This window comes from Adiantum capillus-veneris, chromosome 23 (genome assembly GCF_014529385.1).
Source record: "Adiantum capillus-veneris isolate H3 chromosome 23, ASM1452938v2, whole genome shotgun sequence".
Classification (NCBI taxonomy): domain Eukaryota; kingdom Viridiplantae; phylum Streptophyta; class Polypodiopsida; order Polypodiales; family Pteridaceae; genus Adiantum; species Adiantum capillus-veneris.
The window spans coordinates 58,552,327-58,624,415 of record NC_140953.1 but is presented as its reverse complement, the minus strand read 5'-3'; the positions used below and the strand labels follow the sequence as shown (position 1 = coordinate 58,624,415).

Below are 72,089 nucleotides of genomic sequence, written 5' to 3'. Positions count from 1 at the left end.
TCCTCATACCCCATAAGGGCTTCACGCCCCATTATATATACTGCAGTGCCCAGCCACCGTCCTGCGCATGTGAACCAATACCTCTGCCATGTGGTGGCCCCAGGGATCATGGCCATAAGCTCAAAAAAAGAACCTCCAAACATATTTAAAAAAAACCTCTTTTCTGGCCTTCTTCTCCCAAGCTCCCTTTCACTTATCTAAAGTCCTATCGCTGAGCCGCAAAGCCCGGCCAAATTTTCACTGTATCGGGTCAATACTACATAAACGTGCCCTCCCTCTGACTTTTCTAAGCTCGCAGTCCGAGGCCACCAAAAACCCGGAAATGCATCTGCAAGTACTTGTCTAGCAAATGATCCATTTTTTGTCCATACTGCAACTTGATGCTCAGGGCTCAGAATCACAAGCCGTCAATTTCTGCTTGACCTGCATGATGCATGCTATTCTCTAGAGCCTTGGCGAGGCCCAAAACCTGCCAAATGGCGCACCTTCCAATGCGGCCAAGTGGGCTCAGACCCGGCTAATGAAAAATCTTCAAATGGCCATAAATTGCTATCCAGAGCTCCGATTCACAATCCGAGAAGATAGGCATGCTCCACAACTCTAGCACTACACACATATGCATTGAAATCATCCCGGGCCACCTGTCCTTAGCTGCCCTGTCCGTCGGGGATCTACTACACACTTTACCTTTAAACTGCAATATCTTGAGCATCGGGACTCCGTTTGACGAGCCGTCTAGACCGGCTTCTAGTGCACAGTGAACTCTACATTCTAGAGCACTGACTGGGCATTTCAAGCACCTTGACCTACCATCCCAATTGGACCATTCCGCTGCACTTTTGGCCTAAAAAATCGCTTCAAACACACTTTCCCGCTATCCTTTGGCTGCCAAGGGCATCGGCACCTGCCCTAGCCTTTTGCACCACACTCGATTGTACCCTTTGCCTAGCATAGACCACTACTTAGCTCCGACCAACTTTAGCTGCACCAACGGGCCGATGGCATTTCCCTTCAGATTCCTGCAGCATATGCATGTGAATATCTATGTAGATAGGAAAGTCTTCTACCAACAGAAGATCGTATACCTATTCGGTGCGGCGGTACTAGGAGAAATCCTTAATTTCACAAACCCTATCATTCTCCCCATATTGGATTACCATCATTTCTTTAATGTTTCTATCTTTATCCTATTTTAACATATCCACCCAACCCTGTAAAAAGCCGCTATGAGCCTCTACTATTGTGAATGTTTTTTTTTTTTAAAGGTTTGTAATTTCCTGAGTCACTACTATGGCAAGTGTTTCTTTCTCCACGTTCAGTGGAAAGAAGGGAGAAGATCTCACTACCGACTTTTTGGATGATTTCGACATTGCTTGTGTCGTCTCCAACAAAGATGACGACGCTTCACGACTTAGAATTTTTCCTCTACTGATGAAAGTAGAGGCCAAGTCCTCGTATAATGCATTGCCCCAGGCTACCAAGAATGCGTGGGATGTGTTAAGGGATGCTTTTGTAAAGAGGTTTGGTGGAGGCACAACCTTGGAGAAGCTATGGAAACTACTGAAGAAATTGAAGCATGGAGGTCTACTAGAGTATGCCACCTACGAGTCCAAATTTGTGGACTTATGAGAGAGATGGGTTGCCTCACTGGACGAAGGCGAAGGAGCGCCTAATTTCCTAAAGAAGGACCGTTTCATTGCTGGTCTATGGTTGCCGCTTAGAGAGAAGGTGAAGGGAAGGTTTCCTGCAACATATGAGTTGGCAGTTGAACTAGCTCGCCTTTAAGACAAGAAGCTGCACATGCAAGCAAGAGTAAACGAGTCAAAGGAAACAAGATCGTCCCGACCAACCTCAGTGACTACAACAGCCAATCATAGAGTCCAACCAGAGGGATCAGAAGACAAGAAAGACCTGCTGAGTCGCATCACCACCCAACTAGAGAGTTTATCTATGTATCTGGTGCAGCAAGGGCATGCACCTGACAGGAATCCAGAACAAGGAAGAGGACAAAGAAGGCAAAACCAAGAGTACCACTGTTACAACTGTGGGGAAGATGGCCATGGAATGTACTACTGTCCACACCCAAGGAGGCAGAATTTCATTAGAGGGGAGAGACATAATCAGATCTCTCCGTCAAGAGCAAGACCACCACCACCTAGGCAACTAGGACCAATCCCACCGGTCCAAATCCTTTGACCATCTGTACAACATCAACCACCACCCCAACCTCTCATTCCACCACCACTACCCCCACCATCTGCTGTGAACCAAGCGGTGAGTGTTATTATCTTGGAGGCTAAAGGGAAGGCAAAGGTAGAAGAATCAGTTCGAGAGAAGCAAAAAGGGAAATCAAAAGTAGAAGAAGTGGATGCTATGGGAGTGAAGCGTGCCAGGCACGAAGAAGCATTTCAAAGAGAAGAGAAGATGAAAGGGAATGTCGAGTCTAGCAAGCAAGCGACTAAACCGTGATGGAAGATAGAAATCGTGGATTTCTCACTAGGTGAGTATGAAAACCCTATGACTTAGTTCAGGATGTGTTAATCCAGGGCTCGAAGATAACTTGGCCCCAATTACTCCACCTTGCACCAAGGATGAGGAGGCAATGGACAAAAATGGTAAGTACCAAGAAATCAAGGCCTAGGATAGTTGGGGCTATCTCTGGAAGGGATCTGGACGACATCCTACCAGCCACGGATGCCTACATCAAGGGGCAACAAATCCCAAACGTCTACATAGATGGTGGCGCACAAATATGCATCATGAGTGAAAAGATGATGCACCATCTAGGTCTAGAGGTAAGTAGGCCGGAACCCTGCCGAGCCAAGATGGCAAACAATGTAAGAGTGAAATGCGTGGGCATTGTAAATGCAGTCAAAGTAAAAGCATTCAATACAGAAGTGGAGGTAGACATCTTTGTCATGCCACACAAAGGGGAGGGCTACCCCATCATTCTTGGGAGGCCTTGGCTTATGGCTATGGAAGCTAAACAAGAATGGAGCACCGGAATGATTCAGATGAGGGACGCTAAAGGGAAGTCCATATTCTATGACATGAGGACTGGAAAGCAGTGCAACATGATCTTGGAGGCTTCAGAAGATGAGTCCACCAGCGACTATTCATCTACCTCAGGAGAAGAGACGACCACCACCGACGGAAGTGGCAATAGCATCGAGGTGGTGGGGGTCATTCTTAAAGACCCAAAAAGATTGACACAATTTGAAACACCCCCGACAAACCAAGAGGAATCATCAGGTATGCAATCCTTGGAGGATGCAGGTAAGTTACAAAAAATGCTCTCAGATGAGTTCATCGATGAAGAAAGGAAGGAGTATGTCTCCATGCTAGGTAACTTCACTACTTTGTTCATTGATGGCTATGATAAGATCACAAGAATTACAGTAGTGCAACACCACATAAAACTCAAGGAAGGCAGTAAACTTGTAGTACAAAAGCTCATAAGACTTGGAGTAATCCAACAAGAGGCACTGATTAAAGAAGTGAGAAGTTTGCTACAAGCAGGTTTCATCTACCCTATTGAAGACTCAAAATGGGTCTCCCCAGTAGTAGTCACACCAAAAAAAGTGGTAAGTGGAGAGTCTGTGTGGATTATAAACCTCTCAATGTAGCCACGAAGAGGGATCACTTTCCCCTCCTGTTCCAGGATAAAATACTCAATGAAGTGGCAGGTCACGAACGATACACAATGTGTGATGGATACTCAGGATACTTCCAGATTAGCATTGCGGAGGAAGATCAGAAGAAGAGAACCTTCATGACACCTTGGGCCTACAGAGTGATGCCGTTTGGCCTCACTAACGCCCCGGCCACATTTCAGCGCTATGTGACCTTTGTTTTCCAACCCTACTTTGGAACATAAATACGGGTTTTCATTGATGACTTTTGCATCTATAGTTCAGGAGCCCTTCATTTAAGCAAAGTCCTTCATTGGGCAGCCAGCTCAATGTGGATAAGTGTCACATTGGTGAAAGCAAAGTCACTATCCTTGGCCATGTAATTTCAGCAAAAGGGATCGAGGCTGACCCTAGCAAGATTCAAGCCCTGGTATCTTTGTCGTCACCCACCACCGCTAAGCAGCTGGTTTCTTTCCTTCAGAAGGTAAGATACTTAAGCAGGTTCATTCACTTGCTATCTCAAGTGGTCCTTCCCCTACAACAACTCACCCAGAGGGATGTCTTCTCATGGAGTGAAGAGAATAAGCAGCAGTTTACTGAGGTAAAGAAAATCCTAGCTAAGCTTCCCACTATTTCACCTCCTAAGTGGGACGAGCCATTTTATGTGAACCCTAGTGTGGGAAGTGATACACTCGGAGCCGTGCTAATGCAAAAGGACCCCCAAACATCTATCATGCGTCCTATTTAATTCTCTAATCGTGTTATGACCCCGTCAAAAAAGGGATTTATTGAAGTAGAACACATGGTTCTGGCACTAATGTTTGCCACCACAAAGTTCCGCTCCTATCTCTTGCCTAGACCCTTTGTAATCCTGACAATGGAAGAGGTTTTCCCATATGTAATGAGACACATGGATGCCTCATCTAGGATCTCAAAGTGGTTGATTAGATTAAAAGAGTTTGACTACACCATGCAAGTAGAAAACTCTACCAATGCTAATTTAGCGGGAATTCTCACTCATCGCCATTATGAGAAGAAGCTGAAGGTCAACACGGGAGCAAAGGAAGAAACACCAATGGTAGAGAGTCCTAGGCTATAAAGAGCTCACTCTCTTTTCTTTGACGGAGCATACAAGAGAACAATGGACTAGTCTGCAGCAGCAGGCATAGTCATTTTCAATGAACAGTAAGAAAGAGTATTCTCCATCGGGTAGTTATTACACTCCCACTCCAACAATGAAGCAAAGTATGCAGCCCTAATTCTTGGGTTGGAAAAATGTATCTCACAAGGAATTCAGCGCCTAAATGTGTTTGGTGATGCTTTGCTTTTGATAAAGCAGATAAATGGCACCTGGGTTTGTAAGAACCAGGTTTTACTTGGTCAACTCCGCCAAGTTAAGGATCTTCTAAGGAAGTTTTGAAGCAGTGAAGCTATGTCATGTCCCTAGAGCAGAAAATCAGGAGGCAGATGCTCTAGCCAAAGAAAGAATACAAGACGTTCCCGTAGGAGAAATCAAATTCAAGCTACCCCTCTTTCAAGGTAGTGATGCTATGCCTGATATCATCAGTTTTTTAGATACAGGAGAATTTCTGGAAGGATACACCAAAGGCCCGAAATAGTGGCTCGTGAGAGCGGATTTTTTGAGATAGAGCTCAACTCAAGGCTCCCACCAGACAACCACTCCGTGAGACCCTACACACGCATATTTCTTAGGGGCACCACCCTCTTTTATGGAGAAAGAAGGAAACCAAAACAAACCATATACAACACACACACACACACACACACACACACACTCACACCTTCCTTATGTGCTTCAACACAAAATGCCGTTCAACCATTCAACACACACTCCTTAAGCAATCCCTTTGAACACTGCACAAACTCACATGCAAAGATTGACCTTCACCATATTAGTGCTCATATACTCCTAAGAAAAGCAAGCACAAAACCTCAAAACTCAAAACACCATAATGCACAAATACTTGACAACTCCTTTCCTTTCCCAAAATAAGAGACTACTTACACACATAAGGCGGCATGTGTAGAGAGCTCTTCTCCATCTATGCAGCCCCAAGACTTACTTACACACAACATAAGGAGAGAATACAAGCAAATAGACACCATGGTGCACAAAAAACTTTCTCAACAAACAAGCAACCCAATGAGCACAAAATATGAGAAGCTGCCAAGATAGGCTTACCAATTTTACATGCGTTTAGAGCAAAAGTGTGACGACGACACCCCAATTGCAACAATTTGTTGATCAAACCATGAGATAGATCATTGAACTTGATATACTTGCTCTCATATAGAATCTAAAATCCTTATTTAGGGATGATTATGATAAGAGAAATGTTTGCAAGAGAATGGTAGCAATAGCATATTGATGCTCTCTCTATGGTGCCGCTTATGATAGCGAGCTTAGGAAATGGATAGGGAGACAAGAGGAGAGAGAGATTAGGGCTTCCCTAACCTTAGAGGAGCTTATTTGCAGCAATGGAGTAGGTGTGTGTATTTTTGTGCTTGTCAAAGGGCCTTTTTATAGCTGTACAAGACCTTGGGTTAGGTTAAACTTGACTAGGGTAGGTAATTAACCATAGTTAGGTTCCCTTTTGACCATTCCTTCAATTATGCAAATAAGGGACTTATTTTTTCATTAAAAATATCCTTTTAAGTCATGGAGGCTCCATAAGGGTTGATAATGTATGTGGGCCCCACCATGATGTCCCTCTAGTGGCTCCTGCAGAGTGTCCCCATCCTGTTTGTTGTGTCTCTGGAAGCATCTTGAGACGACCCCTCCACATGAAAGTGGTTTTTAACTCCCCATTGGTATTTTAGAATGTTGGAGAAGTCAAGAAAACTTTTCACCTTTGTGGTTTACCTGATTGTAACTTTGACCTGTAGTAACAGTGTCCGCAGCACCTTGTTTTCACCATAACTTTCAGCTCGTAACTCAGAATTGGGTGCTGTAAAAGGCAAAGTTGACATTCTCAAAGTGTTTAAGCTGATTTTGGAGTGTTCCTCAAGTATACCCACGAGCTAAGGCGTTCAAGATGCATCCAAAACACCTTTTGAACCAAGTCTCCTTGTAGGGGGTCCCTTTAGCATGCATCCAAGGTGTAGCATGCTTTTTTCAAAAGAGAATCCACCTTAAACAAATGAGGTAGGCTCCAATAAAGTTTGATTTATTGGGGATATACATTATATTTAAGATTTGTTGACCATCACAAGTAAATGATCCAAGAGTTGGGTCACATAGTGGTGGAGAAGGGAAGGCCTACAAGGTTAACCCTACCCTTGAGAGAAGATGGGTAAGATAAGTGCCCATAAATTATTTATTTACAAATTATGGGATGTAGATAGCTATTTCAATTAGTAAAGGTAATTAGTTAAAAGAATATACAGTAAAAAACTAGGAGAGTAGAATTAAGTTTACTATTTACATTTAGCATGAAGAGAGAAATATGATGTAAATGCATAAAGATCTAAGAAGGGTAAGGTGTTTGTATGAAAAAAAGCTATTACGGAAAGAGAGAATGAACACTAGGTTAAAACTTTGATAAAAATATATACATTTGAGTAGAAATATAGTGCAAATGCAAGGTTATCATTTAACGCTACTCATATTAGCCCTCCCCCTTCATCTAGGATCATTCATGCTCCTAGATGAAACAAAAGAGTTTTTTCCTTTTTCTTTTCTTTCTTTTTTTTTTCTTTTTTTTTTCTTTTTTTCTTATTTTTCGAAAAAAAGGAGGAGTGATATACACTCTTTTACTCCATTAGACCTGCTTTTCATTACCTCAATCCCATAAATCGGAGATGGGAGGGTTCCCTTGGGTATGTTGAGATTCCAAGGCTGGTTCTTCTTTGCACATCAAAGCTTTAAAAATAGGTGGAGCATTTGCCAAGCCGAAGGGAGCCATGCCAATTTGGAGCTTAGACGATGTAGGTAGATGACTTCCTATCAACGGATTGATACGTTGAAAGTAGGGCTTTAATCTCCATCCATTGACTCTGGTCTTGTGGAGTTTTCCTGCTAAATCTGCTAATCTGTAACTACCATTCCCAAACTTTGTTTTTTATCATGAAAGGTCCCTCCCATCTTTGCAAAAACTTTTTGTCAAGTCGAGTATCAAGTTGGTTATCATAGCGAAGAACCAACATACCTTCCTTCAATCCTTTCCCCTTGAGCTTCTTGTTGATTTTGTCCCTTTGTCTTGTGGCTTGGGTAATGTAATAGTCGATGGACTCTTCTCTATCAAGTTCAAGTCGTTGAAGATCTAAAATTCTTTCCTGCAAAGCTTCTTTTGGCTTCTTTGCTCCCCGTGAGAGAATGCGTAGGCTTGCAATCTCCACCTCAATAGGAAGGAGTGCCTCCTGTCCATATACCAAATGAAAAGGAGTGAATTGAGTGGATACCTTGAAAGATGTTCTGTATGCCCATAGAGCTGCGGTCAAATGGCGATCCCAGTTGTTTGGTCGATCTGCAACCTGCTTAGAAATGATTTTACATATCATTCCATTCACCTTTTCAACCAACCCACTGCATTGAGGGTAGTAAGGTGTAGAATGCAAATGTTTGACTTTTAACTTTGTCAAAAGATTATCTAGGAGCTCTGCTCTAAACCCTGGACCACGATCTGACAAAATCTCTAATGGTGTGCCGAATCTACTGCATATGTGATCAAAGATAAATTTTGATACCTCCTCGGCTGTAATTCGTGTTGTACTTGCTGCCTCCGCTCATCGTGTCATGTAATCTACTCCCACAATGATGAAGACCTTCCCGGTAGATGTGCGAGGTAAGGGGCCTATTGCATCCACACCCCACTTCTCAAAAGGACCATACGAAATTATTGGAACTCGAGGTTCGTAAGTGAGTCGTCGATTTCTAGCAATCTGACAACCTTTGCATGACTTACACCAATGTTGGACATCACGGTGTAGACTTGGCCAAACAAACCCTGCTTGCAAAATCTTCCTGTTTGTAATATCATGAGAAAAATGACCCCCACAGACATCATCATGGCATGAAAAGAGGATTCTGTCTATTTCTTGAACAGAGGGCACCCTTCTTAGCACCAAATCTTTCCCTTTATGATACAGATCATCTCCTATGAGTTGGTAAGGAGTTGCCTTTTTTACCAACCTATGCCTTTGCACTTTATCCAAGTGTTTAGGGCACTCACCAGTTTGGAGGAAAAATATGATGTCCTTCAATTCCTCTTGGCCTTGGTACTTTGGTTCGTAGAGCTTCACACCTCCCACCATGATCTAAAGTTTCTCATTGGCGAGATAATCTGCTTCCTTGTTGAGGGTTCTCACAACATGCTGTACCTGTGTAGCTTCAAAGTTCTTTATCAAAGACTTCACCTGTCTAAGCCACTCCACTAGAGTAGGGTTCTTGCACTTCCATATCCCTTGGATTTGCCTAATAACTAGTAAGGAATCACCTCTTATTATAAGTCTTTCGATGCCAAGTTTTCTGCATTCTTCAAGCCCCAACTTTAAGGTGACATACAGCCTCATTATTAGAATGAACATTTTTCAAGGTGATACCTTTCTTAACAAGAACTTCCCTTTGTGGACTTAGAATAAGAACCCCCTCTGCTGCCTGATCGTGTTGTCGTCGGTAAGCTCCATCAAAGCACAAAATGTGTGCATTGTCCATCTCCTCCTCATTATTTTGTGGTGTAGCTTTGTCTCCTGCCTTTGGTGACTATTTCCTTTCTCTCACTTTGTATGTGAGAATGTCTGCAAGACCTGCCCTTGTGCTATCTTCCACAAGAAAAGTGTATTCGAACTCTTGAAGTTCTAGAACCCATTTGGCTATCCTAGATGAGAGGCTCATGTTTTGCACAACATATGGTACTAAATTGTTTTCCATGGTGAGAATGACAAATGGTGCAGGTAAGAGATATGATCGGAACTTTCTTACCGCAAACATAATTGTGAATACCACCTTCTCCATATCGGTGTAGCCCTTCTCTGCAGCGGTCATGACTTTGCTTGCAAAGTATACTGGCCTCATGTAGCATGTTTTTGGGTCTTTTTGCATGAGAACTCTACCGATGTCCTCCATTCCTACACTTGGCGTGATGTAATATGTATCCTTTGCATTTGGTGGCATTATTGTTGGAAGAGAGTTGAGAATACCCTTTACTTCAGTAAAGCATAATTCGTGTTCCTCTTTCCATTCAAATGTGGGTTTGTTTGCTAGCTTGTGCAAAGGTGCAATAGCTTCCGCTAGAAGGTGAATGAAACGAGACATGTACCTTACTTTCTGGTTGAAAGTCATGAGCTCCTTGGTTGTCGTTGGTGGTTGTAGTGACAAGAGAGCATTTACTTTTGATGGATCCACTTGAATTCCTTGCAAAGAAACCACATGACCTAGCAATACCACTTGTGAGTCTGCAATGTGACACTTCTCAGGATTAAGTTGTCCCCCAAATTGATGAAGCCTCCTAAGCCCCTCCTCAATTTTTTGGCAATGAAGTCTTTGGCTACTATAGATACAGAAGTCATCCATAAAAACCCTAATTGACTTTCCAAAGAAGGACTGAAAGACAAGAGTTGTAAACCTTATAAAGGTACTAGGAGCATTTGTGAGCCCAAATGGCATCACTCTATAGGCAAAGCAACCCCAAGGTGTGATGAAAGTGGTTTTTAACTGATCTTCTTCTGCTATTCTGATTTGAAAATACCCTGAATACCCATCACACACTGTGTAACATTCATAGCCAGCTACTTCGTTTAAGATTTCATCTTGGAAAGGAAGAGGAAAATGATCCCTCTTTGTTGCATCATTGAGCGGTTTGTAGTCAACACAGACCCTCCATTTTCCGTTCTTTTTAGGTGTTACTACAATTGGGGACACCCACTCAGAGTTAGACACAGGGTAAATGAAACCAGCTTTGAGGAGTCGGTTAACCTCTGTCAAAAGTGCCTCTTGTTGTATTTTTCCTAGGCGCCTTAGCTTTTGAGCTACAGGTTTAGTACCTGGTTTTAATTCTATGCCATGCTCTATAACATCCACACCTCTAATTTGTGAGTAATCAGTGATAAACAAATTGGGATACCTCTTGAGCATATCGATGTAGGACCGCTTCTCCTCAGGGGTAAGATCTTTTGCAAGCATCCTCTCAAAGTCTTCAAAGTGCTTGTGGTCACCTTTGTCATCCTTTGTTTTCTCCTTTGTTGGGTCAACCTCTATTGATGGAGTTTTTGATGTGTTGAAGATGATTCCCATTACCTCCAAAGATGATTCTTCTTCGCTATTGGATTTAGTGGTTGAACTTTCCTCGTCGCTTGAGACAAAACTCTCTTCACTTTCTTCATCATCCGTGATCTCATAGTTGATGTCGAGCTGCTTTCCTTCATGCCAATCGTATACTACACGTTGCCCCTTTTTGAGAATCAATTGTCCTCGTCCCCATTTTTGATCTGCATTCACAGCAATGAGCCAAGGCCTCCCTAGGATGATGGGATAGCCCTCCCCCTTGGCTGGCATAACATACATGTCCACACGTGCATCTATATTACATACAGAAACTTTTACATTCTCGATGATCCCTAGGCACTTCACACTTGCATTGTTGGCAAGCCTAGCTTGACAATTAGAGGATTTAGTGATTTCAAGCCCTAGTCTATTCATGGCTCTTTCCGTGATCACACACATTTGTGCTCCACCATCAACATACACATTGGATACCTTCCTACCCCTTACATAAGCATCTACAATAGGTTCCACATCTTTTTGTGGCTTTGAAGTCAATGCCTTTACTGTCACCTTTTCTTTCTTTCTTGGGAGTCTTGTGCTTACAAGTTTGGACCAGTGCTTTCTCACCTTGGGTGATAGATGTAGGAGTTGAGGCCAAGAAATATTGGGCTTTTGAGTTTGTAGATCTTCTAAGATGTTGTAGGGTTCCATATTCTTTCCTAATGGAAAATCGTTGATGCCGATCTCCCTTCGCCTTGACCTCTGCTTCTTGCCTCCTTCCTCCTTCTTTGACTTTTTCTTCCTCTCCTTCCTTGCAGGTTCTGACTCTTCATTCCTTGTGTCTTCATCCTTGTTGTGTGCTCTTGTGTGCTTTTCTGCTGGCATAACATCAAAATGTATAGGGCTCACCTCTATCTCCTCTTCCAGCTTTATGATGTTTACTCCTCTCTCTTCCTCCACTGGTGGGACAGGAGGGATGTTTGCCACTGGAGGTGGTGGTGGTCGACGAAGAATTTGCGGGGCTTGAGCATGCTCTTGCTGCACCATGAGCGGAGGGGGTCTAGGAGGGTATATGTCCCCTGGAAGCCTTCGAGGGTGAGGGAAATTATACATGCCATGACCAACTTCGTTGCAATTCCAGCATCTCAACTCCTGTGCTTGACGTCGTTGATTGCGATTCCCTTCTCTTGGTTGTCGTTGTTGGGGTAGGCCCTGCACTAGATTCAAGGTGAGACTCTCTAGTTGTTGGGTTAATCTTTGCAAGATCTCTTGTTGTGATCCTTCCCTTATTTGTGAAGTTTGGGCAAGAGAGCCCCTAACTTGTGCTCCTATGCTTGGTGAAGAATCCCTCTCAATGACTTCATTTAGGTCCCTTGTTCTATGTGCTTGAAAATTTAACTTCTTGAATTTGACCATGGCCACCTCACGTGCTTCCTCAAATGTTGATGGGAATTTTAACTCTACCTTGGTCTTCAAAATTGGATACAAGCCAGCCATGAACCTATCTTTCTTTAGAAAGTTTGGTGCACCACCTTGGTTTTGTAAGGTAGCCTCCCATCTATCCCATAGGTTAAGGAAAACGGCCTCATAAGATGGGTAGTCTTCAAGGAATACCTGTTTATGTTGAAGTAGACAATTCCAAAGACCCTCTGGAGTATCTCCTTGCCCAAATTTGGCAAGAAAAATTGCACGTAGCCTCTCCCAATTGGTTTTGTTTTGAGGTTGCAAGCCCTCGTACCATGCCTTAGCCTCCCCTTTGAGAACGAGTGGAAAAGCACGCAGCTTTACCTCTTCTTGATCTCTCCCAGAGATGAGGTGTGCCATCTCCAAATTATCCAGAAATTCTTGTGCATCCTCACCATTTTTAGAATGAAAGGTAGGAAAAGTGCCTGACATTTTTACAATACAAGGAGGCTTGTGTACCACAAAGTTTTGACTACGATGAGTGATCACATCAAAATGAAAATATATACATCAAGTGTTAGTTCATAATTTATCATAGGCAAAATAAATGGGTTGATTGAGGCATTAATTTCATTAAGGCAAGTGGGTCCAAAAATTCTCCTAATGGTTGCTTGAAATCTAAATTTTGTAGCAATTATGATGTGCACAGATTGACGAGCTATGGGTGTAAAAGCAGAAGCAGCTCCAGGTTGGTTCATGTGACAATGTGTTCTCCTTTTTCTTTCTCTTGAAGAAAGTTTCCTTTGAGTGGATCGCTATCTAAGCGCCTCTTGTCCCTGCCTCAAAACAAAATAAAAACATGGGCATCAAATGAATCATCATAATTAATGAATGGAAGAATGATGGGATTTGGAGATGCCAAGATTTCACCAAGTCTTTCTGCTCCAAACATAAAAACAATGCGTTGTTGGTAAAAAAAAATTGCAATCTACACAAATGTTAATTCTGATGCATTGTGAAAAATGAAAAGCATATGGTGCAACTCTATTGTTCATGAGGAGAATAGAAGGCAATTAGGAAAGTTCCTCCGTGGGGGCACCACTTTTATGAAAGTGGATTTTTTGAGATGGGGCTAAACTCAAGGCTCCCACCAGACAACCACTCCGTGAGACCCTACACACGCATATTTCTTAGGGGCACCACCCTCTTTTATGAAGAAATAAGGAAACCAAAACAAACCATATACAACACACACACACACACACACTCACACCTTCCTTATGTGCTTCAACACAAAATTCCCTTCAACCATTCAACACACACTCCTTAAGCAATCCCTTTGAACACTGCACAAACTCACATGCAAAGATTGACCTTCACCATATTAGTGCTCATATACTCCTAAGAAAAGCAAGCACAAAACCTCAAAACTCAAAACACCATAATGCACAAATACTTGACAACTCCTTTTCTTTCCCAAAAGAAGAGACTACTTACACACATAAGGCGGCATGCATAGAGAGCTCTTCTCCATCTATGCAGCCCCAAGACTTACTTACACACAACATAAGAAGAGAATACAAGCAAATAGACACCATGGTGCACAAAAAAATTTCTCAACAAACAAGAAAACCAATGAGCACAAAATATGAGAAGCTGCCAAGATAGGCTTACCAATTTTACATGCGTTTAGAGCAAAAGTGTGACGACGACACCCCAATTGCAACAATTTGTTGATCAAACCATGAGATGGATCATTGAACTTGATATACTTGCTCTCATATAGAATCTAAAATCCTTATTTAGGGATGATTATGATAAGAGAAATGTTTGCAAGAGAATGGTAGCAATAGCATATTGATGCTCTCTCTATGGTGCCGCTTATGATAGCGAGCTTAGGAAATGGATAGGGAGACAAGAGGAGAGAGAGATTAGGGCTTCCCTAACCTTAGAGGAGCTTATTTGCAGCAATGGAGTAGGTGTGTGTATTTTTGTGCTTGCCAAAGGGCCTTTTTATAGCTGTACAAGACCTTGGGTTAGGTTAAACTTGACTAGGGTAGGTAATTAACCATAGTTAGGTTCCCTTTTGACCATTCCTTCAATTATGCAAATAAGGGACTTATTTTTTCATTAAAAATATCCTTTTAAGTCATGGAGGCTCCATAAGGGTTGATAATGTATGTGGGCCCCACCATGATGTCCCTCTAGTGGCTCCTGCAGAGTGTCCCCATCCTGTTTGTTGTGTCTCTGGAAGCATCTTGAGACGACCCCTCCACATGCAAGTGGTTTTTAACTCCCCATTGGTATTTTAGAATGTTGGAGAAGTCAAGAAAACTTTTCACCTTTGTGGTTTACCTGATTGTAACTTTGACCTGTAGTAACAGTGTCCGCAGCACCTTGTTTTCACCATAACTTTCAGCTCGTAACTCAGAATTGGGTGCTGTAAAAGGCAAAGTTGACATTCTCAAAGTGTTTAAGCTGATTTTGGAGTGTTCCTCAAGTATACCCACGAGCTAAGGCGTTCAAGATGCATCCAAAACACCTTTTGAACCAAGTCTCCTTGTAGGGGGCCCTTTAGCATGCATCCAAGGTGTAGCATGCTTTTTTCAAAAGAGAATCCACCTTAAACAAATGAGGTAGGCTCCAATAAAGTTTGATTTATTGGGGATATACATTATATTTAAGATTTGTTGACTATCACAAGTAAATGATCCAAGAGTTGGGTCACATAGTGGTGTGGAAGGGAAGGCCTACAAGGTTAACCCTACCCTTGAGAGAAGATGGGTAAGATAAGTGCCCATAAATTATTTATTTACAAATTATGGGATGTAGATAGCTATTTCAATTAGTAAAGGTAATTAGTTAAAAGAATATATAGTAAAAAACTAGGAGAGTAGAATTAAGTTTACTATTTACATTTAGCATGAAGAGAGAAATATGATGTAAATGCATAAAGATCTAAGAAGGGTAAGGTGTTTGTATGAAAAAAGTCTATTACGGAAAGAGAGAATGAACACTAGGTTAAAACTTTGATAAAAATATATACATTTGAGTAGAAATGTAGTGCAAATGCAAGGTTACCATTTAACGCTACTCAGCTGGTAAGGAAGGCTACTAGATACCGCCTTGTAAACGACCACTTGTATTGTAAGGGCAAGGATCAAATTCTCAGGCGGGTACCAACCTCCAGTGAGATCACAGAGGTAATTTCAAGTTGCCATGATGGCGTCTGCGGCGGTCATTTTTCTCTAGATATCACCAATAGGAAGATTCTACAAGCAGGATACTCTTGGCCTAGCTTGAACAGGGATGTACACCATTGGTGTAAAACATGTAAGTCTTGTCAAGTGGCCAGTGATCTCACATTAACCTACGAGCCACAAACTCTTATCATCTCATATGGTCCATTTGAGAAATGGGGAATAGATGCAATCCGTCCTTTACCAAGGGCCCAATCAGGTAAACTGTACATCATAGTGGGTGTAGATTACATGACTCGATGGACAGAAGCAACAGCCACCACCCGCATTACAGCCCAAGAGGTAGCAAAGTTCATTTTTGAGCATATCTATTGCCATTTTGGCACTCCTCTTGAGATAATATCAGATAGAGGACCAGGATTCAGAGGTGATTTGCTGGGAGAATTGATGAAGAAGTTAGGCATCACACGCCGACATTCCACCCCATACTATCCACAATGCAATGGTCTGGTAGAGAAGGTAAACGGAATGATTTGAAAAATCATCACAAAGCAGGTGAACAATCACACAGGGGAATCGGATAAACACCTCATGGTAGCTCTTTGGGCCTACAAAACAACGTTCCGAACATCACTAGGTTTCACCCCTTTCCATCTAGTTTGTGGGAAGGAGGCAATTCTACCCATTGAGGTACATATAGCAAGCTTACGAGTTTTGGCCAGCTAGATACACCATCCAATTGTAAATCTCAAAAACCATATCCTGGATCTCGAGAGACTCCAACTAGATAGGGAAGAAGCAATCAATCACTATGCAACACAGGCAGAATGACGCCGGCTCACTTTCAATCAAGGGCTTAAAGAAAAGGGACTGGAAAAAGTTATGTGAGTGCTGAGATACGACAATAGGTTTGACACCAGAAAAGACAAGAAATTTCAACCCAGATGGGAGGAACCATATATCATCAAGAAATGCTATGACAACGGCAGCTATAAGCTGATGGAAGCAGATGGGAGAATTCACAAGACTAGGGTCAATGGATGGAAACTGAAAAGGTATTTTCTTAGGTTTGATCCAGAATTTATGCTAGACATTCTAGAGGAGGGAGAACCCACTAACTCCACAACTAAAGATGCAGAGAAAGGGCTAGAATCATGAATTCCTCTAGCCAAATGGGAGGGCTAATGATAGTCGGCTTTCGAAACCATGCCCATGAGAACCATACCGTAAGGAAGGGAGAGGTTTTGTTACCAAGAAAAAAAACACAAAGAAAAGGCCCTTGCCACTCACCCCCCCCCAAAGTTAACCATCGGTGGGGTGCCGCCAGATTGGCCACACCCCTCCAATATCACCACAAGACAATCTCTCTCTCTCACTGCCCGGCCCCACCCATATTCTCTCTCTCCTAAACACCTGCTACATCATCCGGTCGGTAGGCACCGTTGGTATCTCTGCCACACTTCAGCCAAGTGGGCTACCATAGATAATATTCTCTCTCTCTCTTCCAAATATTCTCTCTCTCTCTCCTCTCTACTTGTCACACCCCCCCTTCGGCCTTAAGCACCCCCACACCCCCCCTTTTTGGCGGACCATTAGCCTAAGCATCTCCCCCCCCTTATCTACACCTAGCTCTTCCCCCCCCCCCCCCCCCCCCCCTCTCTCTTGGAAGTAACCACGGCGGGCCTTAGGGCAAGTTTCACCTCACCCTCCCTCCATCTCTCTCACCCTCTCTTCTCTCTCTAGTCTAACCCCCATCATATCCTCCCTCTACCCTATCTCCTCCCAACCCCTCTCACTCTCTCTCTCCCCTCCCTTGGTGGGAACCACCCCCCCTTACCTACTCCCCCTCTCTTCCTCTCGTTGACTAAAACACCCCCCCCCCCCCTCTCCCCTCCTTGTCGCGTCCGTTGTCCACTACCCCCGCCCTCGGGCCTTGCGCTCCTCCCCTCTTGCTGCGCAGGTTTCTGCCATACACCACACCCTAAACCTATCCCCTCATCCCCTCCCTCACCATCTCCTCCCCACTCTCACTCTCTCTCACGCCCTGTCTCGTACGCTCACTGTCTGGCTCCACACCACCGCGAGCTCGCGCTCCCTATATCATTGCCGCAACCGCACGCTATCCACACACACATCACACACACACATACCCATTGTGCTACGCACCCACACGCTCACACACACACACAGCCCCCTCCTTTTCACCATCCTCACCCCGCCCATCTCTACATCGTCTGCACTGCCAGAAACCGGAAAAAAAAAGAAATATATATATATATATATATATATATATTGCATACATTCCCCCGTTCCCACGCACATTCGTTTATATATATACACACATACCCACTCATACACCAATACATACACACACGCATATACGCACATAAATACAAAAAAAAATGAAGGAGGTTTACGATTACGACATCGACAAAAAGAAGGAACACCCAAAGCACGCGCCGCCAACAACAAAAAGGAGAAATGCGCCGAAGGCATGCCCCGACCGACCCCGAAAAGAAGTACGCTCTACAACGACACACCGGCAACACACCATTCACCGGCAACACGCAACCACGACGCCATTTTCAATAATTTATAAGGTATTTTCATCATTTCTTCAGTTTTCACCCCAGCCATTGTAAAATTCCCACTTTGTAAATTCCCTCTCTCTAGGTGATGGTCACAAAAGCCCACCTAGAGATTCTCATCTTTTAATAACCTCCGAAAACAAAGCAAGGGTCAACCACACCGGGCCCACCACTTGCTTTGTCTGCCTGATTAAGCTTACCCTAATCATACCAAGATTACCATAATCCAAGCAGCCAACACCTATAAATTGGCACTGAGAGGTCACTATCGGGGGGGCAGTTCATGAGAATTCAGCACTTGGTAGAGTGTAGTGGGAAGAGTTGACACTATCACCACCATGGGAAGGGGGATCTCTCGACTCCAATGGTCGATGCATATGCGTATACACGCTCTTGATTGCAAGCTTCACAATCATTGAGTCGTCTTAGGGAACGCACCAAGTAGTTTGCACCACCTCTTTTCTGTGCCTCTCTACCACCACGGCATGTCATTTGTAAATATTGCAGAAATAACTCTCCCTCACACCCTTGAGGGTTTTCATCATTTGCAAATCTCTTTCTCTCTCTCTCTCTCTCTCTCTCTCTCTCTCTCTCTCTCTCTCTCTCTCTCTCTCTCTCTCTCTCTCTCTCTCTCTCTCCGTGTGTAAGTTTGCGGTGTTCATGTCATCATGGTTTACGTCCTAGCCGCTCAAAGCTAGGTGGTGCCCCCCTGTTCACTTTACTGTGACAGGCTTGAGGCGCGCCATTCGGCCCTCAGCGTTTTAGAGGCCGTCGGGGTTCGGGGTTCGCTTTGCTCCCGTTAGAGGGAACGTGCCATTCCCATGATAGCATGCAATTTTTGGTGTGTTCCTTTTTACTGTGTCCTCAGTGTTCAAGATTAAAATGTGGCACTTCTTACTCACCGCACGCTGGAATATGTCGTTGTTGCAAATGTAGAGGAGATGTGTCCAAGTTTCTCTTGATCTATATGCAGTGAAACATAGTAGAGATAGGCCATAAGTAGTTGCGCCTGCAGAAATGAGCTGAGTAAGGTAGTTGAAGGCGGACATGCACACAAAGGTGCTATGATTGCTATGCTGGGAAGGCGCAGAGGCTTTACTATAGATGAAGGTCAATTCAAATATGGCGACGAGGCAAATAGTGACATTGTCGACCTTCTACTGCTAGAATGAATAGGGAGGAGCTTGGCCTACAGAATCTATGATATTGAAGAATGCACTTGCTATGTCGACGAGGTAGGCTTTTCTTCTACGAGTGAGAAGGCCTAGTTATTATTGTGAACACTACTGCCATTCCTTCCAGTGAGACCTCTTTATCCTCAGCATGGACACCCCCTATTCGTGCATAATAACTCTCCCCTTCTAGACATTGCACAAGGTGGACATGGTCTCAAAACATCAAATAAGTTATCCAAGCAAGATGCACTAGCAAGTAATGAAGATATAAAGGACAATTGGAAGCATTGTGAAACAAGTAATCACCAAGCAAACAATTAGAGCTGATAAGAGGGATTTGCTAGTAGTGTTGTGCGTTGTGACTAGCCCTGGTCTGCTAACTCCATCTGTGTAATCCATGGCCCTCAAGGTCCTCCAACTACTCTTACTAACAGCATGCAGTAGATCGTATTGCATCAATGCTAGTACCACACCCTACATCATCGCCACAAAACGTAGAGCAATGAATTTTTGAGAGATGTATAGTGCAAAGTGGGAGAACAAATTGCGCAAGAGCTTATTGGAAAAGCCTTGTGACCGATTGATTGGAAAGCCTTGAATGCAACCACATGGCTTTTGCGTCCCACGAGAGTACTTCTCTCTGTCGAGTTGCAGGCTCGGACCAAGGAAATACATGAAAAATAGTTTAATTTTGTAAAAATACTCGCTAGTATTGTAAAATTTCCGGTTCAGATTTGTCTTGGAGGGATTTTTGTATGTTTGTGAAAATGAATTTTCCCGAACACTGGTGTAGATGAGTTGTGTCATGAGGTGCTTGTGTGTGTGTGTGTGTGTGTGTGTGTCTCACAAGCATTTTTTTCGGACTAAGAAGTCGCATAGAAGGGCTAGCTTAAGGATGCAAGTGCTCATTGACATAACAAGTTCAAATATCCTGATTCTAGATGATAGGTAATCTTGGTGTACCTATGGGTAGAAAGCAATCGAGGGCTCCCTTTTTCATAGGTGAGGCATTTAACAAGACTGTATATTGTTTATATGCTTTGATCAAACCAAAGAGACTGCAACACAGAACGAGTTGGGAGAGGAGAGAGAGAGAGAGAGAGAGAGAGAGAGAGAGAGAGAGAGAGAGAGAGAGAGAGAGAGAGAACCTGCGAACTGCTATTTCATGCCACGACCATAGAGAGAGAGAGAGAGAGAGAGAGAGAGAGAGAACCTGCGAACTGCTTGTCAAGAAGGTGGTATGGCTTCTGCTGTCTTTTGACGAGCTATGAGAGGGGAACCTGCGAAGTGCTTCTGTTGCAAGCTACTTCTGCTTTTTTTAAGTTGACGGTGTATCTTTTAGTCATACTTTTTTTAGCGCTATAAAAGGCTAAGCGCTGGCCACGTGGGTAACTGAGAGGTGGAGTTTTTTGAAATCGATACTACACTAACAAAGTAAAAACTTGTAAAAATTGTATTTTATACCTTAGCCAAGGTTTTTGAGTGGTCAAAACTAATAATCTGGAGTTCTACCAAAGCTAGGAAATGACTGGATGATACAATCTGGAAGCTTGTAGCCCCAGCTCATTAATTACAAAGTTTATCCAAGAAAATAGGACAATATTCTCGATTTATCGAAATAATAAACGTTTAGAAGGAGAACTCTGAAAAATGGTGTCTGCGTTAGCTTGCTGCTAACATTCTCCCCTCCTCGCTTGTGTCGTCCCTTGACATAGCTTTATGGGCTGAAGTAGTCTTCGGGCTGCTGGCGAGGCGATCTTTAAGCGTGTCCAGTGCCTTGTGGTATCTGATTCTTCACTCTTTTTCGAAAACTTGCAAAAATTGCACTGTTACTTGATTCTTCAGCGCCACCACTGAGTAGCCTACAAACCTAGATGTTAGGTTGCTTATCACCAGTGCAAATATCTTTGTTCATCAGGTGAAGAATCCAGTGTAGAATGCTTCTTTAAAGGCTAGCATATTATTGGAGGGCAGGAACATGCATCTGGCATAGAATCCGTAAAGGGTTTCTTCTGAAGGTTTCCCACTTAGATTGTAGCATAAGCCTTTGTTTCCTTCCAAGAATGACATCCATGGGGCTCCTGTTTGCTCAGGCTCATTAAAAACTTGTATACATGTGAGTAGCATCCTGCAGATCTTATATAACATTGCATAGGAGAGATCTGGCAGACTCTTGAAGAAATACATGGCACCTGATAGGGTTTCACCATGTATTCCTCTGTCTCTTGGCACCTCTCTGGAGCTAGCAGCATGGGGAAGTTGAGCCAAGTTGGCCTCTTCTTTTGTAGTGCTTCATGTGCTTGCCATGTCCTTACTCCGGGTACAAAACAGAATGTTGGATCTCTTTGTAGGGTTGCAGGTGCTCTTGTGAACAGAATTAGGTATCTCGAATTCTTGTTTAGCCAGCTTAACCTCCACTTTGGGTGGTATTTATGTGTGCCATCTTCTTGTATATCCTTGTACAACCTTTCTTTCACCTGTAATAGTTCTACTTTGATGAGAGGGTACGACAGGGATTGTTGGTGCCATTGAGCGTTGATCTGATTGGGAGTGAGTTGAGTGATGTTGATAGAGTGTAAAACTCTCAACTCCCAATCCATAGCGGCTTTCCACTTCTCATCCACATCAAGGGTGATCTTCTCCTTCAGTGCGTCTTCTTTATCTTTTGACAGTAGCTAGACCATTGGCACTATATCTGCATCTGTGATGTGAACTTGGAAATCTTCATCACCACTCAGATCTGCTGTGGATTGCGTCTCAAACTCAACAAACGAGACCGAGGGTATGTGTATTTGTGGCGGCTCTAACGTGCGTGCCTCTTCCTGCATGTCCGGTTTTCCATCTCTGAGGAGTTGATTTATCCGCTTGAGTTTCGCTATCTACTTTAGGATCTCCTCCTCTCTTTGAAGCCGCATCAGTGCCAGGTCCCTGGGGTGTGATTGTTCAAGCTTTAATTCCAATTCTATGTCTTTGTTTTTTTTTCAAGTGCCTTATAGACTTTGCCAGTTCCTTTGATCAAGGCCATGGCTGGACTTTCTCTAATTTGCCATAAGAAAATGGCATGATCATTGATTCTCTGTTCAGAATATTGCAGAGAAGCATTGGCAACATCTAACTGCACCTAAATTTTTTGAGCTGACAGAGAGGTCGTAAGAAGTTCATTTGTAACTTTTGTCAGTTGCTCGTCTTTTGCTTTGCAGGCATCAGATAATTTGGTGTATATATCACCTAACTCCTCCATTTATTTTTGTTGTTTATCTCTAGCTATTTGATGCTATTCCACTTTTGCCTTCAACTCTTGCACCTGCCCTTGGAGATCAGTGATGAAAGTCATCCTATCTTCTATCTCTCCTTGATGAGCGTCGATCACCATTTCCAGTTCCTTGGCCTTTGTGCTGCGGTTTAAAGCTACTAAACGGAGTCTCTCCGGCATTTCTTGCATTTGCTGTGCATATTTATTGATCTGTACTATTACTTCATCGTTTGTTTGCCACTCCTCCTGTCGTGCCAGCTGAGATGTGCTAGTAGCCTCATGTGTCTCTTCTTGCTGCGTCGTAGCTGCTGGTGGTTCTTGTGTGGAGGTAAATGGTCGGTCTTCTTGGCTTTGATGCCTCGATAGTTTCTGGCTGAGTAGAAGTGGATGGTGTTTTCTCAACCCTTTCTATCTAATCAGGTGCTGGCCTTTCTTCCTTCTCTGGCTCAGTTTCTTTCTTATGTGTAGGGGTAGGCTCTTTTTTTGCATCTTCTTTCTTATCAGTTTCTTGTTCTGATCGACTTGTCTTTTCCTCTTGTGGCTTTTGAGTCTCTTTTGCTGCCTGCTCCGGTGCTGGCTCAGCTTGTCCGTCAGGGTGGTCAACTTCTTGTGTAGATTCTTTTTGTTGGGTAGAATCAGAATCTTTCCCTTTTTCAAGCTCTGCTTCTTCATTGGTATCTTTGCGTGCTGGTGATGGTGGTGGACTAGGCATGGGATAGTCTTGTTGTTCCGGAGGTAGTAAGGTGGGTCGGGGAGATCCATGGCTTTGCTCTTGGCTAGCCATTTCCTCGGCTTGCCTTTGGTCTTCTGCTTCCTTGGCTTTCTTTGCAGCTTTCTGTGCCTCCTTTAGCTTTAGAGCTTTAGCCTCTTGGTACATTCTTTCTAACTGCTCTGTTGGATCATCTGCCTCTTTTCTGGTATGATGCTTTGTTCGAGGTCCTTTCAATCCTGTGGGTACCCATTTTTTTGGGTCCTTCCCTTGCACTTGCCTACTGTGCTGGTACGCCTGTTTTTATCTCTTTCAAATCGCACTTGTTTTTGAGCTGGTTCCTCTTGGTGTGGAGCCACAAATTTTCTTTTCATCTCTTCTCTCCGAGCTCTCTTTCTTTGTTGCTAGAGCTCTCGCTGCTATGCCGTTCCGACGAGCTGTCAGTAGCTGACTCATTATCAGATTTATGTGATATTTTATCTGACCTTGTAGCTCGTGGAGAGGGTTGTGCTGCCAAGATCCATGTATTCTGATTAGGGGTAGGTGGTAGGTTGTCGGCCATGCAGATGGCATGATACGCTATTCTAGTCAACACCTCTTGTGCACCCAAGTATGTGATTTTTCCTTCCTTGTTAGTGCCCCTTAAGGTTGTCAAGACATATTGCACGTGGTCCATTGGTTGCCTTGTGGTCGACTTGAGAACCTGAGTGAAGGTGGTGGCCATGGCGTGATTTGGTGTTGTGTACCTTGGTGGCCTTTTTTCCAGAAAATGGAAGTGTTGATGGCACAAACGGGCTGTCTCTTCCACGTGTTTGTGGATAAGATCAATGAATGTAGCCGCGGTTGCCTCCTTGGTAAATGTGCATGTGGTTGTCTCCTTGGTAAATGTGGATAAGTTCAACCAATCTAGCCGCGGTTGTCTCCTTCGTAAATGTGCATGCGGTTTTCCCGTCTCTTGCCCACATAGTCATTTCTTCAATGGGCACTCTGAGTGCCTCTACCACTGTCTCTTTTGTGATTACTACCTCGACCTTGTTCCCTTGGGTGTCGGATATATGTGCGGTTCCGTCCTCTTTGATGGTGGATAGAAGCTCGTAAACTTTCTGAAAGTCCACTCCGTAAGGCTCTTGTTCGTAGAAATGCCTGAGCCCCAACCTACGGTTAGCCTCTTTTGTCTCTAGCTTGGCACCTACATCATAGACTTCTTTGGGCAGGAGTTGCAACTCCACTTGATGCCCCTCTTCACTCTTGAACCTGCCAGTGAAGACTGTAGTGTGCTGCTCTTCCAGCTGTTCTCTAGAAAGGTAGGATGCCTTTGCCTCTTTGACTGACTCGGGGTCTAGTCCATACGCAAGCAGTTCTTGTAGTTTCTCTTTCTGGTTTAGCTTCTTCTTGGCCCTCTCCGCTGCTTGCATTGATCCTGTTCAGTGCAGAATAGAGTGCAAAGTTAGAATATTTGGTGGATTTTTCTCTAGAATGTCCTTTTAGACTGAAATGCTGACAATTTGGTCCAAATTGCTTCAAATCAGGTTGAACAAGCAAAGATGCATAAAATCATGCAAGGAACAAAACTGTATGGTCAAAACAAAAAATTGCAACCAAAGTAAATAATCACGATTATTTACAGCTGAGGAAAATTTCAAACTTTTTGCAAATTTGGCTTTATAGGCTTGAAGTATATACCAAATACATGCTCTGAGTGAATTATGGGCTCCTTTGGATGCACAGGGTGAAAATGGTACCAGATTTTGGCTTTAGGTCTCTGAAAGAGTAGATATAAAGGAAATTTGAGATTTTGAACTCCAAATTGATTCAAAGTTGGCTAGTGGGCTTATCACAACATGTAATTTGGATGTATGATGGAAAAATATCAAAATTCCCCAATTTTGACAAAAAAAATAATCGCGATTATTAACTTTTCTTCCAAAATTGACATTTTCTGGTACAAATTGGTTCTAGGCATGGTATAGACATTGGGTATGAGATATGAGGTGATTTGGATCAAGAAAAGTTGTTCATAACCCCAATTTTGGCTTGCAAAGACTTCTTTGCATTTTTTTGGCAATTTTACAAGTAATGGGTGGTAATTTTGGCTCATACTTGATTTTTGGCATGTAATAGGTGTGTACACATGATAGGTGAGATGATTTGATAATTTCCAAGCAAAACTGATGCAAAAGTAAATAATCGCAATTATTAACTATAGTGACAAAAACTTTGCAAAACCTACAAATTTTGACATAGACATGTTTCATACACCTAATACAAGTCCTAAATTGAATTTGGTCAAGTTTGGTCATGCCGGCATCACTTTGTGCTTTGTCGACTCTGAAATCACCATTTTTTGTGACTACTCTGTCTGTTGGGTTGGTCGGTCAACTTTGAGACTTTGAACTTGTCCGTAACATAGTCGGGAAGCAACCTGTCCAATTCTGGCTCATTTGGAGTTAGTTTGGCCTCGTATGTTGAATTTGACGCTTTGTAACCTTTGAGCCATTTTCTGCTTTTGAGGGCTTTGCTTGATGGATTTCACCAAACCAATCATATACATTGTATATGGACCTCATTAGCAAGCCATCTATGGAGTCAGGTCGGAATTCTGGCATTTGCCAAAAACCTAAATTTTCTACTGGGGACCCCCTTGACCCCTGTTGAATGGTCATCTGATGGCATAGAAAGGTTCTATTATGTTGGGGCATGCTATGGTTCAAATCCCATTTGATTTGGTCAAGCTGGCAGGCCACTATGGTCAGTTTTAGGTCATAGGTCTTCGTGCACTGCTCGGTTTCTAGGGTTTTTTCTAGGGCTTTAGACTAGCTACCGGCCGTACAAAATGGATCATTGTCGAGTAAAGAACTTACCCCTCATGTCTTGTGTGAGACAGCGCTGAAAATGGTCAACTGTGGGCTCCGGAAAAGTCGCGGGAAAGAGGCCAAAATCTCTCTCTGCAAAGGTTCCAAGTGGAAATGAGGTGGTTTTTTAGTCTACCTTGGATATCTATACCCGGACTTCCCGAACCAATTTTCCCCAGATTCCCCCGTTAATCCTACTAGGCTGTGAAATCTATGTTAGACTCAAAAATTTCCCTGATCGGATTCCCGTAGCTCATTCTGCAAGAATTTTGCAAAAGTAGGTTTGGCCGCCTAATTTAGGCTTCCCGCTTCCATCTTCTGATTTTATTGAAAATTTGTGTGGTTGTCCACCTTGTCTTTCTGATTACCATCATGTCTTTCATTTTTCCATCTCAGCTTCCCTACTATTTATTATTAATTTTGACTTGTTTATTTGAAAAATCAAAGAAAATATCAAAATGCTCTAAAAAAGTAAAGTAAAAATATGATAATTAAGAAAATCCCTTGAAAAACATGGCTTTATTGTTTTTTGTTGGATTTCTCTATTTTTAAGCCTCTTTATCAATAAAAATGATAAAAAATACCAAAAAAAGGACTATTTTTGATGATTTTCTGATAGTATATACAATATTTACACTCATCAGGAAGATATTATCAATAAATTTTCCCTTGATGATGAATTGTAAGGGTATTATTAGGTAATTTTGCAAATAATCGCACGTTAACATAGAACTTTTTCCTCCCTCTTCAAACATTGCCCTTAATTACTTAGTACTTAGTGCCACCCTTCCACCCCTCCTAGATGGCGTACTCCGGGACGACTGTGTGCATGGGTTGAAGAACAGTGTCTATGCATGGCCCTGGTTGGTTCTACCATGATATGAAGATCAATGCAATTCAAACCAATATGCTGTGCAAGAGCTGGGTCTTGAGTAATTAACTGAAGGGTTTTCTATGTCGAGGTTTGCTACTGATGTCTTCCAAAGAGAAAATCTTGTAGCTTTTGTGCTCTCTGTTTGATTGTACCATCAGGGTGCTTTAGCACTCTGATTGCTTGAGCTATTGGTAGCACTTTCAACTGTTGTCGAGATCTTTCTCTCCATTGGTAGCTCGGTCAGCTTGGTGTTGCATGGTGTGGTGGAGTCTGTTGAGACTTAACTCGCCAGTGCTTGATTGGTTTCGCGGGTTGTGGAGAAGATAAGTTCTCCCTTTTCTTCCAAACCATTTTCATGTTAGGTTCCTTGCTCGGAGATGCTCGTCTGTGCATTCGAACCCTTGGAACCTTCTTTTGTTTCGACGGTGAAGTTTTAGGCACCCAGATCTGATTCGGTTTATCCTTAAGCTGTACTTGTGGTACCCAAATTTACCTGACTCCTTGCATACTACATGTAGCATTTGATTATCGAGGGGATGGAGAAGATTGACTTCGTGGATTGGTATGTTGATTGCTTCTTTTCCATTCTTCCTTGCTTGGTGCAATTGGAACAATGAGTTGGCCTCCTTTAGGTGATAGCTTTAGTTGATTCATATCCCAATCTGTTACTGCTTTGTATGTACCCATCCAAGGAATCCCAAGAATCATCGTCTCATTCATGTGTTCATCTGGCAAGCACACAAACTGATGAGGACATGAACATCCATGTACTATCACGTTCAAGTTGACTACTCCCAATGTTGGAGTTGGATTCTTGTTGCATCCTTTGATTGTCGCTATTCCTGCCGTCAATGCCTGACTTGTTGCCTTCTTGTATGTGGAATAACTTACTGCATTCACTCTAGCTCATGTGTCGACCAAAGAATTGGTGCTATGATTGTTGAGTTGTACTTTGATGCGTAGATCTATTCCATCTAATCAATCATCATCTGTTGAAACTGCGTCTTTAGGTAATTCCCATTGTCGATAATTTATTTCCATAGTGTTGATGGGAATCGATATCTGTTGATTCTTGAGAGCAGCCTTTCGCTTGAGTACCCGAAGCCTAGCTTCCTCTTGGGCTTCATCAATAACCTACTATCATTTAATTTTCCTTTGTTTGGCTGCATGCACTCTTTCTAGCAATTCATTGGTTAGTGGCACATCATATTTATTTAAACGACATCCACTAATCCAATTAGCCATTGGCTCACCATCTAGGGTGGACAATTTTACTGCTCCACTTGGAGATACATCTTCAATGATAAATGGTCCATTTTCCTTTTTAAAAAAAATTGGGAATGTGTTGCTTAAGGGAATAGACTAGAACTAAGTCCCCTTTCTTGAAGATTTTTGTGATTAAGTGGGAATCAAAAAACTGTTTTTGTTTCCGCTTTTGTGAATAGATGTGAGCTACAACAGTTATACTTTGCTCGTCTAGCCTTTCCATGTCTTCAAGTCTTTCTGACAATTCATGTCCAACTCACTCAAGATTCTGTGCTACCCTTAATGTTAGCAATAGAAATTCTATTGGCAGTATGGCATCAAGAAATTAAACAAGGTTAAAGGGTGTAGCATTTAGAGCTGTTTTGAATGAAACTCAATAAGCCCATAGAGAAACATGGAGATTCATTTCCCAGTCTATCCTTCCTGAACTAACCACTTTAGTCAACACCGAGCTAAGAATTTTATTCGTATGCTCAGCTTGTCCGTTTGCTTGTGGGTGATAGGGAGCTGATTTGTTATGGATGACCGTAAACTCATTAGAAAATACTCTATTACCTCATTGAGGAAATGAGTTCCCTGATCACTGATAATCTCTATTGGCAATCTATATCTTGTGAATACATACTCATATAAGAATGCAGCAGTGGTTCTGGCATCATTCTTTTGAGTTGCTTTAGCCTCGACCCACTTGGTCAAATAGTCTGTAGCTACAATGATATATTGAGCTTGGGTTCTATAAGCAGGTGGTTGTATTGGTCCAACAAGATCTATACACCATTTTGCAAAGGCTCTAGCCCCCATCATTGGTCTTAAGGGCATGCTATCTACTCCTGTTGGCATTTTTGCTCGTTGACAAGCATCACATCTTCAAACATATTCTTTGGCATCTGCAAAAAGTGTTGGCCACTATATGCCTGCCATCAAGATTTCTCTTGTGGTGGTCTCACTAGAAAAGTGACCTCTAGCTAATCCAGCATGTGCTTGTTCTATAATTGGAATATACTCGTTTTCATTTGCACAGAGACGCAAATGTTGATCTTTACCTCTCCGATACAATTGGTTTCCAATAAGATCATAATCTCTTGCTTCAGTTTCAGTTGCTCTTTTGTTGGCGTTTACTCATATCCTCAGGAATGCTCGGCTCGATAAGTAAGTAACCAGATAATTACTCCACTTAGGAACAGGTGACATTTGAAACAATGTTACGTGAGGTATGGGTGTTTTTCTTTGACATTGAGGGAAATTATTTACAACGGATCGAACATCTCTCCTCATAGTCGGCCAAAATACTTTAAGTCTCAAGATTCATTGCATAGTTTGGTCTTCCGCACAGTGAAGTCCTACTATGGTAACATGTTCTTGACTTAGGTACTGTTCTTTTTCTTTAGGGTTAATGCATAAGAGAAATATCCCATCCTGATTTCTTTTGTATAGCCTTCCAGCTAGTAATTGATACATAGCCGATTGCTCAATTAATCCGATTGTGATAGGAAGTGGTATTTGTGAATCCACTTGAGCTATAGTCATTAATGACACAATGTTTTTCGACCATCTAGGGATCATTTCCACGGAGAACAAATAGGCATCTGGTAGATCATCGTCTACCCCTTTAGGTGATTCTCTTGAAATAATCCTTGACAAATGATCTGTTCGTTGATGTGTAGTGCCTTTTTTTACAACCACAGTGAAATCAAATTCGAGAAGATTGATGAACCATCTCACTATTCTCGTTGTGCTGCATGGCTTGTTGACCAAATACAACAAAGATGGGTGGTCCACAAAGAACACAAACGTGTTGGCTAATAGGTAATGTCTATACTTTTTAACGGCATAGATCATTCCTAGTCCTTCTCTTTCGGTGGTGGTGTAATTATTTTTTGCCATGTTCAATTGTTGGCTAGCATAAGAAATAGGAAAGTCAATTTTCCCCTGTCTTGGTTGAGAACTAGTATACAACCGATAGCAAAATTTGAAGCATCTACATGTACGTGGAATACCTTATCCCAATCTGGTGCTTTCAATATTGGAGCTGAGGTCAGAGCTTGCTTAAGCTTCATGAAGGATTCTTCATATACCTCGGTCCATTCAAAGTGCATAATCAAGCTATACATGGTGTTTGCAATTATAGCATGTAGATGAACCGTCGGTAATATCCACAATGTCCCATGAAGGCTTGTACCCCCTTGATTGTTGTTGGTCTAAGCAAATCAACAATGACATGAATCTTCTCAATATCAGTAGCTATGCCATTTTTAGACACTATATTTCCAAGAACTTTTCCTTGTCTTCGCATGAATGTGCACTTTTCAGAATTTAAGCAAATCCTATAAAGTCTATATTTTTTGAATACCTTAATGAGGTGTTCAAAATGATCAGCCCGGATTGATGAATGTACGCATAGATAATCCATATATACTTCTAAGAATTTCCTAAGATATTCTTTGAAAGCATGGCTCATCAACCTTTGAAACGTGACCAGAGCATTAGTTAACCCAAACGACATAACCTGATAGGCAAATATACCCCATTCTGTTGCAAAAGCAGTTTTATTGCTGATCTTTTGGGTCAACCAAAAGTTGATTGTATCCCAAAAAGCCATCTAAGAAGCTGTAAGCTTCTTTTCCTACAACTCCCTCTAAAACATGCTCAATTATCAGAAGAGGAAAGTTGTCTCTAATGGTAGCTGCATTCACCTTTTTGAGATTAAGACACGCTCGTAATTTTCCATTTTTCTTGGGTACTACCACAATTGGAGACACCCAATCTGTGTATTCAATTTCGTAAAATAATTCAGCTTCCTTTATTTTTTCAATCTCTTCTTTGATCTTCCTCGCAAATGTTTCATTATAAGTGTATGGTCGCTGTCTACTTGATTTTGCATCATCTCTCATGGATATGGTATGTTGACTGATTTCTGGATCAACACCCTTGAGATCCTTGTAAGACCAAGCGAAGATATCTCGGTATTCCTTTAACAAGCTCAATAAAAGCTTTTCTTCTTCTCCTATTAGGTCATTCGCAATGTAAGCAGGTCTAGGCTCTTCTCCTGGTTTAGCCAAGTCTACCCTTTTAGCGTTTTCAGGCCCTTCGTAAGATTCGCCTTGTTTTTGTAGTTCTCTATTAGGTTGTTCAATTATGATTGTCCAATCTTGGAGAGTATACTTTTTGTAATAGGATGGAACATGCATTACATCCTTACCATCCTCTTCCGTGGTTTTCATTTCAGTTGTGTATATCTCCTTTAGAGCTTTTTTCAACTCTTGATATTTCTTTTTCCGCTAACTCTGGTCATGAGTGGTTTCTTTTCTTGTGATTTCTCTTGAGTACCCTTACTTGTTTTTCTCGATATCTGAGACATTTCTAAATTTTTGTTTGAAGGATATATGCCAGTTATTTTGTCCTTGACACAATCATTAGCATCTATCTGCATCAAGAATTGTGTTTTATTGGATACTAATGGCATATGTTGTGTTTTCACAATCCCAGTATCTCTCTTTCGTCTATACCATTTTTGTCTTCTTGATTTCTGGTTGGGAAAGTAAAAAAAAAATTCCTCCCCTCCCTTTAAGAGTAACTTAGCTCTCGTATTCTCTTTTTTTTACCCCGAATCTTCTGAGGTAGCTGAGTGTTCATCTAACTCATCAGTTGCATCATAATAGAGGTCTAAAAAGACTTGTTGAGCTTTCATTACGTCCTTGGGTTCTTCATCTTCGTTTTCATTGTTGAGGACTGACATCATTTGGATGGGAATTATGCAGTAGCCATCCTCATTGCAAAATTGAGTAGGCATAGATGTATTCACACATACATCCATTGTCGCTAAAATTTGAGTCCACTCGATTGCCTCAAAATAAATGTTCTGGAAAGGGTTCAGGTATGTAGGCTTCGTCTGTGCAGTCCCTTTCTAGGATACATTCTTCTCGTCTTAAGATTCCATTTTCTGAAGCTCCGCCAAATAGGAGTGTCTTTGTTTAACTAGGATGGGAGTTTAGTTTCAGCCGAAGAGGCTGAATCAAACTCTTGGATGGGTGTTTTCAAGACATCTCTATAAGTGTGATCTTTTAGATTGACTCTTGTTATAGATCCCACGTGCTTCAAGTATAGATAGTTCTTTTCCCAATCTTGGATAAGCTGTTCCTGTCACATGAAAGGTCTTCCCAATATGATTTCATAGTTAAGTTTTTTTCCAAGGTCTACTATGGCAAAGTGTGTTGATATTCAACTCCACAGGAATTGACTATCACTTTTTCAAGCAACCCTAGTGGTCTTTCAATGTGTCGGTCAGCCAACTGCAATTTCATTCGAGTTTGTCTGATGGCTGGCTGTCCCCAAGATTCCCATACTCCTTTAGTGGCTATGGCTATACCATCTCCACTATCCAGTATTGCATGGTTTCAATGTCATTATATTTCACTATGGGAGAGTGGTGTTTCCTTCTTCCCCTTCATAATATTCCCCGACTTTGTTCATGGGAACTGATCGAATCTCTTTGTTCTCCATTTCATTTTTCAAATTTCTCAAATTCTTTGAGATTAACCCCATTATCCCCACCTTCTCTAGGGTTTTCTGTAAATTGTTCCACAAGTATGGTCTGAGTTTCAACAGTTCTCCCAAGGTAAGAGTGCATTGGATGGGTGTAGACATGATCGAATGAATGTTGTCTACTTCTAGGGTCTGTTCCGCTCTTTTTACTTGAGTGGTCTTGCACACGATGGATTCATCTTCGTTATCTCCCAACGTAAGAAGGTAATGTTTTCAATGTCAATGGTTTTGACATTCCTGAAGCTTCTGATCCGCAATCCCCGTACAAGGATTGTAAATCCATGTTCATATCAGAAGGTAGGTTATCCAACGAGACTTCCTCTATAGGAGCTGACTTTAAAGTTAGGCTCCCATCATGGATCCCTCTCACTTTTTCCCATAAGTGTCCTGGCCACTCTTCCTCTATGAATGGAATTCCGTCTAAGGCATCTTCGTTGTCAGGTACTATAAGCGCTGGCTCATTTTGTTTCAAGGTGGGGTTATACCACCACATTAGATTTTGCTTTCGCTTCTTCTACTGCAAGCTCTTCAGGTTTTGCAATACTTTCAAGATTGGGTTTTTGTTTTTCCAGCATTTCTTGCATGATTCTTACCAAGTTTCGATAAGCTTCCAGCTTTTCTGCTTCCATGTCTGGAGATGGATAGTTTTTCCACTTGTTTTTCATGTTTTGGCGTGCTTTAAGTCCTGTTTAGTAGGCTTCCAATGCAACATTAAGAGGCTCAAAAATTTTATCAACCAGAATTGATCCTCCCAATTTCTCGGTTGTTTTCTTGAATTCACTGCCAGTTTCTTTCATCTTGTCCTGGGCTAGCATTTTTGCTTTCTCTTCGATTTCAGCTGGTTGTTTTAGTTTTCTCATATCATATCTTTTTCTTTTGCTCCTTTTGATTCTTTGAGAAGAAACTTTCGTGTTTTCTAAATCATTAGAGGAGCTATGTTCTTTTTCTTTGCCTAGGCTCTAGTGATACCTTGATTGGAACAATCGGTTCACTCTCTGATGAGCTACTAGGTATCACTTGGACTACGTTTACGACGGTTTTATCCTTGTTCAAAGGATTCTTAGGAAAATATTCTAGAAAGTGTCCTCCCTTTTTGCAACATTGTATGCAATAGGCTTCGATTGGTTTGAGGTTTTTTTCAGGATCTGGACATTCATTCTTCCAATGGTCATCAACACCACAATTATGATAGTTTCCTGTTCTAGGGTTCATCATGGGTCTTCCCATGGAAGGTCTGACACCTTGGCTAGCTACATAATACATTGGTGCGAGATTTGGTGGATCATAAGTCACAGTTTATTCCATTGGTAGTGGATGTGGACTATACCAATCTCCTTCCACCATTACTGTAGATGGACTAGGCTCTGCATAGGGTGTAACAGGCATTAATGCTTGTTCATCTATGACTCCTTCAGAGTGCATGTACTTTACAGGAACTGCATTATGTCCTGGATATGGAGTTTTTGTCCCAACACAGGTTGAGGTCTTTCCATACCCATTGGTGGTCTTTGAGCTTGGGCCATATTAGGCTGATATCTATACATGGGTTGTCCTTGTGGCCTCATGGGCACATACTGAACATTCCCATCATACTTTGGTCTGAAGTAGCACTCGTGGGTCTCTTGGTTGGTCCATTTTTCCTCGATTGCACACCATTTTTGTGGCCTAATTGGTTGCCCCTGTGGGGGCATCCCTTGTCCTGGTCCTCTCATAGGTGTTTTTTTCATATTGTTCATCATGTCGTTCATCCTTTTTAGCATATCTTCTATGGCTAAGAGTGGTGCCGCAACAGCCGTTCCCACTTGTGATGGTTTTGTGGACGCTATCTTCTTGCTTTGGTTATCCTTAGGGAAATCTTCTTCATTGAAGATCTCGCAATTGTCTCCTAGGTCAATAGCATCAGACACACATGCTTCTAGGGTTGTATGCTTTTTACTATAGAGTATAGCATGAAGCTCTTTGTTTAGCAGTCCCTCTAGAAACAAAGATACAAGTCATTCTTCTGCAGGTATCTCCATCTCTGGGCATCTGGCAATATATTATTTCATTCGAGTTGCACAATCCCTAACAGACTCACTATGTTTCTTTTTAAAGCTGTAAATTTGAGCTACATATCATGTTTAATCCCCATTTTGGAACGCTACAAATCCTTGAGATAATGTGTTCAAGTCCATGATTGACCTTGGTGGAATGTTTTGGAACCATATCAAAGCTTTTCCTTCTAATTTCATTCCAAACCCCTCGAGTTGAGTATGGAAATTGAATATACGCTCTGCTCTTATCACTTGCTTAAATATTGCTAAGTGGTCATATGGATCCCCTGATCCACTGTATTGTTTGACCCATTTTTGAAAATCAGATGATCTGATGCGTCTGTTTGGTTCCACTTCGGGTTTTCTGGGAGTTGTGGTCCTGTTCCGAGTCCTTCAAACTAGTTTGTTGCAAATAGTGACTCATGTAGCCCTGGACTGCCCTTAGTGTCACCCGGTTTTCTACGTGATGAGGTGGTTTCTGGTTTCTTCACATTACTATCAGATAATCTCTCACGGTGTTCATCTCTTGGAATTGTTTCTGGTCCTTGTCCCAATATCCAATCCCGTATGGAATACCTTTGGTATTTGGTTTGTTCTACCTCCCAAGAGTCATCATAAAAAACGTTGTTGTTATAAAAATCCCTAAATAGGTAGGTTGGTAGATTTGCTGATCCCTTATCTTTGATCTTGAAGATATAGATGATCTTCATGGCTGTGAATTGTCTTGGTTTGTCATGAGAAGTCCACAAAAGATCTTTTATGTTTCTATCTTCCCAACAATAGACTCCGATCCTAGGATTATCCATACTAAGCCATTTCAAAGGCTTCAAGTCTACTTGATCATATCCCGCGAATTCTAAAGTTGGTGGTCCTTCTTTTGCTGACATATTTGGGATTATAGTGTTTACTTCTAACCCCCATTTGTCTATCACGTCAAGGTTTTTGACTTGTAAATACTGAGTTCCATTTTGATCCATGTACATTTTTCCTTGTTTGTTTGCCCTAACCTGTTCTTCAAACTCAATACCATTGTCATCAATGCGAATGGCATACTCCTCGTTAGGGTCCAAGTAAACCTGAGCTCCATGACGGTTAGCCTTGTAAAAAGATAGTATACGCTTATAGCGCACTATCGTTCCGGTTTCTGAGTGAGTCGAGTAAGAAGACATTTCGAATGCTGAATCTGAAAAAGTGTCTGAGACTTCTTCAGGAATTGTGTGCAAGGAATTGTCTTCATTCACGCTTTCTTCGGTAGATACTCTACTGGAGGTTTCTCTGAGTATGACCTGATTTCCTAGTACACACGACCAGATCTAAGGTTCATATAGACTTATGAAGCCTGGATAGAGTACTCACCTTTGGATTGACTTGTCGTCAATTTCCACTTGATTCAATAGCAACTTTCTGTCAAGCCACTGACTCCTCGTCTGCAACCTGATTCTTGTACAAATTTGATCAAGTTAGATATTCTTCTATAAAGACGAGTTTTTGCTTACTCTTATAATTGGTCTTTGTGTATCACTTCATATCAAGCTATGAGAGTCAAAATTTGACTTTCAAATTCGACTCTAGCAAAAATCAAAGGTTTGATATGCAACCTGAAAACTAAGTGTAGATGTATCAATTTTGATCTGATTTAACCCAAAATTTCCCTGTGGCTTTATATTATGTTGGTCTATCACTGTATATGTTCAAAAGTCAAAATGATGTTTCTGGATAGCAGAAGTAAATAATCACGATTATTTACTTTTGTTAGTTTTTTGCACTTTTTTTGATAGGTTTGGAAAGTATCCAACTTGTTGGAGTCTCTGGGCAAGTTTCAACAAGTTTGGAGTTCGCAGACTCTGATTTCAAGAATCTGTCTTAAGTCTCACTTTTGGATTCCAAATTTCACCAAAACTGATTTTTAAGGTCTACTTGATGTGCTTGACCTTGTTGTATACCCAAATTTGCAAAATCATCAAGTTTTGAAGCAGATGTAAATAATCGCGATTATTTACTCCAGTTAGATTTTTGCAAGTTTTTACCCCAACTTTGACACAGATCTGTTAAGCACCTTAAGTTAAGGTCCCTGAGCAACTTTCATAAAGTTTGGACAATTTTTTGGTCAAATGGTCATCAATTATCTGTCCGCAGACTAACTTTACAATTTTAGTCACAAATTTCACTCTAGTGGTCCAAATCTTACCAATTTTGGTTTGTGGGCTTACTACAACATGGTGAAGCTAGTGGTATGCAGACTTGGTCAAAAAAGTTGAAAAATAGGACAGATGTAAATAATCACGATTATTTACTTCTGACAATTTTTTGCAAATTTTTGGTCAACTGAGCATATACACTTGTTTATCACATCAACATAAGCCTATTAACAATTTTCAAAAGTTTGGGTAATTTTTTTTCAAATTTATACTCAAGATTCAAAAAGTCAGTACAAAATTTAGTTTTTACCCATTTTTTGCCAGTTTAGTGATACAAATCTTTTGAGCCTTTACAAAAGTTGTTTGTACACATGCAATGAGTCAATGGTATGAACCTTGGCCAATTCACGATTATTAACTTTAGGCCTCAAATGAGTACTTTTTTGCAATTTTCTCAAAGACAGTCTTTACATGATGTATTTTAAGCCTATGAATCAAGTCAAAACTTAATTTGGCCTAAATTGTCAAGAAAAAGTAAATAATCTGAGTTTTGGCCAACTCTTGAAATTTCTACCTCGAAGTGTCTTTGAACTTACCCACAGGTTCAGACAACTCTTAGGCTTACTCTTCAGTCGGATTGAGTGGATTAGAGTCTTTTCAAGCTATTTCTAGCCTTAGACCTGAAATTTTGCAACTTCCAATAACCACTCACACTTGATTCTTTCAGAGAGAGCAATGTTCTAAAATCCACCACGGATCCTACTTACCCTACTCCTAGATTCTCATGAAATGGGGTTGTGCAAAGTGTCCACAAACACTCGTTCTCTTGTGTTTTTTATGTTTTTTAGAGTCTTGATCTTAAGACTTGTCTTGTTTACAAATCATTCTCCAAATCCTAATCTAAATATACAAACCTACAGTCCTAAAGGTACTCAGTAAGTACGATTACTTCCAAGCTACCTCTACACAGCAAAAGAGGACAATCTTAAGCTATGCGGTTTCTAAAAGAAAGTTTTGAACTCTAGGCAAACCTAGAGGAAGTTAAAGGACAACTACACAAGATGCTTGTGTTTTTCCCTAGTTTAGGTCTCTTCGATCCCCGGCAACGGCGCCAAATGTGGGACGCATGTCTAACCTCACCATCCTATCTTATTGCAGTATTAGCGAGAACCACGATTAATTTGTCAAACCATGGGACGAAGCTGACTCGACTAGTGCATAGAGGCTACAAGAGGTTGTCAATCTCTCGGAAAACAACGAACAACTCGCATCTGACTCAAGCCACACTCACGTGACTGAAATCACCAAAAGCCAATCGCTCATTGACAAGAAAATCACATCCTTTACAGCACAAAATGACATCCAAACGTAACAAAACTTTAGGAAAAGTTTATAAGACCTAAGCACACATGCCTATGGTCTCAAACCTCACTTTAGGTCAAGTTCCAACATCGGGATTATTAATAGTAGTAGATTTTTGACCTAGTCGTTTTCGACCCAGAATGCATCTAAATGCTTAGCAATGATGCTCCAATACCCCGCCTATGCTTAGTTTTCAATTATGCCGTGGGTCGGCGACGTCATAATTATGAAATTATGCCATGGGTCGGCGACGTCAAAAGCTACGAAATACTGTGAATGGCTTACGTCAATGCGTAGAGTTCTTACCTGCGGTTGCAATGCAACAAACGCATTTGCAATGTGACAACCTGGGAGGGAGTAGGAAGCGCGAGAAGGAGAGAAGTGAGTGCCGTAGCTCACGTTGTGTATTTCTTATCCAAAAACTTATAAAAATTGGCTTTTATACCTTAGCCAAGGTTTTTGAGTGGTCAAAACTAATAATCTGGAGTTCTACCAAAGCTGGGAAATGACTGGCTGATACAATCTGGAATCTTGTAGCCATGGCTCATTAATTACAAGGTTTATCCGAGAAAACAGGAGTTACAATATTCTTGATTTATCAAAATAATAAATGTTTTACAAGGAGACCTCCGAAAAATGGTGTCCGCATTAGCTTGCTGCTAACATCAAGACTCATCATAACAAAGTTATTACTATAACAATCCCTAAAAAGGTAGGTTGGTAGATCTATTGAACCCTTGTCTTTGATTTTGAAGATATAGATGATCTTCATGGGTATTAATTGCCCTAATTTTGCATGAGAGGTCCATAAAAGATCCTTGAAGTTCCTATCCTCCCAACAATAGACTCCGATCCTAGGATTATCAGTGCTAAGTCGTTTCAAAGGTTTTAGATAAACTTGGTCATATCTCTCAAATTCTAAAGTTGGTGGACCTTCTTTGGCTGCTATATCCGGAATGATTGTATTCACCTCTAACCCTCATTTATTTATCACATCAGGATTTTCAACTTTTAAATGCTGAGTCCCGTTTTTATCCATATACAATTTTCCTTGTTTGTTTGCTCTGATTTCCTCTACAAACTCTATGTCATGGTCATCAATGAAAATGGCATACTCCTCATTAGGATCCAAGTAAACTTGAGCTCCATGGCCATTAATCTTATAAAAGGTGAGTATGTGGTTATATCGCACTATCGTTCTAGTTCCTGATGGAGTCAAATAGGAAGAGATTTCAGATGTTGAGTCTAAATAAGTTTTTGAGACTTCTTCAAAGATAGTGCCCAAGTGATCACCTTGATTCACACTCTCTTCGGTGGATACTATACTAGCGGTCTCTCCAAATATGCCTTGATTTGCTAATATACAAATAGATCTAAGATTCATATAGACTTGTTATCCGTTTTCCACTTGAATGCAACTCCTATCAAGCTCTTAATTCTTTGCCTGCAATTTGATTCCTATATCAGTTTTAACTAAGTTAGCCAGATTCTTGAAATCAGAGTCTGCATATACACATGTTTAACACTTTAATCTAAGCCTTTGAGTTAAGTTTCACTAAATTTGAGCAAGATTTACCAAGTCACACTCAAGTTCTCGACAATCAGTACAAATTTCAAATTTTCTCAAGGTTTTGGTCGTTTTTGTGATCCAAATTCTATGAGCCTTTATAAACGATGTTGGTAATCATGCATAGAGTCTTTGGTTTCAACCTTGGTTAATTTTGAGTTGAAAGTAAATAATTGTGATTATTTGCTTTTGGCCTAAAATGAATTTTTGTTGAATTTTTTCACGGGTCAGTCTTTTTATGACCTATTTTAAGCCTCTTAGTCAAGTCAAAACTTAATTTGGTCTAAATTTTCAAGAAAAAGCAATCAATCTGAGTTTTTGCAAACTCTTGAAAATTTACCTCAATTGTATCCTTAAGCTTACCCACTGGTTCATACAACTTTTAAAGCATAATCCATAGCTGGATTTAGTGGTTGACAGTGTTTTGGTGTTGTTTCAAGCTGTAGACCTGAAATTTTGCAACTTCACATGAACAACTCACAATTGATTCTTTTGGAGTGAGCAATGTTCTGAGATCCCACCTCGGATTCTACTTACCCTACTCTTAGGTTTTATTGCAATGGGGTAGTGGAAAATGTCCACAAACACTTGTTTTCTTGTTTTTTATGGTTTCCTGAGCCATGATCTTAATACTTGTCGTGTCCATCAATCATTTCAAAATCCTAACTTAATCCTACAATCCTACAAGGTACTTCCCAAGTACAATCTACTTCCAAACTACCTCTACACAGCAAAAGACGACAATCTTAAGCTATGAGGTTTTTAAGAGAAAGTTTTAACTCTAGGTGATCTTAGAGGAAGTTAAAGGACAACTACACAAGACGCTCAAGGTTTCCCTAGTTTAGGTCTATTCGATCCCCGGCAGTGGTTCCAAACGTGGAACGGATTTCTAACCTCACTCTTGTCTTATTGCAGACATACCAAGAACCACAAACATGATTGTCAATTCATGGGATGAAGCTGACTCGACTAGTGCATAGAGGCTACAAGAAGGTGTCAATCTCTTGGAAAACAAAGAACAACTCGCCTCTAACACAAGCTACACTCAAATGACCAAAGTCGCCAAAAGCTACTCATTAATTGGTAAACAAATCATAATCGTTACAACGTCAAACGACATCCAAATGTTACAAAACTTATAGGACAAGTATATAAGACCTAAGCACACATGCTAATGGTCTCAAATATCACTTTTGAGAAAGTGAAAAAATCACGATTATTAACAACAGCAGTGAGTTTTTGACCTAGTCGTTTTTTACCCCAAATGCATAGCAATGATGCCCCAATATCCCGCCTATGCTTACTTTGAGATTTCGTAGCTTAAATTTATGCTCATGATGAAATTAGACCACGGGCCAATAATGCCAATAGCTACGGGTTACCATGAAATGTTTACGTCAATGTGTAGAGCTCTTACCTAAGGTTGCATTACAGAATAGACAGCACTGCAATGTGACAACTGACACGAGAGCAAGAAGCATGAGAAAGAGAGAAATGAGCTTCGATAGGTCACAATGTGTTTCTATTATCCAAAACTTGAAAAATAACTTAAAAAAATTGGCCTTTATACCTTAGCCAAGGTTTCTTTGGTCAAAAACTAATAATCTGAGAGCTCTTACTAAGGATAAGTTGATACAATCTGGAAGCTTATAGCCCCGGCTCATCGATTACAATATCCACCTCGAAAATATGCGTTACAATATTCCTGATTTATCAAATGAATAAATGGTTTTACACTAAATGGATTACCTTGCTGCTAACATAAACCAAATTGCAACATTAAACCTCTCCAATATAGTCTTTAAGAATTGGATGCAACCTGGCCTCAATATAATATATCTTTTTGAATCTACCAGCACTAACTCGTGATGTGAGGATGGTTGAGGGGAACGCTTCAATAATAGACCATTTAAATCCAATACAATTGTAAGTATGGATTTCTCAATATATGAACTAGATGAAGTAGCAGCAATCGGTAATGACTGGTGAGCAGAATTTTCACTCTCTCTTAAAGTAGGTTGCATTATTGCATCACTAATTCCTTTGTTCTTGTCATTGCAAGCTTGCTGAAGCAGTTGCACAACACCAAGCTTTGGTATAGAAGTATCATCCATCTTGGGCATATTAGAAATATTATAACCAATGGATTATACAATTGCTGACTTGAATTGTAGGGGCTGTATCCATCCCAGTTTGCGGATTTAAGAAAACACACATAAAATTGGTTTCTCAAAAATCACTAGAAATTATTTCACCATACTTACATGTAGAAATCAAATTGAGGAGCTTATACAAGGTAGAATCAATATTAGAGTCCTTGCACCCATTGATACACAAGGCACCAGCTGTTCAAATTGACAAATAGTCCCAATGCATTAGGAAGAGAATGAGGTCTAGGAGGGCCTCTTTATTTGGCAGATTAAAGGATTCAAACCTCTAATATTAAGAAAGCAATCAAAAAGTGGCTTTTGAATTCAAATAGGAAAATGGATAGTTTATTTGAATTCAAATTTTCTCCCCAAAATGAAGTTAAAATATAGCGGGCAAAACCATATCATCTAACATATCTATGAAAATGGCCCGGCATGTAGATTATAGATCTATAATCTCCGCTCAAATTGGAGATCATATGTAGGAGTTATAGAAGACTGAAAATCATAAATTTGTCCACCCCCTTTTTGGTGGAAAAAGTGTATTTGTTTGACCACTCTTACACCTCTCTTACACACCCACCATTCTTGCACACATGTGCACCTATTCCTAATCACCTCCATCATGTCATGGCAAATAAAAAGGCCCTCCTAGACCCCATCCTCTGCCTAATGGCATACATGGACACCTTCTTTTGGTTTGATGTGTGAAGATAATCCTTGATTCAAAGGTTATAAATTTTCATCAAATATATGGCTTACTTTTGGATTCACACTCATACAATGAGGACTATTTTTATAACGCAACACATTTATTTCTTATAAAAAACAAAGAGTACTCCATCTATGCTTCTTTGAAAAATGGAGAGAAGCAAGCTTCATCACTTGGCCAAGCTTCAATCCATTGAGACTAAGACAAAAGAAAGCTTTACCATCTGCCCAAAATGGTCTCTATTAAAACATGGAGAACATTGAGTTTTTGGTTTGAAGGTCCACCACTCGTTCAAGCTATACACTTAATAAATAATAGACAATTTAATCTAGTAGTCCACAATGTGTGTAGCCTTAGGAAAACAATGTATATCAATTGTCTAAGATGGGCATGGGGAAATGATAATAGGTCCACCACTTGTCCATCCTAGGTTCTAGGCCCACACCCAACCTCTAAGGCTATATCTTGAATGGTGTTTTCTCACCATATGGATAACCCATGTCATAATGTCAATAAGGGGTTTTATTTGAAAGTCCACCACTTGTTCAAGCTATCTCTATTGGAACATGGATAGAAGCAACGCTCCACTATTTGTCCAAGCTAGCTCTATTGGACCTAGCGTAGAAGAAAAACTCCGTCACCTATTCTATTTGTGCTTCTTTAAAACATGGAAAGAAGCAAGCTCCACCAATTGGCCAAGCTCAAAACAGTTAAGATTAGGACAAAAGTAAGCTTTATGATATGTCCAAATTGGGCTCCATCAAAACAAGGAGAATCTAAGATATGTTGTACATTGAGTTTTTTGCATGAAGGTCCACCACTTGTCCAAGCTACACTTCATAGATAGTAGAGGCTTTATCTTAAATGGTTTTTTTTTCACCAATTGGATAGCCTATAATATGTTGTCAATGAGGGGTTTTGTTTTAAGGTTCACCACTTGTCCAAGCTAGAAATATTGGAACATGAATAGAATCAAAGCTCCACCACTTTTCCAAGCTAGCTCTATTGGAGCTAGCATAGAAGATAAACTCCACCGTGTACTCCATCTATGCCTCTTTGAAACATGGAGAGAAGCACGTTTCACCACTTGTCCAAGCTTCAATCCATTGAGATTGATACAAAAGAAATCCTTACCATCTGCCCAAACAAGGCTCGATTAAAACATGGAGAACATTGAATTTTTGGTCTAAAGGTCCACCACTCATCCAAGCTATACACTTAATAAATAGTAGACAATTTAGTCTACTGGTCTACAATGTGCGTAGCCTTAGGAAAACAATTTATAACACTTTTCTAAGATGGAGATGGGGAAATGATAATAAGTCCACCACTTGTCCATCTTAGGTGCCAGGTCCAAACCCAACCTCTAAGGCTATATCTTGAATGGTATTTTCTCACCATATGTTGTCAATAGGGGTTTTTTTGAAGGTCCACCATTTGTCCAAGCTAGCTCTATTGGAACATGTATAGAAGCAAAGCTCCACCACTTATCCAAGCTAGCTCTATTGGACCTACCATAGAAGAAAAGGTCCATCACCTATTCTATATGTGCTTCTTTGTTGAAACATGGAAAGAAGCAAGCTCCACCACTTGGCCAAGCTCAAATCAATTGATACTGGGACAAAATTAAGCTTTACCTTATGTCCAAATTTGGCTCCACTAAAACATGGAGAATCTATGATATGTTGTACATTGAGTTTTTTGCATGAAGGTCCACCACTTGTCCAAGCCACACTTCATAGATAGTAGACAGTTAACTCTAGTAGTCCACAATGTCAACATGCCTAGCCTTAGAAATAAAAGGTATACCACTTGCCAAAGATGGGCATGGAGAAATGATAGAAGGTGCATGACTTATTCATTCTTAGGATCTAAGCGCACGGTCCACCACTTGTCTATCTTGTAAAGCTAAAACTTGAATGGTTTTTCTTTCTCAACCTATACAGAGGGTTTTGTTTCAAGGTCCACCACTTGTCCAGTCTAATCTCATTAGAACATGGAGAGAAGCAAAGCTCTACAACTTTTCAAGCTAGACTGATCAAAACATGGAGAGAAGCAAAGCTCTACCACCTTGTCTAAGATTAGATACATAGATAGTAGATGGTTTAGTATAAAGCTCCACCATTTGTTCAACCTTTAGTAGCATGGTCCACCTTGTAATGCTTGAGTTACACCACTTGTCCAGGTTAGCTCCATTGAATCAATGGATAGAAGAAATGCTCAACCAACTTTGCCATTTACCATCAAAGATTATTTTTGGATGCACACTTAAACAATGAGGACTATCTCTATGACCCAACACATTTCTTTCTTTTAAAATCCAAGAGTGTATGATTGATCTTACTCATGGAGAGATACAAGCTCCACCACTTGGCCAAGCTAGGATCCATTGAATCTAGGACAAATGAAAGCTTTACCATATGTACACACTCCAATCCATTAGAACATATGGAACCCATCCTATGTTGTACAATGAGTTTTTTGTGTGAAGGTCCACCACTTGTCCAAGCTACACTTCATAGATAGTAGACGATTTAGTCTAGTTGTCCACAATGTGCCTATCCTTTGAAATACAAGGTATACCACTTGTCTAAGATGAACTTGGAGAAATAGTAGGTTAACCACTTGTCCATCCTAGGTTCAACGTCCCTTTTTCACCATTTAGATAGTGTATGATACTTTTTCAGTGAGTGGCTTTGCTTGAAGGTTCACTACTTGTCAAAATGATCTCTATTGGAACATGAATAGAAGCAAAGCTCCACCACTTGTCCAATCTAGCTCTATGGGATCTAGCATAGAAGATAAACTACACCACAAAATCCATCTCTGCTGCTTTGAAACATGGAGAGAAGAAAGCTTCACCACTTGACCAAGCTTCAATCCACTAAGACTAAGACAAAAGAAAGCTTTACCATCTACCTAAAGTGGGCTCTATTAAAATATGAAAAACATTGATTTTTTGGTCTGAAGTTTCACCACTTGTCCAAGCTATCCACTTAATAAATAGTAGAGAATTTAGTCTAGTAGTCCACAACGTGGGTAGAATTAGGAAAACAATGTATACCAGTTGTCTAAGATAGGCATGGGGAAATAATAATAGGTTCACCACTTGTCCATCCTACGTGTCAGGTCCACACCCAACTTCTATGGCTATATCTTGAATGGTGTTTTCTCACCATTTGGATAACCCATGATATATTGTCAATAAGAGGTTTTGTTTGAAGGTACACCACTTGTCCAATCTAGTTCTATTGGAACATGAATATAAGAAAAGCTCCACCACTTGTCCAAGCTAGATCTATTGGACCTAGCATAGAAGAAAAGCTCCATCACCTATTTTATATGTGCTTCTTTGAAACACGGAAAGAAGCAAGATGCACCACTTGGCCAGGCTCAAATCAATTGATATTGGAACTAAAGTAAGCTTTACCATATGTCCAAGTTGGCCTCCATCAAAACATGGAGAATCTAAGATATGTTGTACATTGAGTTTTTTGCATGAAGGTCCACCACTTGTCCAAGCTACACTTCATAGATAGTAGAGGGTTTACTCTAGTAGCCCACAATGTCAACATGCGTAGCCTTAGAAATACAAGGTATACCACTTCCCTACTAAGGTGGGCATAGAGAATTGATAAAAAGTGCATGAATTATTCATTCTTAGGATCTAAGTGCACGGTCCACCACTTTTCTATCTAGTAGATCTAAATCTTGAATGGTTTTTCTTTCTCAACCTATACAGAGGGTTTTATTTCAAGGTCCAGCACTTGCCCAATCTAATCTCATTAGAACATGGAGAGAAGAAAAGATCTACAACTTGTCCAAGCTAGAGTGATCAAAACATAAGCTCTACCACTTGTCTAAGCCCCTTGGTCACCCTTTGACTCTGCTTGGGGTGCTGCCCCAAACCCTGCGGGGGGTGCTTCCCCTTGACTCTGCTCGGGGTGTTGCCTCAAACCCCACAAGGGCTTCTGCCTCTTGACCCCGCTTGGGGTGCTTACCCAAAACTCACAGGGACTGTTGCCCCTCAAATCTTCTCGGGGTGTTTCCCTAAACCCCACAAGGGCATGGACCCTTGACCACGCTTAGGGTGTTGCCCCAAACCCCATGGGGGCTGCCCCCCCCCGGACCCTTCTTGAGGTGTTGCCACAAACCCCACGGTGGTTGCCGTCCCTAAACCCCGCTTGGGGTGCTACTCCAAACACCGCTCTTACCTCTTGTTGCAACACCCTATTCCACTTTCTCAATTGTGGTCTAGCTTAGATAAGCTATGTATCTAAAACCCAGTCTCTTTCCTTGCTTCACAACTCATTAAGGACAATCAACATAAATAAGTGGTGGAAAATGACTCTATTTTGGAGCTCAGAACTCAAAAGTTTCCTTGGACATTGATTGTATATGCCACATGCCCAAGCTATGCTCAAAGCTATTCTTAGCAAGCTTGGGGTTTTTTGTTTCAAATTTCACCACTTGTCAAATCTTGCTTATCAAGAGAAGCAAGGGCTAGGTCGTGCAATAATTCACCTTCGACCTTTCCCCAAATCTTGAGTCCACCACATTTCCAAGACATGCTCTAATATAGCAAGGTGTCTTCTATTTGAAAATCCACCACTTGGTCCACCACTACTCCAACTTTGACATTAAAAATCAATGTTGCTTTCTTGTAGTACACCTTTTCCATTTCCCATCAAATTTAGGTCCACCACTTGTCAAAGCTAAACTCTTACATAGGGAGGGGGTTTTGGTTTCAAGATTCACCACTTGTCCTTGTTGAAGCAAGTACTTCTTTGAATTTAAGAAACTACTTGCTCATCTATTAGTTTACCTTGAGCATTGTCTACTAAAACTACATCCACCAATTGCCCTAATATAGCAAGGAGGTTTTGGTTTCAAGATTGACAACTTCTTCCACCACTTCTCCAAGCTTCCATTGAAGAAAACAATGGCTACTTGGACTTTGAGAAGAAAGGCCCTACTATCAACCTTGCTTCCATTGAAACAAGCAAGGGCTACTTGGAAATTGGGAAGGAAGTCCTTGAAATTGTCCTATATTTTCCATTAAAACTTATAGTTCCACCACTTGTCCAAGCTATACTCTACTATAGTAGGTCTTGGTCCAATGTTCACTACTTCTCCAACCATCAGATTTATCTGCTTGTAGTTCACCTTGAACATTGGCCATTAAAACTAGGTCCACCACTTGTCCCATCTATCCTCAAATATAGCAGGGGGGTTCTTGTTTCAAGATCCACTAATACTCCAATTTTGTTTCCATTCAAATAAGTAAGGGCTACTTGGACATTGAAAAGCAAGGCCCTACAATAGTTCACCTTGGACATTGGTCATTAAAACTAGGTCCACCACTTGTCCAACCTTTACTCTCATTTAGAAAGGGACTTTTGGTTTCAAGATCCATCACTTGTCCAACCTTTCTTGCATTGAAAGAAGCAAGAGATACTTGGACACTGGGAACCAAGTTCCTACACCACCTCGGACACTGGCCATTAAAACTAGGTCCACCACTTGTCCAAGCTTTACTCTCATATATAAAAGGGACTTCTGGTTTGAAGCTCCACCACTTGTCCAACCATATTTCCATTAAAATAAGCAAGGGCTACCTGGACATTGAGAACCAAGGCCCTACAATTGTTCACCTTGAGCATTAACTAGGTCCACCACTTGTCCAAGCTTTACTCTCACATAGAAAGGGACTTTTGGTTTCGAGATTCATCACTTGTCCAACCTTACTCATTAAAAGAAGCAAGAGATACTTGCACATTGGGAATCAAGTCCTACAGTACCACCTTGGACACTGGACATTAAAACTATGTTCATCACTTGTCCAAGCTTTACTCTCGTATAGAAAAAGGGACTTTTGGTTTCAAGCTCCACCACTTCTGCAGTGTTTGGTGTCTAAGACAACAATGGCCAAACGGACCAGTCAAAGATGCTATTTACCATTATTAGTAAATGCTAACGAGGCCAGATGATGCGGATGCGAAGTAAAGATGAAGATGAAGCAAATACAAGCAACAGATGCAGAGAAGAGTTGGAATTGATGACTATCTATGGAGTTACGGTCACAATTGACGGCCACTTAAGTTTTAGGATTTTTCCATCAAATGGCCACAAATGCAGGTTGTAATTATGTTTTGGGCTCATCAAGAGTTCCAAGTTGTAAAAATTGAGCTATATTTAGATCCTGGGCAGTGCAGATAGCAGATTAAGTGAGTTTGGCCATTTGAGTGCCCGGCCACTTCTAAAAAGCCTAGAGAGTATATAACTCAAAACACACAATGTGAAAGGGGATTCTTACTCACTTGAGATAAGCTTTGTGAAGAAGGAGATGGCTATGGAGTTCTTGAGCTTCCTACGCGCGTGCATGAACGATTCCGCCTCATGCCATTAGCTAAACTCTAACCTCTTCTCTCTCATTTGCTCATGGTGTAATCAATGCTTGATTAATCAAATATTAGTGGCTGATTTGTTGATTAATCTCTCTCTTTTTTCATATTTCCCTCTTATTTAAGCATGCTACTAAGTGTGTGTAGGCTTGTGTAGAGTGTTGGTGCCCGGTGTGGTCATTCTATGCTATTGTATGCTCATTGTGTGCTTGATTAGAGTTGGATTAGTGATTGATTAGAGAGTATTGCATGATTAGGCTTGTGTATGAGAGATTAGGCCAAATGGTAGAGTAAGTAGTGTGCTCACTCCTCGTAGCAACATCATACCCTCTCCGTAGCTTTCTTTGTGTGTAGGTTTCACCTTCTAATCCTCCATTTGGCACGCACAAGCCACTTGTGTGTTTCCATGCCCTATCGGATCCTACTCCTCGGATTGACATTATGTTGATGTCCTCCCTATGCTAGGATGACGTTCTAACATTGGCGCCGCTGCCGGGGAGAGATTGCCTAAGCTAGAGGTGCCATTGGTGTGATTAGGAGACACTAATTTCCCTAATTTTTTTTGTTAATTTTGTTAGTTTTTAGATTAGGTGTGTTGATGAATTGAGTGGTTTTTAGTGTGATTAGTGCTTGGGTTAGCATTCATTATGCTTAGAACATCACAAAACAACCCACACACATCATTAGCTCTTGATTTTGATCACTAATTTTGACCATCAAATTCATTAATTTTCCCTAACTTTGATGCTAATTTCCCATTGATTGATAAGTGTTTTTTGTGCTACACACAAGTAGAAAGTGAGTTGAGTGTATGGACAACATGCCTATGTGATCCACACACTCATATCCTACTCCATTTGTGCGCAAATCGTAGCCGAAATCACCTATTATTCACTAATTTCATTCACTATTTTTTCACTAATTATTTGGGCATTTGGCAAAGTGCTGATTTGGATTGATTATTTGATGCATGTCCATGATGATTATGTGTTTACATTCATGCTAAACGATGCTACACATTGATATTTTTGTTGGCTGTGTGTAGGTGATTTTACGGGATCGACACACACACACACACACACACACACGTGTATTGGGCACTAATCAAGTGCTTAATCGTTGAGTTTGTGGCCAATTAAGGTGCTGAAATTAATGCTAATTCTCTGATTTTAAGTGTAGGTTTGGTTCATAAACCAAGTACATTCGTAAAATGCAAAACTAGGTGTGGTTTATGCCTGCTTGAGTGTAGGCGGAAGTGCCTAATTTGGGGTAATTTGAGGCTGTTTTGGAGTTCAATTTGCTTATGAGAAGCATGTGATTGCTTATGGTTGTCAATGAGTTATGGTTATACTTTTCTAATTCCGTTGTGACGCCGAAATGCTGCCGAAATTCGGTCAAATTTGGTTATGTATGCTTATGTTCATGATTTGATGCAAAAAGCATGTTAATGATTGATTAAATTTGAGATTTGGATGCTCGAATTGATGTTTAATTGATGCAAAATGCTGTTTTGAGTGCAATTAGTCATCGTGCAAGAGTGGGTGATTTTTGTGTTCATTTAAGCACAGTTTCGAGACGATTTGTGTGCTTAAGGAACGATGTTTTGTGCAATTTTGATTAAATAAGTGATCAATTTTAGTGTTTCGATTGCTTGATTGCCCGATGGGCTGATCTAGAATTTTTGAGAATTTTCTGGTAATTTTTTACTAATTTTTACTCAAATGTGTTAATTATGCTCAGAAACTTGATAAATCGCCTAAGTGGGTGAATTGTGGAGCGCCGATGATTTTTCTTTTTTGTTTTTGATTGTTTTAGCGTGTTAGTTAATTTTTTTATGTTTTATGTTTTTTGTTTGATAAGTTTTTTTTTTTATTTATATGTTTGTATTTTATTAATTTCTCCTTTTTTTATAAAATTTTTGTTGGTGTTTTTTGTGATTGTTTTGTGTTTTCTTTATTTCTTATATTTTAATTGTGATTTTTAGTAATTTTGTGCATGTTTTGAATTCTTGTGTGTTTTTTTTGAATTATTGGTGTTTTTTATTTATTATTTGTGTTCATTTTTGTATTTTTGTAAGTGTTTTTTGATTATTTGTGTATTTTATTATTTATTTTATGAGTATTTTTGTAAATTTGGTTGTGTGATTTTTTGACTTATATCATTAATTTTAAATTTTAATGTGTTTTTTTTTGTATTTTTGTGTGTTTTTGGTATTTATTTTTGCTTTATGTGTGTTTTTTTAAATTATTGGTGTGATTTTTTATTATTTTTTTTTTTAAATTTTTGTTTTGTTTTTTTATTATTTAATTTATTAAAAAATTTTAAAAAAATACCCAACTGTCTTCTGCTATCTAGCCGCGATCAAAGCTGACCCGCCTGCTTTCATACACGGTCGTGGCCTACCTACATTCGCACTAAGCCCGGCCCTTGCCATCCTACGCTTTTGATGCCTAGAGTCTTCCTACGCACTAAGCCTGGCCCTTGCCATCCTACGCTTTTGCTGCTAGAGTCTTCCTACGCTTTGAGCCCTGCCTTGGACATCCTACGCCCTGCACCCCACTACAGATACACGTGCAAATGCTAGACCCCGCCTCACCTCGCTGAGTCCCACCACATTGCAGCTCCGCCTTAACTGGCTAGCAGCCAACCCCTGTGGTTGGTTCAACGTGGCATCCGAGTCGGCCCCCGCCCCACAGCTGGCGACCCCACCTGCATTGGCGCGCACACACAGCAACACACACTTCGGCATCACACGTCACCAAACACACACAGTGTTGCGGGCTACCATCGGGTACCCGAGTCTTTGACTCTCACACACACACAATATTGTTTGCAACTCTTACTCTTCTGCAGCGCTAGCAGATTTTGGACGGTTCAGTGGAGCCATGCATTAAAGTAACTGTCAGCCACATAAACACACTGTCGTGCTCTGCCCAGATACCATAGCCGATTATGACGCAGCAATTACACACACACACACTCATACACACTGGCCCCACTCGAGTATTCGGTCAGCACCAGTGTTTGGGAAAAGTGTGCCTCCGCTTAGCCTTGAGCCGGTTGCAAAATCAAAGTAGCCGGTTGAGGGGAGGGCAAGAAGGAAAAAGTTCCGCTTAAAATACATGAAAAATAGTGTAATTTTGCAAAAATATTGGCTAGTATTGTAAAATTTCCGGTTCAGATTTGTCTCGGAGGGATTTTTGTATGTTTGTGAAAATGAATTTTCCCGAACACTGGCCAGCACTTTCACTCTCCTCAATACTCTCGGCCTGCACCTGACTGTCGCCCATAAGCTTGTTACGCACCCAGACCGATGCACTGAGCGTCCTGCCTCGGGCCCAAGCATCTGTGCTTTTTTGTTCCCTTCCTTACTCACCATCGCACACATTTCTGATGTAGTCCACTTGGAAAAATGAGAATTAAAAATAAAGAGCTTTGCTTTTTATTACAAGAAAAATATAACGAGGGAAGGGGAAGTTCCCACCATTGTGAGACATGATCCTAATCTCACAGTCGACACTTCAAAATAAAAAAATAAAAAATAAAAAAATAATAATTTTGTGAGGTTTTTTGGCAATACCAAAGAATGATGTTATGTGGAACAAGCATATATTGGCACTAAAGGCCAACTAAAAATTTTCATGGTCGACATGCTTGATCCGATGTGCCATAATGGGGTTTCTTTTGCGTGATTTGTTACCATCAAGCTTCATGTCCATGAGGAAAGGATTAACAACATAAAATTGGGCCTTGATTACCGTGAGAGAGTTTTTATCTTATGCTCTTTTTTTTCCCTTGCTATGCATGCCGTATGAGTGCTAGCTGGATGTGATCATCAAGGGTGTGCATTGAAAGTTTGGGTTCGGCATTGCTCGATACTTTTTTAGTGCTTAAGATGTATGCAAAAATCATGGCATAGCACTAAATTGGGTTTCTTGAATGACCATGAGAGGGTATAAAATTTTAGGCTTGTGATTGAGTATTCTTCTAGTGCTTGGCTTGATGGAAATTCTCATTTGCACTAAAATGGCAAGCTCTATTGGACATGCATATGAACTTCATGAGAGAGTTGCACTAGATGATGAGTGGTGATTGCTTGATCGGAACTTTGTGCTTAAACTTAACATTGCTTGTACACTTTAATGCTTGACTTGAATGAACAATCATTGGTAAGCATTAGAATTGAACTTGTTTTAATGGCAAAGAGAGAGCATTAATTAAAACTTTTGGGGTTGTCGAGGATCATCCATTTTTAGTGCTTGTGATGAATTTACAAATGCTTTCATGGACTAACAATTGTGCATTTTTTGAAGGGGAATTGACAAATCATGATTCAACATCGGGTTGTGATTAAACAATTAAGAGAGTTCAAAATTTGCTTCATCCTAAACTCTCTCTTCCTTTTAACATGTATGCCAAAAACGCTAAAGTGAGCATGATTTTGGGAAAATGGTCAATAAATAGCATTAAATTGAGGGTTTCTATTGACCATAATATGGTGCTATGAATTAAAATTTGGATTTGGCATCGCTTAATACATTTTAGTGCTACATACGGCAGCTAGACCTACGCCTAATGATGATGTGGTAATACATCTGGGCAAAAGCAGCTGCAGTGAATAATGACCTTAAGGAGGCTGGAAATTGAGCATTGCCAAGCAGAACTTTCCGTGCAAGTCATCAAAAGAGAAAACTGAAGCGATTAAATTGAGTGTGCCAGGGATAAGAGTAACAGTGAGGCCAGAAAAGCTAAAGTTGCGGACAGACACACTTCAGAAGTCGGATGACCTTTGGTCACCTGCGGGGTGGTTTAATTTAAATTAAACGCCATCTAAAGTGTGCGGTCAACAGGCAAATTGAGGTCGTTTTAGTTTAGGTCAAAAGTGCTTTGCTAATCTACAATTTTGCAGATTAAGAGAAAATTTCATCGCTCAATCAACTGAAATCGAGGAATCACAAAGGCGAGTAGTCATTGCAGTACAGTGGTAAGTATCTTGCCAACTATGGTGCTATACAGATAAGTCAAATCGTCGAGATCACAGCTAAGCCTAACAGAAAGCTTTGAATTAGGAAAACCACTGGTCACCCGTGGGAGAGGCTAGAAAAAGGGAATAAAAGTGCTCAGCAGGTTAGTAACAGGGTTGAAAGAAAAATGGAGCAGCAGATGCCACAGCCACAGTTAATGGCAACATCGGCAAATCAAAGCAGTTATGATGCAGCTTCAAGCTCATTAATAACAGTCAAATCAGTTGGCATCAGGTTGGAATTAATAGGTCATTTCAAAGACTTTCCATGCTACATGGATGATGCAGACAATCACTATCTAAAGTCCAAGCAAAATGCTTTGAAAAGCCCGACAATACAGGTTGTGGAAGTAGACGAAGCTACCAACATGGCTAATTCACAGAAGAATCTAATGGAAGATTGTTTAGGATCGGTGTACATGAAGCTCAAACCAGGTAGTGAGTTGGACATAATAAAATTGCACAGGCAAGATCTTCCAGAGGTTAGCAGTTGTCGAGTCACTGTGCACTTGATAAAGTCAAATTACAAGGACAAAAACTGTAGCAATCTCTATAGAGATATGGAGGGTAGATGGTACAAAGCAGAAACACCTCAACAAGTGACAGAAGAGCTAGATCAATGCTTCATAGCTCATGAACAAGGTTCAAAGTTGGGTTACAAATACATGTCGACAAGTGGTAATATTTACCGCTTGATAATGAGCTTACCTTTAGCTTCCAATGCAGATACAGTGGTAGCTCAGAACAGAGAAATCACTCAAGAGACGGGGCCTACTATAATCAATTTGCCAAAAAATGAAGACACAGTCAGTAGGAAGGAATTCCTTGAAGCCATGTGTAAACGAAGGTTGCCTTCAACCACTTCAAAAGTAAACAAGCAATCTGAACCAATAGCCTTTCATTGGATCAACGAAACAAGATGGAAAGATCCAATTTATGTAGATTCTGATGGACAAAGATGGGTTCAAGTCACGGGGGTAAGGACATTTTGCGAGTCAGTTCCTAGGACACTATGGGCCACGCACATTGGGGGCAGGAGCTATGATATAGATGGAAGATGCTATGAATTAGATCTTATTGAAGATAAATTCTCGAAAAGAGCTGCAACTTTCATATTGTCACCTTCAACTCCACAAGACCAAATTGAGCAATGGACACATGATGAAATGATATCTAACTAGGTAAATATTGGTCACACTTCCACTATTGCACAAAGTAAATCACTAGAAGATAGGGAAGTGCACTTTAAAAGCTCTAGGCTTCCACTGAAACATGATCCGACTTTGAATTTGTATGAGCACAATTCAACTTCTTTCATTACAAAGATGAGTGCCACAACACAACAGTCACGGGTACAAAACACTACACATGCACCGCAAAATGTACAAACACAAACACACGTACAATCAATGGAAGAATCAGCTATTGAGATAGCACGTCGTCACAGAGACCTATCTCAATCATCTGAGCTAGATGACAAAGCTAAAATATCCACATCTTATATAAGAAAGATGCCTCTTAGAGATAGGAAACACTCTCGGATGGGGGGAGTCCAATCTCCACCTCACTTACTGCGATCAGGACAACCCTATCAACTGCAAATAGCAAAAGAGAGTCACAATACTCTCTTACAATTCAGTGGACAACAAAAGCCAAATACAGGATCAAAGCGACAACAGAGTCCTAAGACTATGCAGAAGCCACAGATAAAGGATCACATGTTCATAACAGACATAGAATTAAAGTTGTTCACAGAAGCAGGGGCTGAAACGACCATTTACCAGGGTTACAATGGAAGCTATTACAAGCTTCTTGAGAATGCCACAGTCGAAAAAGATGAGGGAAATTAGTCAAAGCGAGACTTAGTGTTGGTTTTTAAGTATCTACATGTCATGCTAATGACATATTTGATCAAAGATACTATGGGTAACGAATACCAACAATACTATGAACAGATACCTCGACCAGGTATAGAACAAATAGGAATAGATGTGCATTGCTATGGATGTGGCATTAATCATCTAATACCCAATTGCCCAGTAAAGATGCACTTAGAGATGAAGCAACAAAACCAAGACAGTATCAGACTGCAAGCAGCAGAATCATTAAACAAGTCTCCAAGTCGAAGTCGCCTGAAAGAGAGCATATCTTGTCAAAGCATACCAGAGACAAACTGATGACTAAAATATTAGAGGTCAAAGGAGTCAATGATATTTCAATTGAGAATCAAGCTGCCAAAAAAGATCAACTACAACAGATGGTCAACTTGGAATTTTTCAGGCCTGAAGTCGAAAGATCAGACAAGGATGTAGCGGACGATTCAATGTCAGAGGAAGTGGATGAAGAAATTATCTGTGATCCAGAACCAGAGCGGGGACGGGCAGTCAAGGACTTGCCACTGAAGATTTCAACAAGCAGAAATGTGGAATCAAAGATTCTACATAATAATGCTAATAGCACAGATAGTTCATCGCTAAGGGATGTACTCAAGATTTCAACAGAGGTAGAGATCAAATATCAAAACCAAGAAAAAGACATCTCAATGTGCTCAAATGATGGCCAGAAGCAAAAAGCAGAGCCAGTCATAAAGTCAGATCCTAATATTGTCTCGCCAGTGGAAATTGCCAAAGATCCAAAGGTGACACAAATCATAATTAACTTGAACAATCAGAAGCAAATGGTGCATCAAGCACATGGAGCCTAGCAGAAAACAAACAAAGAGATCAATAAAGAGCAATGTGAACCAAAGGCCATGGTAAGCATTGCATATGAAGAAAAGAGTCAAATTACTTGTGTCTAGCTAGAAGAGGAAATTAAAGACTCGAACAGTTGTTCAAAAATAGAGGCACAAAAGACGGTTCAAGTCAGTTTAAAAGCAGAAATCACCAAAGCATGTCATCAACAAGAAACGGTACAAACATCCCAAGTAATTACATCTCGACGTTTATCTGCAGAAGACAAGGGAAAATCAAAAGTCCAAGGAGGCTTAACCTCTTCCTCTGAAGAACAAAAATCCAACAAGGAGGTCACAAATGCATTTAAACAATCAAAGCAAAAAGCAGTGGCTTTAGTACCCCATGGAAACCAAGACCAACAACCTCGACAAGAGTATAAAAAGGTCTTTCAGCCAAAATACCCAATGATGAGTAAACAAAGACACAAGCAACAAATCAAAACCTATGTTGCAGCCAATGACATCAATGTCAAAGATCCACTTTGGGTAAATGATCCTACTCTCAGCACTTCAGGTAAACAAATGGGATGGATTGCCTCCCAGTACAGCTTAGAAGAGCAAGGCTACTACAATGGTCAACCAAATGTTTGGTTACCCAAACCAAAGATATCAGGCTATACAGTAGAAAATGGCTTCAAACCAAAACAACAAACAGGAAAATCAAGATCAATTTCAACTCAAAAGAGGAGATCGAGCAACAGGGCTAGAAACAGGTTCAAAAATGATTCTCAATCTAAAAGGCCTACATATCTTCAAGGGACTTTACCAACTGTGATTCCCAAAAATGGCACGGAACAGATACAGTTGAATACAAAAGTACATACAAAAATATTTATGCCATCAAATATACTTCAAGCACAGGGATAGTACAGAGGACAAAAACAAATCTGGCTACCCAAGGCACCAAGACCAGATTTTACACAACTTGAAGATAATTTCAGCTACAAACACCGACAAATAAAGGTTATAGGTCCAAAAAGTCAATATGTCGTCTGTAAAAATAAGCCAACAACAAATAGCAGAAACGTATGGGTGCCAAAGCAGACAAATGAGCAGAAGAAGATTAAAGTCATCTCCCATTTCCAACAAAATGAAACTAGCCAATCTTCTCAGATAATAGACCAAAAGTTACAACAAGCAATTTTGACAACCAAGGTCACCCAGGTATGGCAGAAAAAACCTACTTTGCCAATATGGTCCTTTAATAACCCTCTTTTTGAGGATCTGAGCTCTAAATGTCTAGATATATACTTTGTTGAGAGCTCAAGATAGTAGTCAAGTCAAGTCAAAAAAACAAAAGTCAAGAGTCGGGTAGCTGAGCCGATAAATGAGCAAAGCATTAGACCTAAGCTTCGAGTCCTAATATTTTTCTGTGGTCTATGAGTCTAGCTAATTAGGCTACAACTCAAGCTGGAAGAGTTGAGCATAATTATATCAAGTCGCTCATTCTGAATAGGTGAGCATAGTCAATGTCTTATTTTAATCATGGTGGAGAGGCGAAGTGTTCAAAACAAAACACACACGCACTTGCGCACATTGGGAGAGTGGTAACCATTGCATCAAACGCCCTTCTCGAGAGTAATGGAAGCTAGTAAAGTGAATTTAATTTACTTTTTTAGCTACATTAAACTCTGAGGAGAACCCATCAATACAATTATCTCGCACAACATAATCTTACCCATGCATAAATCTGTGCAAGCATATCGAATGTCCCATAATTGTACATCTGCATTTCGCACTCTTTATTGTTCCACCCATGCACACACCTTGCAAGTACAGGCAGCAGCAAAACAACTCCAGACTCAAGGCAGATCATCGACCCTTTTCAAGGGACAGAAGGCTTAAACAATTCACTTTCACATTATTTATATAAGCCCAATCAATTCAGTCCCTAAACACCCACCGTTGTAAATTCCCATAATAAGATCACATACCTTTGGGCACTTTTTCCCATGAGGTTTTTCCCCATCGGTCATCCAGGGTTTGCAGACCCTAACGCACTATACATATCCTTTTATTTTTCTTTATTCCCATAATAAATCAAGCCAATTGCTTTTACTTGAACCCAAATGACTAATCTCATATTCACCAGCACGTCAGCCCAATAGCTTACACTCTTCAGAACAACATTCACCACCAATTTCAAATCTCTCCAGTGCAAGCCAACCAAACAGCGCACGAGGACGTCCACTGAAATCAGATGGGGGGAGTGTTTGGCGGCTAAGTCAACAATGGCCAAACGGACCAGTCAAAGATGCTATTTACTATTATTAGTAAATGCTAACGAGGCCAGATGATGCGGATGCGAAGTAAAGATGAAGATGAAGCAAATACAAGAAACAGATGAAGAGAAGAGTTGGAATTGATGACTATCTATGGAGTTACGGTCACAATTGACGGCCACTTAAGTTTTACGATTTTTCTGTCAAATGACCGCAAATGCCGGTTGTAATTATGTTTTGGGCTCATCAAGAGTTCCAAGTTGTAAACATTGAGCTATATTTAGATCCTGGGCAATGCAAATAGCAGATTAAGTGAGTTTGCCCATTTGAGTGCCCGGCCACTTCTAAAAAGCCTAGAGAGTATATAACTCAAAACACACAATGTGAAAGGGGATTCTTACTCACTTGAGATAAGCTTTGTGAAGAAGGAGATGGCTATGGAGTTCTTGAGCTTCCTACGCGCGTGCATGGATGATTCGGCCTCATGCCATTATCTAAACTCTAACCTCTTCTCTCTCATTTGCTCATGGTGTAATCAATGCTTGATTAATCAAATATTAGTGGATGATTTGTTGATTAATCTCTCTCTTTTTTCATATTTCCCTCTTGTTTAAGCATGCTACTAAGTGTGTGTAGGCTTGTGTATAGTGTTGGTGCCCGGTGTGGTCATTCTATGCTATTCTATGCTCATTGTGTGCTTGATTAGAGTTGGATTAGTGATTGATTAGAGAGTAGTGCATGATTAGGCTTTTGTATGAGAGATTAGGCCGAATGGTAGAGTAAGTAGTGTGCTCACTCCTTGTAGCAACATCATACCCTATCCGTAGCTTTCTTTGTGTGTAGGTTTCACCTTCTAATCCTCCATTTGGCACGCACAAGCCACTTGTGTGTTTCCATGCCCTAGCCAGATCCTACTCCTCGGATTGACATTATGTTGATGTCCTCCCTATGCTAGGATGACGTTCTAACATCCACACTTCCTTCAATTGAAAGAAGCAAGGGATACTTGGACGTTGGGAAGAAAGCTCCTACAATAGCACCTTGAACAATAGCTATTAGAACTAGGTCCACCATTTCTCCAAGATCTACCTCATATAGAGAGGGGCTTTCGGTTTCAAGATTCCTCCTTATCCAACCTTACTTCCATTGGAAGAATCAAGAGATACTTGGACACTGAGAAGAAAGTTCCTAAAATAGCACCTTGGCCATTGGCCATTAGAACTAGGTCCATCACTTGTCCAAGCTATGCTCTAATATAGCAAGGGTTATAGAGTTATAGTATTCATAACCCTTGTGTAATGTGTAATGTAACTTATACATTTTTATTCAAAGAGAATTTATCTATAAATATGAATTTAACAAGGTGTTTCTTTTCAACTTACAAGATGGGACTTTGAATTTGGGGAGAAAGTGCATATGGTACCCGGGGGATTCACTCTATATTAAAAATGGGACGCCACCTGCGAGGAGCAGACAGCTTTGATAAAACCCTTATATACGACTCATATAGGGGAATATGACCCCCTTTCTATGCTTATACGATAATCAATTTAAAAAACTGTCAGGACACGGGTCCTATGGGTAGGGCCCTACCCTAAAGGGGGGTCACGAACCCCGGCCATGGGCCAGCTAGCAGTGTGGAGAGGGGATCCTAGGGCTAAGAGCCTATAAGTATGGACGGTTGGGTGGAGGATCTAGGTCTCTAGCTCCTAGGGTTCTTATATTGGTATCAGAGCTAGGGGAGAAAAAAGCTATGGAGGAGGGAAGGAGCAGGGAAGCTATCGATTTGCTGCTTCATGTCTCTCTCTCTCTCTCTCTCTCTCTCTCTCTCTCTCTCTCTCTCTCTCTCTCTCTCTCTCTCTCTCTCTCTCTCTCTCTCTCTCTCTCTCTCTCTCTCTCTCTCTCTCTCTCTCTGTGTGTGTGTGTGTGTGTGTGTGGTCGTCAAGCTGTCATGGCGTGTGCAGCCATGCTTGACAATCCGAGGGAGCCAAGGTCGAAGACCCACGTGCAAGGGGGCTTGTGCCAAGGAGGCGGCAAGCTCGAGTTGCATGAAACCCCATGGAGTTGGGCTCTTCAGGTTCGCACTGCCCCTGCCAGTAAAACACGACATAGGGCAGGGCCCCGGTTTGCCACGGATAGGAAGTTGTCCTCTGATTTCTGCTCGCTGCGCCCTGCGCCATCGCCATGCGTTATTGTCTTCCTTATTTTCAAATTAGGGCGCCCATGTTTGGGCACCCTTCCTTACTAAGGGCCAAGCCCCGTGACAGAATTGCCCTGTTTGTATGGCTATGGCTTGATGGTCAGCAACCGTCGTGGTGGGGACCCACCATTCAAGTTCAAGTACGCGTGATGACCATCAAGGCCACATGCACCTGTCTTGTCAGCCATACAAACAGTCGAATATATCTCACAATATGCAAGGCATGCAAGCGAAAAGCAGGGCATTCGACAGAAATACTTAATGAGGTATGAAGTTTCCTTCGTGTTAAGCATCTGCTTGTTCTTTATAGCACGCAAAAAGGCGTGTGTACCGCCATACCAGTTTATAATCTGATTGTGCAATTTAAGTGTTTGCAACGACTAGTCAAGCAAGGCTTGACTTTGCATAGATTGGCAATTTAGGGTTCTACATGCACAGATGCATTGTTATTTTTTCATTTGCACAACATTTACGGCAAGCAAGGCTTGCATTGAGTTATGAGCATTGACCAAGGGGTTTCATTGCCTATTGGAATCCACAACTATGAGTCAGATGGATTCCAGTTGGGCATTTTTGCCACAGTCTGCAAAAAGCATGGCTCTCTCACAGGTTGTTCCAGTCCATCGGTAAGCATGTTACAGTTTACAATTTTGAACTAATCTTGCCGAATTTTTTATCATGCCAACTTGCCAAGTAGCGATTGCTTTGGTGCAATACAATAGCTATCCTTCTTCAGCTATCTTTTCCAGTATTGGGTACTCTCTGGAGTTTCAAAAAGATCTATGCTTTGGCAATTTAAGCAAGTCGGTTTGGAATATGCTATTAGCATATGGACTTTGGGGGGGAACTAGGCAACAGGTCTACCTGTTTTCTTTTTTCCCACTAGATCGGACTAAACCCAGCCAAGAGGGCATGCAAGGAGACATCTGATACTTCTACAGCTAACAACCTATATGGCTATGAGCCACACTCACTCGATGATCCAGCAAATCACTTCTTGGTTTTCTTCTTGCTGGTGACTCATTTGATTCTTCCAGCAGCAAGCCTCATCAGTAAGTGTACTGGATAAGGTACGTAATTGATTTTTTTGGTTGTGCAGCATCTGTTTGATAGCTACAATATGCAATAGACGTGCATATAATATGCATACACTTTAGGCTCACAAGCATGGCCAGTGAAAATTACTGTAAGTACCAAAACGTGGATTTGTTTAAAGATTGGAATGATGCATGGAAAAATTGCAATCTTTAAATAGACATGCATGGAATTTTCCTGCACCTGTTTTTGAAGGAAGCAAGGCTTCAACTCACGACTCTTACATCAAGCTGTTTCCTATTTGGGGTATACTATGAGCACACGCCCTTGGGAAAGTTCTCTCTATGCCTACATTATATTTCAAGCCAACTTTTTCTCACACAAAGGAGATGAAGATCTACATTAGAGCGAGTTTTTTTTCCCACATCTCAAGACAACTGGTTACAGCAGGATGACCAGGTTAGACCATGTTTATACATTTACATTGGAAACTAATGCTTGTGTACAAAGAAAAGTTCTTTGACAATTTTTCATGAAGCAAGGCTTCTCCCTTGTGCCAAGGTACTGCCCAATGACTCGGAATCACGAGCAATGGCACACAAGATTGACCAACTGGAAAAATAGGGAATACTATCTCACAAAATCCCTACCAGTTTAAATTGTGCAAGGCACTACTAGTTTTGGCTCTCCCGTATGAGGCCGTCTCTCTCGCCAAGGGCTTTACAATCTGTATGCATGGCATGCTAACTAGGTGGCATAAATTCCACCGCTGCAAAGATTATGCTTCCGCTATCACACTCGCAACTCTTTCAACTAATGGATTTTTTACCATGATTGTTGGTTGCTATTAACACACAACAACACTAAAAGGAACCTAAATCTAGGACTTATTTCACGGGCAAAGTGCCAATGCTAAGTTGTCCTCATACAATCACGACCCTTGCAAGGTAGGTGGGTCGGAATGAGTTTTGTGTTTTTTTGTTACCTCTCTTGATGAGAGAGTCATACCGGAAAACTGTGAAATGCTTATACGATAAGCTGCAAGTTAGGCATAAGATGCGTAAGAGCACACAACTTGGGTACACACTCTAAAAACTTAAGGGAAGTTCCTCAGCCCAGCATGCTCTTCTTCTCGCTCTCTCTCTCTTTAAGGGAATAATGAAAATCTTCTTAGAAGCTTTTGATACATGTTTTGCTCGTGAGTCAGCTTGAGCCAAGGTGCTCTAACTCTCAGCTAGCACATGGCTTAGATGCTACTCAAATTAGTCTTCATCGGTTCATCCATTGAACACTAATTTGCATAAGGGCTATGAGCCACACAGGCTAAGATCCATTGTCAGGCCAAGGGTAAGACCCGACTATTGGCATTCTTTGTGTGATTTTTTTTTCGAACAGATCTACCCAAGGAAGTACACATTGACGCTAATGGACAAGCAAGAGTCTTGTCATTACAGATGTTTATGGTGTCATTTTTGCACTACCTATTTTCAGTGCGACACTCAAGTTGAGTTTTTTATAAATCTTCAACTCACAGCAGTTGATCTCTACAATGAAGTATAGATACAACAATCAGTTGAGACAGCATGACTATCCACAAGAGCTAGGCAATTCACTTCTGTGGATTTCTTGCTCTCTCTATAGCACTACGGAGTGTCTATGCACATTATTGTTTGGGGTACGACCCGGAGGGTGACTGCTAAATCACCCCATAGGCATTGAGGATCACGGTTTGATCTCTCCTAGTTAAAATTTCAAGGAAAGAATTCCAAAATCTACCACACGGTAGCGGACGAATTCAACTTTTCGAGTTGATTCCAATCATTATGTACACGGTTAACTATGTTGGTTACCGTTGCCTGCTAGTTGAGCAGTTTCTACAGAGGGTCTTACCAAGGGGTTTGACTCCGTAGATGCTAACCAAAGGGGTTGGATTGCGCAGGCAACACCCACTGTTTCCAGTACAAGTCGTCTAAATACGCTTGATTGTTTCAAAGCCATGCCAAGGGCATGTTGGAACAGAGTATTTTGGACCGTAGCGTCCACTATACCTTATGCTGTTACGAACCTAGTTGTAGGGTTCGATTTGGCACATGTTGTCACGTGGGATACAACATGGTCTAGGAACTCAAGGAGTTCAGTTTAGCTAGTGTGGAGCATGATAATGAGGGTTCCTCTCGCTCTTGTCGCGGAGTGTTTGCAGTTACCTCCACACACAAGTACCAGCTCGTACTTGATAGATGTCTCTTTTCTAGATATCCTTGTTTGAGACATATTCCACATGTGGAGAATATGAGTCATTGGGACTGACACTGGCACCAACTATCTAACAATGTGTCGCGACGAAGTCCCTAGGTGCTGGTCGCATCCTTGGATTCGACCATTTTGAGCACACAGTATCAGGAGCAATTTCAGTGGCCATAAATTGTCGGGTACTAAGTACAAACTTGTTACGATTACAAGTGCTGTGAAACCACCTTGCCTGAGGGTTGTTTCTACATATAGCTAATTATGCTATGTACATGAGAATGTCTCATGGTTGGTACCTAGGTGTGACCGGGTTGTCACATTTTGTTATGGTCCAAAGTCTCATCATGGAATTGTGGTTCGGATATGTTTGTGTTAAATGCATGCACACTAGGTGTTATCGGTCCTAGTGTTTAACAAAAATTTATTCGGAGCAGCAAGAAACTTCATGGACATTATTGTTTCTGCAATTTTTTGCAGTGCCTGTGAAATCTCTCTTCAAGATTTAGTATGAGTTTACACTCTGCCATACAAGGTGATGGCTAAGTATGGGTGTTTGTGATTGGATGCTTGAAACTCCAATCTGTTTTCAACCTAGTTGGTTGTCTCCATTCCATATCGAGTATATGGCTGGGTACTCAATGATTGAGTCATAGTTTGTCGTCAGTCGTGGGCGACTTTCTGCAAGTGGTTGGGGGAAAAGCACCTCACTCTTACTGTTGCTATTCATCCCGAGAAGGATGGGCAGTTTACAAGCATTCTATTTAGTACTAACGGATATGCAAAGTGCATACGTTAAATCACACTAAAGGATATGCTAAGTGCATACGTTAGCAAGAAGTGAAACAACTGGATCGGTTACCTTTCTAGTTTGGAGTTTGCTTCATATGATGAAAGACATGTTACAGCTACTTTTAGTCTCTACCTGTTATTCTCAAGTTGTCAACCTTAATCATTTATTTTGATATGGTTGGCTACTAGCAAGAAACCATAGCAAGTCAAGGACTTGGTTGCTGCTGATGAGTATGGCAGCATAGTAATTTCATGGAAAGATGAGCCGAGGTTATATTGCACAGTCAAGTACCTCCAGAAAGTCTGAAACTTGGGTATACATTTAGACACCTCTTCGTTATGATAACTCGTTTAACATACTCAAGTGCGTTTTAAATGGAGTCTTCACATTATGTTGGTAACGGGTCGGTTAACCAAGACGGTTGTACACGGACAACAATGTGGAAAATCAAGATATTATTCTTGGTTTCATTGAACCTCCCAATAAACCGGGTTCCGATTCAACAAACCGTTGGATCCATGAGGAATGCCACGGTGGAAAACATTAGTGTTCTTATGAAGATACCACCACTTGTGTTTTCGAGGACGAAAACTCTTCCAAAGGGGAGAGTAATGTCAGGACACGGGTCCTACGGGCAGGGCCCTACCCTAAAGGGGGGTCACGGACCTCGGCCACGGGCCATCTAGCAGTGTGGACAGGGGATCCTAGGGCTAAGAGCCTATAAGTATGGGCGGTTGGGTGGAGGATTGAGGTCTCTAGCTCCTGGGGTTCTTATAAAAACTATCATACCCTATCTTACATATAAAATTTAGGTCTCCCACAATCTAACTGAGTAAAACTAGTCAAGGAGCGTGTAGCATAGTGACTAGCAACGGACTAATGAACCACTTTTGTCGATAAGTATATGTACCCTCAATGTGTCTTTTTTTGACTTTCAAACTATGTGCTTGTTTAGCCTGCACTCTAGCTACTCATCCAATTTTGACCCATCTAAACTACTCAAAAAACATGGTTACAAAGTTTAGGTTCTTCGTGTAGATTTACAAACTCTTTATAGCTTTCATCCCTCAAAAAATGGAATATAATCACAAAACAAGAAATTGATACAAAGCAGTGTTAGTTATTGCATGGATCTTTGTAGCTATTGACTCACAAGTTTGAGGATAGCCTCTTTGGGGAAGCCATAATTTTGAAACACAAAACTTCCTCTCATTTTCCTCTTCCCCCTCGTCCGCATAAATATGATAACCCCTCCCTTATTTTCAATCTTGGGAGATAAATTGTTGGGGACCTACCTCTAAATTATATGCTTATGTAACTTGTAAAAAAACCCCCCTCCCTTGCACTTACGTGGTGCGATAAGTTTTCCATGGTGAATCCCCCGGGATATGGTACTTGATAATGAAATTTTTGGTATTGATTGTTTGTGTAGAACGATCCCAATTCCACTTGTGGTGGTACAAAGATAGGGCAAGGAAATGTATCTATACTAGTGGAGGAATTTTTGAAGGATGTGGTCCTCCCTTTTTCTCCAATGGATACTACATCTCTCCAAAGCTCATTATGGAGTGTTGTTCGATGGCCTAAGCTTCTTTTGCAATCTTCCATAATGAATGACAACGTAATTGACACAAATGAAAGCTACAATGGTGATGAACAAGGGGATCATCTTGATCCTCTAGTTATAGATGCAATACATATTACAAGCCCAGAGTTTGAAATGTTAGTACGAGAATCTTGGAGAAATCAAAGGTCCTTTTAAAGGATGACACAATGATGCACACTGTGAATGAAGGGACCATCTTGTATGTATTTCCACATGATTATGTCAATTTTTAGGTACTTGGTGATGACTTTATGGGTCTAGATATTGAAAGGAAGAATGCAATCAGTGAGAATATTCTTGAAGTGGGAAGCATCACTTTGCTAAAGTGGCCCATCCAACAGACAACCATGTTGGATGGGAGCCCACTACAATGCTTTGTTCCTGTTGATGGGATGCATACTAGACATGAGGATGTATCCAATGATGATAATGCTGGGGAAAAACTTGATGGTAGTTTTGATGCCCCTTTTCTAAGGAAGAGATGATACACTTTCATCAACAGGACTCAAAAAGTGCAAGCAGCACCAGCTTCTACTTTTTATCTTTCAGCTAAGTCAATTCAAAGGGTTTCATGCTTTGATTGTTGTGGACAAAAATGATGTCAATTTGCAGATCATGATTTGGTGACAGTATTACTGAAAGAATCTTGGGGAAAGTCTCAAAAGGCACGCACAAATTATGTATATGATGTCCTATCTATATGCTATCAGGAAGATGAGAAGATGCGATACCAATTCAAGATAAATGGCTCCAGTGTTTGCTGGAGAGCATGGTATGAGCTACATGGAATACCAAATACATCATTTTACCACTACAAGGAAAATTTTGAAAATGGTGTGTGCCAATATGTGTATGGTAACACATGTACATTGAGAAGAGGACTTCAACATACTAGTTTAGCAAGAGCACTATTAAATGAATTTGTGGATAAAAACTCTGAGAAGATGCCACATAGAAGCAAAACACTACTAGATGGCTCAAGAGAGACCACTGATTCCATCAATGTACAAACAAGTTAACATTTTAAGAAAATCAACACAACACTGGACCAAACTGGCTATGGGAAGAAGTTATCTCAATCTTCTTTCGGTAGAATTTGGAACAAAGCGTATCCACATGTCATTTAACAGAGACAAGTCAATTCTCTAAGTGCAATTTTTGTAGTTCAATCAAAGCAAGGCTAGAAGCTAAACCTTCTCTTCAAGAGAGAGCTCTTCTCTTGAGAGAAAGAGAAGTTCACAAAACACAAGAGAAGAGTTGTAGGAGCTTATATTATTGATGGTGCACATATTAAAAAAATCCAACACAAAAGTATGTTTGTATAATTCATGATAATATGGATTAAAAGAAGATTGCCATTTTTATAATACGCATTTGTTCCTAAGGGTGTGGATTCAGGATCAAGTTGCAGGTGGATTTGATAGGTACGATCACTCATGGCCATGGAGAAGGTCATTATGGTGTTACGGCATAAGCTGCACAGTGCGGTCCTACGGTCATACGGAGGTCTGGACATTGCGGATTAGGAGTCATCTGGCATTTGGGCAGTTCTTCATAGGATGTCATGGGACAGGATGGGGTTTTTCACTGTTCCAGATCTGCGCTGGATCAATGGTTGTATATGGGGGGCATACCTGTCTTTGGGGATATCTTGAATATTCATGTTATCAATACATCTTCTCTCTCTTGTACTGTGTGTTCAGTTGCATATCAATGAAGAATATGATGTTCTATTTCTGTAACTTGTCTTCTGTTCTACCTTCTTGTGTTCTGATGTTCATATAATGTAAGGCAGCTTGAGGGTAATCATTCATGTAATGCTTATTTCTCCTCTACGGCAATATCCATTATATCTAGCGACCACGAGGCACGATGGGCGACCTGTGGTGAACATGCATGCGCACTAGGTCATAGGGTCCTCCTGACCCTGTGGTTCCAATTGTGGGGAGACGTCAGAGGAGAGGCGGTTTGGATGAATTCGTTCTTTCTACACCACAGGCTGAGGAAAATGTATCTCCATCACCAAGTTCGGTGCCTGGTAGAATTATTCGACGTGCGCGCCGTACTCCACGAAGTCAATCATGTCCTCTTGTCGTGCGTTCACCCTCACCCACCCATGTTGCTCCACCACCGTCTCCGGTAAGCAGTCTTGGGGTTTCACCGCCATTGTCCCCACCTCTTAGTGTTGGTCATCTTTTTCTGGGAGGGGGTACAGTTGGGCAAGGAATGATGGCGCAACCTTAGATTAAGTATAGCTATTTTTGAGGTCTTTCAAAGGAATACCCTGATGCACATTTGCGACAATTTAATAGAGTGTATGGATTGAATCATGCTGGGGTGGTGATTTCTATTCATCAAGAATCAGTGTTTGAATCTACACTTTCCAAAAAATCTGCCAAATGGTTGTCAGAATATCCTGATGATCATTTTCAAATGTATGACGAAGGGTCCAAAGCATTTTTCAGACGGTTCAAAATGGAAAAAACGGTCCCTCAACATTTGGAAAAGCTTTGTACGCTACGTCAAAAGTTGTTCCCAGTGGAGGATTATGCTGCAAAATTCTGGATGCTTTTGCAGCGGGTACCTCAGGCACAAAGGCCAATAGATGAGGTGTTGAATGATTATTTTCTTCGAGGACTCAATAAGGATCTCAGAACTGCTATGGCAACAGTGGATAAGGTAACTACTCCACTAGATAATGTAATTGCAAGGGCTGTTGTAGCAGGAGAAGCTCTGGAGGATATGGAATCCCCAAAGAATTCAAAGAAAAAAGAGAGGAAGAAATCTCATCGTAAGTCTCAAGGAAGTAGCAGTGATAGTTCGAAGTTGGAGACTGCAAGATCAGATTCCTCAGACTCAGGCAGCAGCGATTCGGGGAAAGAATCTAAGGAGGCACCTTGGAGAAAAACCCAATGTCAAGGGAAAGGCTGTTTTCCCTTGACATTGGGTTTAGGGTTTCCCTGATTACGCGTTCTGGAAAAAAATGTGGTTCCAACAGCAGATGTTAAGTTTCCGGATTGGGAGACTCAAGAAGATGTACCAAAAAAAGACTATGATGTGGATGCCACAGTCATCACCACCATTGCATCCATCAGGACCATCGACTGCTGGTCAGATTCAGTGGTTTCCCTAATTACGCGTTCTGGAAAAAAATGTGGTTCCAACAGCAGATGTTCAGTTTTCTGATTGGGAGACTCAAGAACATGTACCGAAAAAACACTATGACGTGGGTGCCACAGTCATCACCACCATTGCAGCCATCAAGACCATCGACTGCTGGTCTGGAAACAAATGAGGGAAAAGTCAGAAACAAGGTTGATACTAGGGAAGGGGATAATTGGAATTCAGTTTGGAAAGAGGTCCTCGATGCACCAATACAAGTACCTTTGGGTTCATTACTAAAATTGGTTCCGCATTTTCATAATGCCTTGCTAAGTCAGAAGTCCAAAGAAATGATGGAAGTTGACATTGCAATAGCTAAGGGTGAGGGAGACGAGTCAGTCCCGTTGTCGGCAAATAGGATCACGGATACCCGCATCCCGGAGCTTTCAGTTAGATATCATGGTACATACATTGACAAAGTACTGTTAGATGGCGGTGTGGAAGTAAATATTATTACTCAAGCAGCTTGTCAGCATTTTGGACTCAGTAATTGGGAACATGCAACCTTTTTCGTCTGCATGGCAGATCAAAGATGAGTGCAGCCAGTAGGATTACTTTGAGGCATTGTCCTGGATGTAGCTGGCTTATCTTTTGCTGTTTCTTTAGTAGTCTTGAATATTGAGGATCACAGTCAAGATTATCACATTATTTTGGGGAGACCATGCTTACAACAAGCCAGGGTAAATCATAATTGGGAGGCAAATATGCTTACAGTTAAAAAGGGTCGCAGGAAAGTTTGGGTGATGTTGGAAACATGCAAGCAACCAGTTCAGGCATCATGGCCTGTAATAGCAGAGACACTAAACATGGTCTCCCCAAAAGGCAATCCAATGTTGTCACATGGAGATCCACCTTTGGTGCCAATGGTAGAATATGTCCAGACTCATGAAGAAGTGATTTTAGGGTTGAAGAATTATATTAAGTTTTGGAAATCTAGGGAATGGTTCAAATGTGCCACGGTATTATAGACCTGTGATAGATTACTGGAGTAAGGTGATTGATGAGCTTGGAAAGACAACCATATCAGAGGGAGGCTTGTATGAAAATTTTTGGCCAACAACTCATGACTCTTGTCACCTACAATCCACTACAATGAGCTTACAACAAGGATCAGAAAGATTTTGCAGGCCTTCAAGAGTTTAATGATCATTTTTGTAGTCCTCAACGAGATAGACCAAGGGAAGAGTTTGACTCTATGTCTGATGTGCACCAAGGTGACTTTGTTATGCTAGTTTCAAGTGACATGGAAATCTATCCAGTTTGGCTCGCAATGACTTTATCAAACATTGATAACGAGCCTAAATCACCAAACTACAAAAAAATTTTGATTCAATATTGGGCACCTTGTGTAAGAAAGAGTGGGATGATGGATACTCAAGCTTACACTAATTGCTGGAAGGGTTTTTGGGCTATCACAACTGCAAGGATCCACAAGTGTGGAAACGGTAGATGCAATTCTTTGGTCATGGAGATCCAACAAAGAAGGACCATTTTGTAGAATTGAGATTCTAGAAACGCATGCTCTAAAAACTAGAGCAAGTCTTTCTCGTGCACACCAACCACGTTTGGATCAAAATTTGGATATAGCACCAAATTTGGAGTAGATTATGGAGCTTCTATTGTGACTATAAGAGTCAATTTTGTAAACACGATCTCTAGCTGTATCAACCTTTCTTTATTTTATTTAATTAAGAGTGTTTCTTCAAATTCATGCGTAGTTATTTTCATGAGACTTGATTTCTCTATAAATGCAATATAAATATGTTTTTTTGTTAAATGGTGTCGCATTGAGTGAGAGTATTTAATTTAGATTACTCGAGTTTCATATAGATTTGAGAATTATTGTTGACCTTTATGAATATTTTGATTTGCATGTAAGATGTTTTAAGTCTCAAGTCTTAATCACTCCACCATGAAGAAATTCAAGCAATATTTTGATGTAAGTTTAATCAAGTTATTCTTATTAAAAGATCATAACCTTTGTCAA

General features: G+C 40.9%; 1 protein-coding gene and 1 pseudogene across 1 annotated transcript; both read left to right on the top strand.

The window, feature by feature from the left end:
- Window positions 1–54,234: 54,234 nt before the first annotated feature.
- On the top strand, window positions 54,235–55,287 carry LOC147427834 (uncharacterized). Its single transcript, XM_086496779.1, has one exon. The coding sequence runs from the start codon at window positions 54,235–54,237 to the stop codon at window positions 55,285–55,287; it is 1,053 nt and encodes a 350-aa protein (XP_086352905.1).
- Window positions 55,288–56,363: 1,076 nt separating this feature from the next.
- LOC147427833 (uncharacterized) lies at window positions 56,364–56,764 on the top strand (annotated as a pseudogene).
- Window positions 56,765–72,089: the final 15,325 nt, after the last annotated feature.

Coding starts and splice junctions, on each gene's coding strand:
- LOC147427834 (XM_086496779.1), top strand. CDS start 54,235: ATGGAGCAGCAGATGCCACAGCCACAGTTAATGGCAACATCGGCAAAT.